This window comes from Phragmites australis, chromosome 2 (genome assembly GCF_958298935.1).
Source record: "Phragmites australis chromosome 2, lpPhrAust1.1, whole genome shotgun sequence".
Taxonomy (NCBI): Eukaryota; Viridiplantae; Streptophyta; class Magnoliopsida; order Poales; family Poaceae; genus Phragmites; species Phragmites australis.
The window spans coordinates 10,525,585-10,587,712 of record NC_084922.1 but is presented as its reverse complement, the minus strand read 5'-3'; the positions used below and the strand labels follow the sequence as shown (position 1 = coordinate 10,587,712).

Genomic DNA, 62,128 nt, shown 5'->3' with positions numbered 1-62,128 from the left:
AGGAGGTATAACATTCGCACCGCCAGGTGAGGGAGCTCACCGACGAGCATCCACCGCCACTCCTGGGTTGCTGTGGTCCAGCAGCCATGGTTCTATGCCATCACCAAGGGTCATCACCCATCGCACAACGGCCCACCCGTTCTAGTACACCGTGGGGAGCAGGTGTGAGGCATGAGGTGACGGAGCGACCTCACCGTCGCCGTGTGTCCGCTGTTGCCCGTTGGCCAAATCTGGATCGAAGGCCAGCTTGCATGGCACGTAGTGTGTGGAATATGTCAGCTGACCACCGAACATAAGCTCCGGTGGGCAGGCATGAGGCGCCTCTCACTAACTCACAATTGAACTGCATGAAAGAATGAACAAGAACACGATGGTTTGTGCTATGATGAAGCTGCAACTTTTCTGGTTTTCTTCATGATGGTTTTGTGCTATGATGAAGCTGCAGCTTTTCTGGTTTTCTTCCTTCTTATTTATACAAACAAAAAACAGAGCAACAAACCGGATGCTATGAACACCACAATCCGAGAACTCAGGCATGCCCTAACGCGTACAGAACGTGCCCTTGATGCGGCCACGGTGTGAACCAACACGCCTCTGACCTCTACTCCTACCTGCACAGCTCGAACATGCAAGAGACTGTGAGCACCACAACTCAGAAAACATAAAGGAAACAATCTAAACAAACTAACTACCATGCATAAGACTTAATCTAACAAAGTACTCATCACCGAGCCGCCGGCGTACTCACATCCAACCCCAAGGCCAGATCTAGCACCATCAGAACTAACTGCTTGCTACCCCTCCCAACACGGATCCAGTGAGGGAGGGACAAATCTGGCAGCCTCGAGCCACCACCACCCGCGGAGTAACCCATGCAACTCAGTGCTGAGTGAGGGAGGCGGAGGAGAGAGAGAGTGGAAGGAGAGAGAATTAGTTTTTTATTGTACAAATACATGCACACACTACACGCTACCCCTACAGGGAGAAAATCCTCCGCGCGCACTCGTGAGAAGGGATCCGTATCCTCTGACTTTGCTTCGGCAAAATCAGAGGCTGTACAGTAATTCGTGAGTGTACGAACAGTAAAATGCAGTTTATCATAGTAGCGAAAATACTGTTGAAAAGAACACTGTAGCAGTACTGTATCACTGAAATCCTGACCGTCCATTCGCGATCTGACGGACGGGAAAATACGAACCGTGAGTTACTGTAGCACCACTGGTTTTGCCGACTCCAATGAGAAGATGGTCACGAGAGGAGATTAAAGCAAACGAGGAGGGGGGGGGGGGGGTTATTGGTGCTATGTCTAGTTTTGCAGCACGGTCCAAAATCCTGCCCCACCTTGTGCCTGAGTCCATAGTCCACCCGCTCACAGCAACACTAGTTGTAGCCTTTTCACTTTTCAGCCTACTAATGGTTTTCGATGTAACAGAACCTCCATTGCTACATTTTCTCTCACAGCTCTCAATGCATTACTGGATGGTCTAGATTGTGCCTCCTACTAGCTGTACCTCTAGAGAATCCTCCTTCCAGCCAACCCTGTAGCCAAACACTTTTGTGAGACAACGCTAGATACTCAATGGAGTGGATCCTCATAGGAGCAAAATCTAAAGGAAAGAAACAGGTGGAAAATCCAGCACTTGGAGATGAGTTCACAATCTTTTTTTGTCGAAAATCCGCGTGGAAGCTAGGACCTGATCTTTGGCGGGTGCGAGGCCCTCTTTTTGCCGGGAGAATAGACTTTTTCGATTTGTTTTTTTGTGTTTTCTCCCCCTTAGCCTATTTTGAGCCGTTTTCTTTGTATCTCATCCTCTTTATTAATATAATAATTCATATAATAGGTAAATCTTTTGTCTGTTTCAAAAGCTGAATAATAATAATAACTCTCTCAAACAGGACACGGCAAATTTTGATGATAGAAAAGCAAGAAGAAAAAGTGGTGCCCGTAAGTATGCCAGATTCTGCCATCGTCACTGAACTTGCGACAACTTGAGCATCCGTGTGCTCGCGATCATGGCCTGCCAATGACAACGTTTAGAGTACCAGCATTCAAACAACAAGCAGAAAAGCGATCTGATTTATTTTGGTTACATTGAATTATTTTGGCTGGCTCACCTCCTTTTCCCAGTCACAGCGGACGGTTATGACGGTCAAGATGAGTGTCTGGATGGCGGTTCCGCCGATCATGCCTCCCCAGATTCCCTGCAAAGGAAACGTTAGGTGATGAGACGATTGAGCTAGCATTGTTCATGGCTAAGCACAGGGGGCAGAAGTCGGAACCAGGAACCAGCAAATGGAGGGCTAGCATAAGCAGAGTAGCGAGTTTGGGGACATATATTATATTCTTCTGGACACCTAAACTACATGGCGATTCCGCTCCTGGTTAAGCAGCAAATGCTGAGCAGGAGTGACCGAGTGAAAGAGATGTGAATAGTTCAGTGCGTACCAGCACGCCGAGGTTGAAGATCCATTCAAGAAGGATGCCCATAGGCAGGCCGACGAGGTAGTAGCAGCCGATGTTGATGTAGGCCACCTTGGACTGCCAAGCAGACCCAACGGCCACTCCTGAGTTGTATAAAAATGGTTTGATCAGTGCAAGAAACTGGGTAAAAATAGTTAGGTGTGTAGCTCATGGTCCTTTTTTTGGCATGTCTTATGAAGGCCCACGGAAGGATACGGGTCTGCCCAAAAGTACTCACCGGAGAGGACGGGCTGGATGCTGTTGAGGAGGACGGTGAAGGCCAGCAAGAGGTAGAGCTTGTCAAAGGCATCCAGCACAGCAGTGCTGGTGGTGAAGACGAGCGCGATCTTGTCGTGGATGCCTATGGTCAGCACGAAAAAGAAGAGCCCGATCAACAGCGAGGTCGTCGATGACACTATCGCCGCGAACCTGGCGCCGCTCCCGTTGCCGGCGCCGAGCTCGTTGGCGACACGCACCCTGCAAACACACGACCAACGTATGTGAAAATCAGACATTTTCTACTATGGTACCGATACTGTAATAGTACAAATCGTACAGCTCTAATGGTAAAATACTACTAGCTAGAGCGTCAAAACTCCATGGAAACCCAATAATATTATCACACAGACACTATTTCGCCTTGTCTTCAATTTTTCTTTGTCCATTTATAGTTAACGATATCTAACCGCTGCAAATTGTTTTTTTCTAGTTAAAGATGTATTTTTCCTGTACATTAGGAAGTCAGGTCATTCTCTATGTATAAGACGCAGCGTAGAAGGATAAGATTACCCGGTCCCGGTGAAGAAAGCCAGTGGAATCATCATCTCGCATCCATTAATCAACATGCTGCATAGAAGATGAGATTTTTACATTGTGTATCAAACTGTTGCCGTTACCTTATGTTTGAGTGTACGTAGTAGGCCGCCGTGGCCCGTGGGTTTCCCAATTTGTTAGGTGCCGTCGAGTAGGTCCTTAACTTCCAAATTAGCTAGCTGCAACTTAAGAAGTTGTACCATAGCGCTGCTGGATGTAATACAGAAGGCGCAGATTTGGACGAGTACGGTAGACTAAGCATAGCAGCAAGATTTACTATATACCGAGAACTTTTTTCCGGACTATTCCCTTTAATCATAAATACATGCTATTTTAAATAAGATGCGGTTTTCAATATATAGTTTTGATGACTATTTTTAATTAAAATATATTTTTAATTTTTTTAAATTTATGGTATTATGAAAGTATTTTTAAGATAAATCTACCAATATGATTTTAAGTTTCTACACTAAATATTTTAAAAGCTATTATTAGTTAAAAATTTAAAAGTTTAACTATTTTTTAAATAATATATATTTATAACCGGAAGAAGTATTTTGGTTATAGGTTCAATTCACATGCACATTATGTGACTTGGACGATCTAGTGACGAAGGCAGCCATGGTCCATAACAGTGTCGTGGCGGCGCCTTCAGAAGACAATAGCGAGAGCCGGAATAAATTCAAGTAAAAGGAATTAGTAGTTACCAGATGGAGAGTGCGTCCACTGCAATGGCCGCGTCCTTGAGGTTTCCAGTGAGCACTATTAATATTCTGTAGTACCAATGCTCCAAGCTGCACGCATAATAAATTGAAGGATTTCAACGCGCGGTTGCTTAAATATGCGTATGCCTGAATCACTGAATTGTGTGGAATCCCATGACCGATCACTTTCGAGAAGCAGGTTGCCACAGCAGTTAGCCACTACCGTCGAGATATCTATTCTTCTTATTGAAAAATAAATAAATAGCTGTCGTTTATCCATGCCATGAAAAATGAAGTATTCATCATCTCTAAAAAAATGAATTATTCACATTAGCAATGGCATAGTCAATTTACTAGGCAAGCATTGCAGTGGACACAAGGGTGCGCAAACTAAACGAGATATGTGTGCGTACGTACCACAGCATGACACCGGAGGCGGAGGATAGCTTGACGAACTCCCATATGCCGGCGAACGCCTCGACCGAGAAGCCGTGCCACGTCTCTGGGCAGCCTCCGCATGACACGTAGGCGAAAAGCAACAGCGCTGTCACCCACCACGAGATGCTGAGGGCGAGCGCGACGCCGGTGAGCCCAAATTGGAACCTAGAGACGAAGAGCCAGCTGATGAAGAGGTGGATGCAGAGCGCGGCGGCGGAGGTGACGGCGACTACGAAGTTCTTCAGTTGGCACTGCAGGAACCGCTGCAGCGGGAAGAGGAAGGCGAAGGAGAAGTGCAGCGGGATGAACCAGATTGCGACCTGTCCCGCCATGGTCGACAACTCCGGCGGTTGTCCGGTAAGCAGTAGAATGTCCTCTGCGAAGAAGTACAAAGGAAGTAGCAGAAGGGCGCACATGAAGAGCACGATCCAGGACCGTTGCATATGCACCCCCATCAAGTGGAACGTCTTCGCGCCGAACGCCTGCCCACATAGTGTCTCCAACGCGCTCGCCATGCCGAGCTGCATGTGTCATCGCATCAGCAACGAGCGGTAGATACAATAATCACTTCCCTTTTAAATAGGAAAGGGAAAACACGATAGTCGCTTATTTAAGATGCATTTGTATTCCTTAACTTGCAATAATTATAAAATATCTGGTAAAAGCGATGGTTCATATGTTGGTACTAAATCAAATGTATATAAAGGGTGGACCCACCTTACACCTAGAGGGTGTATAGGATATGAGTAATTTATCGTTTTTTAGGTAGTATTATACTTTTATGATATCTTTAATCTGATAAGTGGGATATTTAAATATCTAACCTAACAAGTAGAATACTCAATCATTATTGTTTTGAGTCTGCTACTGTCTATATATTGGATTATGATGAGTTATAATAAGTTGGAGTCAAAACAATGGTTTAGAGGTTTCGAAAGACAATAATTTTTCCCCGATCAAATGAGATATTGTTGACTACATATATCTCTGGGAACACATATCGAGAATTAAAAACATAGTAATGGAGCATCAACCGAGCTTTGTTACTGTCATAATATAAGGGTAGTACTCCCTCCATTTATTTTTATAAGGCACGCACGCAATTCAAGATTCAAACCTCTTAATCTTTTCCTAATAATTAGTCTAGGAATTTGTAGATTATAAGATATAAATTTAGTATCATTGGATTTATATTTGAAAATACTTTCATATGATGTCAATTTTAGGGTCATGGGCAATATAATAATACTTAAAGTGTAGCATTAGAGACCATGACGAGTAACCGCACCTTACATTTTGAAATAAAAATGTAAGGGTAGCTCCACTATAAAACCAGGCTTATATATCGACCTATCACTGCTGGTTCTTAATGGACCGGCAGTGACGTAGCACCACTGCCGGTTCATAAATCGCGCGGGAAGAATCAGTCATTGTGGCTTATGAACTGGTAGTGATAAGTGTTATCACTGTCGATCGATGGATTGAGTCGGTAATAATGCCCTGTTCTCTCATCACTGTTAGCTTAATCCATCAACCGACAGTGATAGCATAACATCACTGCTGACTGGTTAAATGAGCTGGCAGTGATGCCCCCTTCCCCACCTTCTCCAAGTTTAAGCTAACAGACAGTTCAATCAGAACTTTCTCTCTCCCTCACAAACTCTCATATGGTAGCACCAACTTCATTTATTTCCCTCTTTGATTCTCCCACTACTCAAGCTCATTATTGGTAAATAAGAAAGTCTAGATGAGCTCTCTCTAACTATCCAAACAAAATCCCTTTTTTTCTCACTATTTGCTCATTTATTTTTTCTTCATTTTTTTGGCAAGTAAACCCTGGATTTTTCTCAAACAGTAAGCAAGCTTCTAGGAGCCTCTTGAGCTCAAGTAAGTTGAAATCCCCAAGTTAAATCCTATATTTAGCATTTTAACTCAAAATTTTACCTTAAAAACCAAAGTTTATCTTATCCCTTATTTGATTTTTAACGAATTAGAAATTTTTGCCATGATATTTAGGTATGTAGCAAGATCCAATTGTATTTTTGATATTTTATTTCATTAGCAAGCTCCAATATAGAAAATTTATGTATGAGCGTATTTATTTTTCATATTTCCTTAATAAGTCATAGATAAGGGGTTGAATAATAAAGAAAATTTCTAGAGATGGCACCAACAAATACTCATTAGAAGCGGACGCGAAAATATGCAAAATGCGGCTCCTCCAACCTGAGCCAATTGCTGGTAGGAGATGATGAGATAATTTATTTGTTGGTGATCAAAATCTTTTAGATGTTATGAATTTGGATTTACAATAATGATATAATTGTAGATAGTCAGAAGATGGATGTACGATGCGAGCCGTGTGAGCGCAGAGTATAAGAACGGTGTGGATCGTTTCCTGGTACAAGCCGCGGCACACAAGTCAAATACACAGTCTCAATACATGTGTTGTCCATGCATCGATTGCGAGAACAAGAACCAGTTTTCTACCACTCAACAGATACATTTACACTTGATGCCAAGGGGCTTTACGTTTGGCTATACTCGTTGGACTGAATACGGTGAAGCTAAGATCATACAGGAAGGGCAATACATTGGCTGAGAAGACGAATACTTGTGCACCGATATATCGGCTAACAAATACACCGATATACCACCTGCCAGATATACGTTGGTCGATGATCATCTAGAGGAGATATTGGCTGATACTGACGCTGATGATCTAGAGCAGATGTTGCACGATAGGGAGGGGAACTTCACCAATGAAAGAGAGTTTCAAAAGTTTCAGCATATGGTAGAGGACTCTAAAACACCGTTATTCCCGGGTTGCGAGAAGGAGCACACAAAGTTGTGTATCGTGCTTTCATTGCTACAATTGAAGGTAAGCAATGGATAGTCTGATATAAGCTTCACAAAGTTATTACTGTTCTTGCAGAAATCACTTCTAAAGAGAAATGTGCTGCCAGAAAACACGTACCAGACCAAACAGTTTATGTGCCCATTGGGGTTGGAAGTGCAGAAAATACATGCATGTATAAAATGATTGCATGTTGTATCATGGAGACCATGCAAACTTGGAAGCGTGTCTCGTCTGTAGTGCATCATGGTATAAGCGTGACCATGATAATATCGATGGTGAAGGAAAGAATAGAAGACCTCCCGTCAAGGTGATGTGGTATTTTCCTATAGTCCCATGTTTGGAGCATTTATTCACGAACAAAAGACATGCTGAACTGATGTGGTGGCACGCCGAGGAGCGCAAGGATGATGGGAATGCTGAGACACTCCGCTGATTCTAGGTAGTGGGGAAACATCGATAGGAAATACAAAGAGACCTTTACAGAAGATGTGTGAAATATAAGATTTGGGTTGAGTATGTATGGGATGAATCCATTCGGCAACATGGGTAGTAGTCATAGCACTTGGCCTGTGATTCTATGTATCTACAACCTTCCTCCTTGGTTGTGTATAAAGCGGAAGTACATTATGATGCTAGTACTGATACTAGGGCTGAGGCAACCTAGTAATGATATCGATGTCAACCTAAAACCATTAATGGAACATCTTGTAATACCACGGAATGATTGTGTGCATGTATGGGATGCATAAAAACGAGAGAACTTCATCCTATGTGCAATATTGTTTGTAACAGTTTAGGATTGGCAAGCCCTTGGCAACCTATTGGGTCAGACTGTCAAAGGCTACCATGCATGCGCCCATTATTTGGATGAAATGAAGAGCTTTTGGTTAAAGAATAGCCAAAAAATGTTGTACCTAGGCTATCATAAAATTCTTCACAAGGATCACCCATACCGCAGCAACATAAGAGCTTTTAATGGGAAAGTTGAGACTCAATCACCACCTAAGCATCGCATTGGGAAAGGAACGCAGGAGTACACCGGTTCTAAAATCTAATCTTAGAGCTCCTATGTTAAAAAACAAATCTATTTTTTTATGACTTAGCTTATTGGCCGGATTTGGTGGTTCGACACGCAATCGATGTCATGCACATTGAGAAGAACGTGTGTGATAGCTTGATTGGTACGTTACTAGACATACATGGCAAAACAAAGGATACACTTCAAGCACGGAAAGGCCTGAAATGTTTGAAACTTAAATATGATCTACATCCCGAAGATATGGAAGAAGACGACAAATATCTTGGTCCCGCTAGCTACAGTCTGAGCAAGCCGGAGAAAATTGGAATGTGCAAGTGCTTGCATGGAATCAAAGTTCCATCTGGTTACTCCGTCAACATAAAGAGACTAGTAAACATGAAACATTTGAAATTAACTGGTATGAAGTCTTATGATTGTCATGTGATGATGACACAGATGCTTTTCAATTGCAATTAGAGATATTATGCCGCCAAAGGTCCGAATCCCAGTCAAAAAGCTATGTTTGTTCTTCAACACGATATCACAGAAGTCCATCGATCCGACCAAGCTAGATAAGCTGTAGGAAGACATCGTCGAGATTCTATCATAGCTTGAGGCGTTGTTCCCTCTATTGTTTTTGATATCATGGTGCATCTCATTGTTCATATTTTGAAAGAGATATGGATTCTTGGCCCCGTGTTTCTACATCAGATGTATCCTTTCGAGAGGTTTATGGGAGTTCTGAAGAATATGTTCCTAACCGAGGGCTAGGAAACCGAGGAGGTCATTGATTTCTGCGTCGACTACATGAATCTCAAATTGATTGGTGTGCCTGTATCTAGCCGTGAGGGGAGGCTACAGGGGAAAGGGATGATAGGTGCAAACTCATTCCGCACTAACGACCCCGTTTTATTCACGCAAGCACATTTCACAGTTTTGCAACAACTAGTTGTAGTGGACCCATATGTCAAAGAACACCGGAAGATGCTACGCACCAGGAACCCAAGGAAGTCCGATGTTTGGATCGCGTGAGAGCACATAGATCATTGTGGCACCTGGTTACGTAGATAGGTGATATATAAGCAGATAGAGTGTCCTCAGTTGACTATGTTGACCCACGGACTGTCAAGTACAATCCTCATATTCCAAGAATATGACATAAATTGCTATACATTTTATACGAGAGCTCAAGATAATAAGAGCGCCAACCAAAATAGCGGTGTCCGTATAAATGCCTACGACTGCAATAGAAATAGGGAGACCTATTACGAATTCATAGAGGAGATATGGGAGCTCGACTATGTAGTGTTAAATGTTCCTCTTTTCCGGTGTCAATGGGTCAGACTCCCATGGGGTGTGAAGATCGATAAGTATGGTATGACTACAGTGGACCAAAAACTCGTTAGATACAGAGAAGAACAATTCGTACTTGCAAATGATGTTATGCAAGTCTTCTATGTAAAGAATCCGGACCCATCTAACAAGGAGGAGCGTCACGTGGTTCTTCAAGAAACAAGAATGATTGTTGGGGGTGGAGAATATTATTGACGAGAAAGACTACAATTAATTTGATGCGCTACCTCCGTTAGGAGAGGACGTCAACCTAGGTCCTACGGAAGATACCGACGAACCTCCTTATGTACGTCGTGATCATAATGAAGGGTAAATCGTTAAGATAAAGTAGCTAAATTGTATTAATTACTATGTACAAATTTATTTTAGATGCAATTATACCTCACTTTTGTTATGGAGGTTTCAATTTGTAGTTTATGGTGGAAGATGTCTTTATTATTAAGCATATTGATTTTTGATTTTTAATAATGAATTAGCAATAGCACAAGCTAGCACTATTGCTATGTATTACTATTTTTTATTTTTAATGAATTACCTATAGTTATGAGCATATTTATTTTTAATTTTTAATGATTTGAAATATCTATCGATGAAATTAAGATATATAGGAAGCTCCAACTATATTTTTAATTAATTAGCAAGCCATAGAAAATTAGGTATGAACATATTTATTTTAATTTTTTATTGAATTAGAAAATTGAACCAAGAAATTTAGGTATATACACAACTTAATTTTGGTATATAGCAAGTTCAAATTTAAATAAATACATATTAGGATTTTAGGTCAACACAATGTTAATAAATATAGACAGTACAAACTCAATCGAAATCACTTAAGTAGCGCAGCGGTTTGTTCAATCTTACTTGGTGCAGGTCGTGGGTTTGAGTCTCTGCGCGTGCGCGCGAAGCTTAAACAAATTTTTTGCACCCCGTGGTACTAGCAGTGAAAGGGATTTCACTACTAGTGGACATATTGGGCTAGTAGTGAAACTACTTTCACTGTTGGTGAACTTATTGGGCCAGCAGTGAAAGTAGTTTCACTGCCGGTAGTCCTCTTGAGCTGGCATTGAAGGTACCATTTTACTGTTGGTGGTCATATTGAGCCGACAGTGAAAGTCCTCCCCTATAAAATGGCTTGACGCCATGCACCCTTTGACACTTAGAAATTTTTTTCCCTTTCTTGTACCCTCCGTTGAAACGCCTCCTGATGCCGAGGAGCCCACGCCGCTGGAGGGCCACGAGCTTGCACCGACGAGCCTGTGCCTGCTATCCTGTCACCCTTGATGCCGTTGTCCTCCTCCTTGACACTGTCACTGTCCTCCTCCTCGATGCCATTCCCGTCCTCCTCGATGCCTAGCCTGCGCACCCCGTCGCCCAAACCCTTGCCGTCTTGTAGGTACCGGCCGTTCTGAGCTTTAATTGTCTACTATATTTGACTGATTTGAGCTCCGAGGGGGTTCCAATGGTGATTGTTGGGGTAACTGGTCGATCATGAGGACCACAATAGCTTGGAATGTTGGATTAGAGGAGGAGAGGAGAGGGGGTTCCAGTGGTGATTGTTGCGGTAACTGAATTATCTTTCTTATTTTCAAGTTTATTGATGTGCTATGAAATGGTATAGCATCAGTACACCATTGACATATTCAAAGAGAGAAATAATGTGTGGATACTGCCAGCTGGACAGAGAGATTGACTTATTTAGTTGTAAAGAGAGTTCATATGTTTAATAGAATCAATCATATAACAATGTAAATCGATATTGCAATATAATTACACATGCAATATATCACCAATGCATGTATGGATATAGCCAACTTAAAAGTATGTGTTTTTAATATCGATTCTTGGTTGTCTGTATTGTTTCTTGTTTTTCTATGTGTGGAACATACGTATGACTTGTTAGTTTCATGTTCTTCAGTAGCAAATGATTTTACCTATGCTGACACTCTGTTTGATTAGGCTGTGGATAGGGTGCAATTTTTTCAAGGTTGTTTTAGAATTAGAATTTTTGGCTCATGAATTATGTATGCATGGTCTTTGGTGTTAGTGTGATTTGTAGTATATCATTTTTGCATATTCTTTGAAATTTAGGACTGCTATGACATAGTATGTTGTTCATCGTGGTCGGCAAAGTAGAGTGTTCTCCAGTTGGGAGAAATGCCACGCACAAGTTAATGGATTCAAAGTAGCATGCTACAAAGGATACAAGTCCAAATATGAAGTTGTTGCGGCATACAAAAGTCAAGTCATCCAAACCGAGCTAAAATTGGCTAACTTCGAAAATAAGAAGAAGTGTGATTTCACGTGTAAAGATGTTATAATCCTAGTTCTGATTGTAATCATCATTATTTTACTATGTAAGATGATGTGACTTCTAAGTTCAATGTGTCAATTGTCAGTACCTTCATGCCTATTTTTCTATGTAAGATGTGACTTTTTTTGTTAAATGTGGTCGTAACGTACTCATTTACAATATTATATGTGTATGTATTCTATCTATCGACTCATTCATGGTTATCTCACTCTTTCGACAACCTCCCTCCCTCCCTCGTTGGCTTTATCTCTATCTCCCTCCTTCCTCTGCTCTTTATCTTAGCCCAAGCCACTACCTCAACCTGGACCAAACAGACGCCTATGATTGCGATGAGGTAATTCATAAGTAGATGAATGTATCTATTCTACATATTATCGTATAGGTTCCCAATAATTTTTTCACTTATGCGTAGATGCTTAATGCTCCGAAGGGTCACGACAATGAGCAATCCTAAGAGTGTTATCATGTTCGAGATCCCTCAAAGATGCCTACGAGACAATTTGTGATCATGGAGGTCTCATCAGCAGGGGAGCCCACTGCACCAGAGAGAGTTTTGAGGCCATATAAGTCAGTTTATGAGATTGATGTTAAGGATCACGTGCCCATCAACTACAGATTGTGGACTGGTGAACGAGGTAATCCGCATGTGGTTTCTAATTTGATCAAGAACGATATCTTGTGGCTTAAGATATTAGAGAAGTTCGACTTCCCTGAAGAGATAGATATGAAAATAGTTAAGCGTAAGATGCTAATGATCATGGGCCTTTCATTTAAGAACTGGAAGAGGACACTGAATATAATGTATGTGTAGAAAGGTACAACGTCAGATTTTCACAAATGGCTGCAACAGGAAGATCATTGGCAAACCTTTGCAGAATACAAGTTGTCGGAAGAAGCCTAGAGGTTGAGTGAGGTGAACAAAGCAAACTCAAAGAAGAACCTATACCCCCACAAAGTCGACAGTCGTGGGTATGTGAGGAAAGAAAGGCAGTGGCAACAACAGCTAGATGAACTGTGAGAGAGATGTGCTATGCTCGAGACGGATGACTGGAGCGAACGATCGACACACTTCCTTCTTGGAAGGTTTGCTTCTTACTCGTCTGATGGAAGCTTATCCTTTACGACCTCTAAAGACCCGAAAGTGATGCAAGATCTTACAAAAAAGCTCACAGAAGCCCACGAGCAATCTATACATAGCTCTTTCAAGCTAGACAGGGATAGATATGAGCTCACCTTGGCCCTATGAAATAAGGAGCACGATGGTCGCACATGAGGTGTTTAGGTGATGGGTTGGAAATATGGATTCCCGGGCGATGTCGATAGTTACAAGACTCGAAAGAGATCCCAAGAAGAGCAAGATGCAGAACGAGAGGCAGAATAAGCTAGGATGATAGAAATGCTTGAATAAACGCTAAAAAAGGAGAGGGAACATACAGAAGAAAAATAGCACAAGCAGTTCAACAAGCCATCATGTGTCAACGGGGTGCCATTGTGAGCGAACAGGAATGGCCGACAACGTCTCCTAATGTTGCGCGCTCCAGCCCCGGTGGTCATCGGAGTAGTTGTGCGTCTACGGGAGTTTCGGGAGCTGACTGGATCACTTATGCTGTGGACCTCACCACAGCATGGACGCTGTGTGAAGTCACATTGGTGCTAGGAACATTACCATCAAGGTGGCTTCTGGTGTGGCTTATCCCCGCGGCTCCTATAAATATTTGCATAGACATCCGATACCGGAGGGCTACGCCATAGTCGAAGTAGACGAGGCAGTTGACCAGTATCGCCATGTTGAGGTGGACAACCCCATAGAGGAGTGGCGAACACTATAGGAGAGAACGAGCACATATTTATCGCGTGGGTGAAGGTCTACATAGTGTTTCTACCACGAACAGCTCTCGAGAATCTCTACTCTCCACTACACCTCGGGCCACTGTCGCCTCAAAGATCTCCCTCTCCTCAGCCATCTCCCAAAAGAAGTCCACTTCCTCAGCTATCACCTCAAGAAGTCCATTGCTCAAGAAGCCAACACCATCAAGAAGCTAGCCATCAGCTCTGAAAACAAGATTAGGTTCTGCAACATCGAAGCAGACAACATCATCTAAGAAGTCGGTGGCATCTAAGAAGTTGGCGAAACCCTAGGATGTCTATTCACTCACTGCTCAGGAAACCAAAAAGATTGTGGATGCCAGTTTCATGTCTCATTTCTGTCCTCCACCACCTCCATCGAAGCCTGTTGTGCCTAAAGATGCCTTGAATTTTTTCATAAAAATGACCAAAGCTAAACAGCCGGGGACAACTTCAAGTAAGCCGTTGACTGACTATGAACACATCAGCAAAAAGGAGTCCAAGAGCAAAGCAGGCCCAATCATTAAGGATGCTCCAAGCATTGCGGACTTCCTGGATGATTCAAGAATAACAGTAGAGGAACTAACACGGCTTACTGCAGGAGTGGATATATCAAAGTTGGATGTTATATGACCGTTTGAGTTGAGCAAACCTTTGGTCAAACCAGATATAGAAAGAAACTTTACAATTCAAATACGCCGATTACATCAGTGGTACTTAGAGTAGTCCAGACAGAGTTTTCAGGCGTTCCCCATAAGATATAGAGATAAATATTTTCTCAATGGAGACAACTTCTTCTGATTGGAATTCTTATACTTGTATGAACTATACAAGGAAGATGCCCTCGATGTGGCTATAGTCAGAGTGTGGACTCTGTAAGTGACTTATGTATATAATTCACGTTATATGATCTTGTACATTGAAATTACATAGCTAACTTCTCTTTCGTAGAATGGAGATCTAAGCATACGAACAACACTTAGATAAGAAAGTATGATTCATTGATCATGGGCTTGTGAGCCAGAAACTTGTAACGAAGAATCTAGACTTCACCAATGACTACTTATTGAAGTGTCTGCTTCACAACCAGTATAGGAAATTCATACTCTTACCCTATAGCTATGAGTACGTGTTTGCGCGCCAGGACATCCTCATTTTTTGGGCAACTCGATTCTAGTACTAATTTGCTATGGTGACATATTCTGTAGTTTTCATTAAATCCTCTTTGTCATCCATCCAGATTTGAGCAAGATCATTATTTTGGACTCATAAAAGAGAGATAAGACGACTTACCAACACCTCATCAACATGTTAAATAGATTAACTCGATCATTTAATCTTCTCAACGATTGCATCTAAGTTTAATTAGTATTCATATTCACGTACATGGCATACACAAGATACCACAAAAAGAATGTTATCCACTTCCCATTAAGGAAGCAATATGATGTAAAATCTGACTTTCTGGCACACAATTCATATTCATGTCTTGCATTTCCTACTGAATAAAAATGTTCAATTCATTCCACTGATGAATCATTTCCTCTTGAAGTATATGAGGCAGCCACCCGGCAAAAATCTCTACGTATTTTATGTTCTTACTTTCATGCATGCATTCAGCTCAGACGGAGAAGCTGTTAGGTTCAATGATCTTGAGGTATGAAATAACATATCGATGCCTTCTTTTCAATTTCTACACGTGTTCAAGGACTAATTCTTTCGATTTTTCAAACACAACGCTCCAAACTATGCACAAGTGTGTTACAACCTACAAAAATACATGCCCGTCAAGAACAGATAGCTGAGTTCTTCTTGGAATATGTTATCAACTCAAACAGCGAGTTTCATGAACCGATCGTGCCATCCACACTTGAGAGACGTTTAGATGACACCGTACCTTCTAGTAGAGAGTATGAGATAAGGAGGAAGGCTACCAAGGGGCTTGACAACATATTATATATCGCTAATTGACATAATATTAATGAATGATATTAATTACTATTTATTAATGAATGATATGAATTACTATGTATGATGTGAAGGTGGTATCGTTAGACGACTCTTCAACATAATAGCCTTCCAATGATGATACAAAGGAGGAGTAAGAAGCAACGTCTCCTAAGCGTGCCCAAGAGGAGGAGAATGAGAGGCTAGCCCGTCAGCTGTGCACAGCGGAGGAGCAAGAAGCAGTGTCCCATAAGCGTGCCCAGGAGGAGGACGGGAGGGTGGCCCATCAATGTGCTGCGGAGGAGGCCGAAGGCTCAAACCATAGATGCGTTTAGCGTCAGACTTCGATGTCTTTGACACACTGACGAGCCTGGGGCATAGGTGACGCTGCGGTCGATCAGGTATGGTCAGGTCCTCCACTGCATCACCATCGTCTTGGCGTCCTAGGACGCACACACGTCATCAGTCGTCAGTGCGGAGACGCAGTCCTCATCACGAGAGAGGTAGATGGATATTGGACTGACTCAACTCTACTGACTTTTTAAGAGTTGACTTGTGAGAACTATTATATATATGTATGTTTGTCGATGCCTGACTTGTAATATGTGCTCATTACTATATATTAATGAATGTGTTTTTATTATTGATTTACAGTAAATATATATATCATTATATGCATGTATTGAGAGAGACATAGAGATCGAGGAGAGAGAGGGAGTACACAGAGGATAGAGAGAGGGAGGACCGAGGAGGGAGGAGAGGGACAATATTGTCAGCTGAAACCTTTAGCCGGCAGTAATTCTAGGGAATCACTACTAGTCGAAGGCTTCAACCGACAGTGATGTCTTGGATATTATTACCGACCAAATCCTTCAGCCGATAGTGATAACCTCTTCATTGCCAGTTCACTGAGCCAACAGGGATAGCCCTCAATTATCACTACATATTGCCTACTGTCGGCTCTAAACTCGATAGTGAAAGGAGTTTTTAGAGTCAGTAGTAAAAGGAGTTCCAAAATTAGTGTAATAATATGGCTCGTACGATCGAGGGACTTGACGCATTGTCTGCAATAATGAGGTACTGCAATATTAGACCATGTAGCCAATAATCACAAGACAATTAGTACTTGTACTGTACAAGATCCTAGTGGTTGTGTACAAGGGTAAATATGTGAAAGAAAATTGATCATGATTTCTGCATGCTCACGATTTCTATGAAGGCAATTAGCCAACTATGAGAATTGTATTTAATTTGTGATAATCTTGTACAAAGTCATTGTCTGCATGTATTTTAAATGGCACCGGAACAAGACGAAGACTTCGATGGTGAATATTGAGGGCAGCGTACCATGATGCCATAGTTGAAGCCGACTAGGACGGTGCAGGCGAAGGAGACGGATGCTAGCTCGAGATCGCCGAGGTGGCCGGCGAAGGCCTGCATGATGACGTTCATGCTGTAGCTGGTGGTGCGGGTGAAGATGGCCGGCCCCACGATCACCCATAGCTTCTTCGACTCCTCGTACACCCTTCTCCCGAGATTGCAGCACGGCTGCCGCTCTTCATTCCTCACGTCGCCGTGCAGAAGCGCAGCCCTACAATCCTCCTCTTCTCTTCCACCGTGATCCATTGCGCTCTCTCTCTCTAACACGGTGTTTATCAATGAGAGCGAGAGAGAGATCGTGGAGGGGTGATCTACAGGTTGGATTGAGTGGGTGAGTCCAAAACGTATAAAAAATGTGTATTTCAGCCCTCGTGGTGTGTATTAAAACCCGCGTGTGTATAAAAAATGTGCATCTAACTATCAATGACCACTACGTAAGAAAAATGTGTCACTAATATTGACATATTCAATAAGAACGTGTCTCTAATATTTCTTTTAATCAGATCAGATATAAACCTGTTTGATCATTAGCGAGAGGTCGTAATATGATCCGTTATTGATGATAATAATAACGAATTAAGTTGTGACCTGTCATTAATGACTAAGTCATCAATGACGGATCATCCTAGACCATCTATTAGTGATATATTAAATTATGATCCATCACTAATGATAAAGTCATCAATAACGGATCGTCTTAGACCAGTCATTTGTGATGGGTTATAACTTGACCCGTCACTAATTAGTGGTCACTAATGACGGGTCAACTTGTAATCCATCACTAATGACTAACTCCAGTCACTAACGACGGTATTCGCAAATATTTTTTATTTTATTTTTCTCTTATTTTTTCTTACCTTAGCAGCACTAGAATAAGAACTATTGTACATTTTTGCTCAAGTTTGATGTAAGGTGTAGTGGCTATTGACACAAACACATGTTCTGAAAATAATGTAGAAACTTCTCAGGGCGAGAATTCAATCTTTCAAACTATTTTTTGCCAAAAAAATTCTCCGAACCTGACAAAATTAAGGAGAAACGGATGTAACTTTTTTTTAAGATGTCTATAGAGTAAAAAAACGTCGAAATCAGAATCCGTATACAAAAGTTATGTCCATTTTACCGAATGCACTCTCAAACCTTTGAGTGCTCGCCATTCTTGCAAAAAACTTTCTTTGTTGTATGGTTTTGTCTACTTTCTTCTTTTATCATATGCCTTCACTATAAAGTGATATTCTTCCATATTGTAACGTTCTATCAATTGTGCTCAAACAGCTTCAAATTCATCAATAGTCAACACTTCATTAATCACCTTGTGGAACTTGAATGGAGAATTCTTCATGTAAATTAACTCTAGTTCTTTGGCATTGCCAAACACATGCCGTTTGCACCACATATGAGTTGTCTCGGACATTTCTTCTATCAAAACTATCTCCATTTCCTTGCATTGATCTATTAGAATTACGAAAAAAATTAATACTTCAGCTGGCTCACTATACTATTACAGTATATTCCGCTAGTTCAGTATGTTCTAGCTATTTAAAGAATCAGAACTTCAGTTTCTTGAAAACTTTATGTCTGATTGTCTCTGGTTAAACAAATGTCTTCCTATTGATCTAATTCAAGTTTCTTGCTACATTAAAAATAATACCCATATGTGCTTACTAGTTAAGCCTTTCCAAATGCTATAGAGAAAGAATATAGTGTATTGTATGTGTTTACTGCTTTTGCAAAAAGAAACCAACCTATTAGTATAGTCTGCGGCGGAATACCACCCATTAGAGTCATGAATTCTTTGAACACCCATCCGAAGCTCTTGACCGTTTCATCACGCATCGACACACCACCAACTATTGTAGTCTGGAAGTGATTATTGACACCGACAAAGAGGCCAAATGGCATCTTATACAAGTTTGTACAATACGTGGTGTCAAATGTAACCATGTCCCCAAAACAACTGTAATTACTTCTGCTCCTTCCATTGACCCAAATCAGAGTGGTTATTCGGTCTTTTCTATCAAGCTGAACACTAAACTGGAAACCCGGGTCTTCACCTTGCATTTTCTTGAATATCTCAAAAAAGTCTTCTTATATCATCATCCTTCTTCTCCTGTGCAATCTGTGCACATATAGCCTGTAGTGATAGCCTACTGAAAGGTATGTTATCCATGCTACCAAACAAGCTTCCCATTATGCAATGCACATTGCTTAGTATCACATTATTCTCACATAGGTACTTTATCATGTCCTTTGTGCACTAATCTATTGTCTTGTATGAATTCCACTCCCTTGTTCTCGCATCTATTATGAAAAGTGGGTGGTTGTGCTCCTTAATATATGCCGAAACATACCAACCATCATCATCTGTTCGATATAACCCTAAGCTTAGCCTTGCAACTACATTCTTTTGTCATGTTCTTCGTCTGCTTGTCGAACCCCTATACATGATAGTACAACTAGCTCAGCTTATAATATATTCAAAACAATAATAATCTAGCATATTTGAATATGTTACCTATTTTTGGCCGACTATTTCTCTCATTCTTGCATAGCCATCCTTTCTTCTCTCTAAGTTACCATATTGAATACCGAATTCAACATCCCAAGAGTACAAGTTATAGAAGCCAAAAGCCTCAGCTTCAAAATCAAATGTTATACCAAGATGTAGCTAAAAAATATTCCCTTCTTTTGAATCACAGAATCTCCACATAGCCTTTTCAATTTCTCCCATTCCTCTAGGTTTCCTACAATACGGACGTTTACTTCCATCTGTAACTCTCCTCATGCATCAAAGACAAGTATATATAATTAATCATATGAATAAAAAAAAAAATCAGTTTGGCATACATGAGCGAGTCAGATTCTATAATAAACCAATGTCCCTAGTGTACCAATAGAACATGCTTATTGTCTGAAATATTTGCCTCCCTTAATTCTTTTTTATGACAATTCTCTTAATTTTCGCTACTCTAATCGTTGTCAGTGAATTATGAGAGACATGAGGGGTAACAACCAATGCATTCTTTGTGCCATACAATTATCTCCCATAACACTTAGTTATATTGAATAGAGCATAATGCAAAATAAATCTCAATTCTATAAGAACTTTATCTATTTGTCTCTAGATCAAGAAACAGCTAATAGCCTCAATGTATGTGCTGCATCTGCACTAACGTCCAGCTTTAATGCAGCAATATAGAAAGCTTGTAGTAATATCATGAGCTAGATGTACGCAAAAAAGATAGTACGTATGCACAAACATACAATCTGCAACATTGTATTGTCTGATCAAATTGTTATGTGCTAACGCAAACATGTATGAAACTCTTAAATTATGCGTAGACTAATCTCTTCTTCCATCTTTGCTCAGGCTCTCCTTGTATTGCTGTAGAATTTGAGTTAAAATTTTCTGAAATGCACCCACAATCTCCAAGAACAGTAGGTTACAGATTTTCATCTGAACACAACTATTGTGTCCATCACTGTATCAATTTCATCTATTGGCTCTAATTCACCGGTTGAATAGAATTTATCCCAATCAATATTGTTCAGATCATTTGAAACACTCAGCGTTTTAGCATTTAGAAAATAACCAAAATCCGCTCATGTTTTAAAAAAATCTTAATTAATAAAGCCAACTTAAAATCCAAAAAATATATATGTGTGTATATTCGTATGTGCATATATACATTTATATTATTATTGAACTATGAATTCCAAAATTCACCAGAGTCAATTTCTAAATTTAAACCCTGCATTAAATTAAGCAATTGCATTTTTGCTTTCTCGGTGTCCATGTTTCTTTGTGCGGCGATTCGAATTTGAATGCCTCTCATATTTGAATTAGTTTAGTTCTTTTTCGGTTGAATCCTAACCCAATTCAATCCTTGGAAATTGATCTTCCAATCCAGCTGAAATCCATAATTCAAGTTATTCAATTGAATTATCCTAAATTTGACTTTGATCAATAATTCAATTAATTGAATTATTCTGGACCAATTCCCTTTTTCCTATAATCAAATTCAACCTCTGGCAAATTCAAATCTTAGTTCAATATCCGAGCTCTTTTCAAATTGGTTTCAAATTCAAATATTTCTATTTGAATTTATATCGAACCTTGTAAGAATCTCCCGACTCTTCTTTTATCTCAAATCCTATCTAAATCCAAATTCATTCAAATCCTTGTCAATTTTGTATTTGAATGCAAATTCGAATCTCAGAGATTTAATCCAATTCATTCCAGTTTAATCGCTTCACAAATTCAATTCAATTCAATTCAAATCTTGGTTCAATTTCAAATCTCATATTTTAAATCATCGTTCCAAAATCATGTCAATCTCTAATTCAAATTCAATATGAATTATCCCAATCCAATTCAATTCAAGTTATTTAATTGAATTATCATAAATCTAGTTTTCAAATTCAAATACATTTATTTAAATCATCATACATCTCTTTTTAAATTCAAATACATCAAATTGAATTTAACATCTGCTCTTTCTCTCTCTCACTCTCTGTTCTTTCTCCATCACTCCTTTCACAACCATGCAGGCCCCACCATACACTCTCTCTCAGATTTTTTCTCCCTGTCAGTTACTGTTCTTCTGCTCCAAAGTCTTCACCTCGTCACTGGTGCCACCGTCCTGTTCAATTCCCTGGAGTTGAGTCATCACCGCACGTTGTCGGCCGCTTTCACACTATAACAGCAGCAACACCGGCCATATGCTCCTCTCTCTTCCAACACCTGCAAAAAAAACTTCTCCCCATGTTTTTCGGTCGTTAATCTGTGTAGATTTAAAGCCAATAATCTAAGGAAGGACACGAGTAAGAAACTGAAAGTGAGGCCCGATGATGAAGAACCTGAGAGACTTGAATGACAAGACCAATCAAGAATTAACCTTCATCGAGGCAAGTTCTAACTCCCTGATTATATTGAACTCATGTTTGCAATATAATAAAATAATAACTAAAACCTGATAGATATACATGCATGCTATATAATAATTTCTCTTTAAAATACTAGTATTAGTTATAACCCATTTACTGAGCCATACTATAATCACTACTCGTAGTATTCAAATGATAACCCTAGATTACTCTCAATATCTAATATAATAATATTGGATAGAATTTGCTAACCAGTATGCTTAGGGCTGGTTACTCTGCTCTTTTTAGAGGCACTTGCTCTTTAGAAAATATAGATTAATTTTGATAAAGTTTAAAAATATTTTCTTTGATAAAATAAATGCTTTTAATATGTTTTGTTGTATATTAAATTAGTTTTAATTCTAGAAAAATTAGGTTTAATTCCAGAAAAATCATTTGTAGTTTTCACGTCCCATTTGGACACATTTTGATCACATTTAGCCATATTTTGGTCATATTTGGGCACATTTTGGTCATATTTGGGCATATTTATAGCACATTTAGACATATTTTGGTCACATTTTGGCACATTTGGCCATATTTTGGCCATATTTGAGTACATTTTGGTGTATTTGGACACATTTGACCATATTTTGTCCAAATGTACCCAAAATATACACAAAATGTGTCCAAATGTGCCCAAAATATGCTCAAAATGTACAGAAATATGGCTAAAATATGTCCAAATGTGACCAAATATGCCTAAAATGTGACCAAAATGTACCCAAATGTACTCAAATATATCCAAAATATGACCAAATGTGCCAAAATGTGACCAAAATATGTCCAAATGTGCTAAAAATGTGCCCAAATATGACCAAAATGTGCCCAAATATGACCAAAATATGGCCAAATGTGATCAAAATGTGTCCAAATGGGACGTGAAAACTACAAACAATTTTTCTGGAATTAAACATAATTTTTCTAGAATTAAAACTAATTTAATATACAACAAAACATATTAAAAGCCTTTATTTTATCAAAGAAAATATTTTTAAACTTTATCAGAATTAATCTATATTTTCTAAAACTATTTTCCAAATTAAAACATTTATTCTAACATTTTTACAATAGAAAAACATTAAATAATATTTACAGAAATAAAAACAGAGCTAAAAACATATTAAAACATTTATCTAAATTATTTTATATTTTTTGGATTTTTTTTCTGAACATAAAACCTATTTTTCGGAATAATCTATTCTCATGAATTATTTTTCTAAAGAAAAATCGAATTACTGCGCAACGCTGATGTCAGCACGCTGACTGGACACGCTGACTAGGACTGCCACGTGGCAAAACCGCCGCCACGTTATCAAAACCACCGAGAAAAACCACTTCAGATGGTAAAATGGACGGTATTGATAGTTCGGGGGAGTAAAATGGACAGTTTAAAAGTTCAGGAGGTTATCCGGACAAACATAATAGTTTGAGGAGTAAAATTACCTTTTTCTAATAACTAAATCTGATAGATATACATACATGCTATATAATAATTTTTCTTTAAAATACTAGTATTAGTTATAACCAATTTACTGAGCTATACTATAATTACTATTCATAATATTCAAATGATAATCCTAAGATTGCTCTCAATATCTAATATAATAATATTGGATAGAACTTGCTAACCAGTATGCTTAGGGCTGGTTACTCTGGTTTTTTTAAGGCACTTGCTCTATCTTCAGAGAGTATTTAATCATTTATTATTATGATCACTTGCTTTGCAAATGAGTGAAATGTGTTGAGGTGGTTGATGGTGTGAGTGGCGAAAAATGGTGCGGTGTTTTTGATGATGTGGCGGCGGTTTAGCCACGTGGCAGTCCTAGTCAGCGTGTCCAGTCAGCGTGCTGACATCAGCGTTGCCCAGTAATTCGATTTTTCTTTAGAAAAATAATTCCTGTGAATAGATTATTCTGAAAAATAGGTTTTATGTTCCAAAAAAATCCAAAAAATATAAAATAATTTAGATAAATGTTTTAATATGTTTTTAGCTCTGTTTTTATTTTTGTAAATATTATTTAATGTTTTTCTAGTGTAAAAATTATTATAAAAATGTTAGAATAAATGTTTTAATTTGGATAGTTTTAGAAAATATAGATTAATTCTGATAAAGTTTAAAAATATTTTCTTTGATAAAATAAATGCTTTTAATATGTTTTGTTGTATATTAAATTAGTTTTAATTCTAGAAAAATTAGGTTTAATTCCAGAAAAATCGTTTGTAGTTTTCACGTCCCATTTGGACACATTTTGATCACATTTGGCCATATTTTGGTCATATATGGGCACATTTTGGTCGTATTTGGGCACATTTTTAGCACATTTAGACATATTTTGGTCACATTTTGGCATATTTGGCCATATTTTGGACATATTTGAGTACATTTTGGTGTATTTGGACACGTTTGACCATATTTTGTCCAAATATACCCAAAATATGCTCAAAATATGTCCAAATATGCCCAAAATATGATCAAAATGTGTCCAAATATGTCCAAAATATGCTCAAAATGTACACAAATATGGCTAAAATGTGTCCAAATGTGGCCAAATATGCCTAAAATGTGACCAAAATGTACCCAAATGTACTCAAATATGTCCAAAATATGACCAAATGTACCAAAATGTGACCAAAATATGTCCAAATGTGCTAAAAATGTGCCCAAATATGACCAAAATGTGCCCAAATATGACCAAAATATGGCCAAATGTGATCAAAATGTGTCCAAATGGGACGTGAAAACTACAAACGATTTTTCTGGAATTAAACCTAATTTTTCTAGAATTAAAACTAATTTAATATACAACAAAACATATTAAAATCCTTTATTTTATCAATTAAAATATTTTTAAACTTTATTAGAATTAATCTATATTTTCTAAAACTATTTCCCAAATTAAAACATTTATTCTAACATTTTTACAATAATTTTTACAATAGAAAAACATTAAATAATATTTACAGAAATAAAAATAGAGCTAAAAACATATTAAAATATTTATCTAAATCATTTTATATTTTTTGGATTTTTTCTGAACATAAAACCTATTTTTCGGAATAATCTATTCTCATGAATTATTTTTCTAAAGAAAAATCGAATTACTGCGCAACGCTTAATAATTTCTCTTTAAAATACTAGTATTAGTTATAACCAATTTACTGAGCTATACTATAATTACTATTCGTAATATTCAAATGATAATCCTAAGATTGCTCTCAATATCTAATATAATAATATTGGATAGAACTTGCTAACCAGTATGCTTAGGGCTGGTTACTCTGGTTTTTTTAGAGGCACTTGCTCTATCTTCAGAGAGTATTTAATCATTTATTATTATGATCACTTGCTTTGCAAATGAGTGAAATGTGTTGAGGTGGTTGATGGTGTGAGTGGCGAAAAATGGTGCGGTGTTAAGAGAACCATGAAAACCACTTTGGTGGGGGCAAGTGGGATAGTCCATTGCGAGTTGGAAGCTATCTCTTTCGAGTATTCCTTTGGGAAAGGATGTCTCCTGGCAAGCAAGTCTTCAAGGGAGGATTAATGTTATGAAGATGCTTGTCCCGGTCATATAAGAACTGAATCATTGAGCTGTTGTGCTAAGCCATCGCATGCAACCATGCGTTATGTATAGGTAAGATTTGATCTTACACTCTATTAGCTGAGCTCGGTACCCACTTGAAGGCAGAGGAGCAATAAAAACTCAAGAAAAGACTCGTTACTGTACGTAGTATGAGAGTGTGGTACTGACATTGCAATGGCTGAACACGAGCCACAATTAATCCAATATATCATACCCCTATTTATTTCCTGAATAGATCATGTAGTAACATGTTTAATGGGTACGAAATCTCGATATGATTGGCTCCTCGTGCATTTCAACCCGCGTGATGTGTATTCAAACTTGGTAGCGGTCAACTTGTGCGCTACACATCGCGCATATACGTGTATTTAAACCCGTTAGTCTACGTGCGCTATGCATATGATGTGAGTTGATAAAGACTCTGCACATCGGGTGTGCATGCGTATTTGTACTCGCCGGCACACCCTACTCTCGCGCTACACATGATGCGTGTATGTATATTTAAACCCGTCAATCTACTCACGCGGTGTGCTGTGATGAAGATTAATTGACCGATAATTTCTACATGAACATCTAACTGTATATCAAAAATTGAAATTTAGATATCTAGAAAAATGTAAAGAAAGGTGGTCTCCAACAAAAAATTCCACAAAAGATCTGAAAGTCTCGGGTTGATGGTAGAGGAAAAGAGAATAAATCGAAGATTTCTATTTAACAGGACTAACATATTAGACTGAAAGTAGCACTCCATGCATGCATGTCAAATGCATATGAATTGTAGTCTAACAAAGAGGACGTCACTCTCTCTTCTAAGTTTGTTAGAGTTTAAATCCAAATGGCACTGTATTTTAGTAAGTCAATTATTGCAATTATAAATTACAAAATGGTACTTGTATAGAAAGAGCTAATACACGGGTTGATGGCAAGATCTTACAATTACTGTATGGATTGTGTCTTGGTGGGAGTGATGGAACCCAAAAAACGAGTTAATTGTGTCACTACAAGGGAACCTACAATAAGTCCAATATTGTTGGCGATAGGCACCTTTTTCAACGAGGCGAAGTTTAATTATGTGGTAATATGGCGCACTTATTGCCATGAAACACTTTCGTTGAAATAGCCCTGAAACATTGCAACAAATTACATTATGTGGCAAATTTAATTGGAAATATTGCAGAAGTACAAAGATTATTACCACTACGTAAAATTGTGGCAGTAGCAATAAATTAATGCAACAAGTTACGTCTTCGATGCATCACGGGGCAACTGCAACGAAAAATAGAAATAACACCACAATTAGAAATTGTGGTAACATGACATACCAATCGAAAGTGATAGAACGTGTATCAACCACGTTACTACATTTTCATAATGTGCTCATTTATCACCTATGTCGTAAGAATAGGCTATTACATTTGCCATGGTTTAACCTGATTGCGTGGTAGTGTCTCAATCAGTTGCAAGTAGAGATGCAAGACTATCAACCAATTAATGGGCCATCACTCTACTTCATTTGTCCTCTAAAATCAGAAAAAAAATGAACTAACAAACAGGTGAAAGTACATTTCTAACAAAGTGGGTTTTGTGTCGACTGAAACATATGAAACTTGCATCCCTAGTCGTAAGTCAGCCTCCATTGAGGTTCATTTCTGGCTTCGTCATTTACAGTGCAAGTGAAGGTGTAGGGGACACCCAATGCCGGGGGTAACCGAGAGTCAGAGACTGCCAGATTGGTTCTATTCCGGTACTCATTATTTTAGGTCATCGTCAATGACCTCTTCATGTTTTCAGTCTGCAAAACCAATACTTAGTTTTATTTTTTTAGAAAATAGAAACAGTTATGGCCTTTCATATAGACTTATCCTTTATTACATCATTTCAGCTCATAGCTGCAAGTTGACGAGAATATAATAAATGCATAGACTATATGAATATGGAAATCAACCAACACATAGCCTATTACTAAACCTGTACCTATTCTTAGCGAAAAAGTCTATGGCAATCACTTTCAATGCTTAGCAAGCCATGAGGATATCCTCTCTTTCGTCCTCCTTCTGTAGCCATCTCTAGAATCTTAGCCAATAGGTGCTTTTAAAAAGTGCATACATAATAGATATGATTGATTTTTCTTTTATCAAAGATAATATCATTGTGGCAAACCCAAATAGCCCAACATTAGGAAGGCACCCCAAATAAATACTATTCTTTTTAGTTACCCCTATGCCACTTAGCCATCCACCCAACATTTGGCTAATGCTCCTAGGCTTATTTATACTTAAAGCAATTTGAACAATTCTCCATATTGAGTTGGCAAAGTGACACTCAAAAAAACATGATGAATATTTTTTATTGTGGTTGCCAAAACTACATTTTAGACTCCCATTCTAGTTGCCTTTGACCAGGTTATCTTTGGTCAAAATAACTCCTCGTTCTAAATACCATAAGAACATCTTTATTTTGAGAGAAAGCTTAAGTTTCCACAACCGCTTATTAGGGAAGATAACAACTTAATTCATCATCTATCGATACATTGAATGAACTGAGAATCATTCATTCACATGCAAGCTCCACCTGAAAGTATCCCTTTTGTGCGATATATTAATATTAGCTAACTTGTCCACTAGATCTTGCCAACCAATTAATTTATCTCTAATTATTGGCATACGAAAGGAAATGTTAGGAGGTATAGTTCTCATTACATTTGTAATTGTGGCATTTTTTTTCTCCTCACCACGTTGTAAATTAAAAGCACTAGATATTGCTCACTAAGTGGGTTATTACTCAGCCAAGTATCATTCCAAAATCTTATCTAAGAGACATCCTGTATTTGGAAGGTTTCCATTTAAGGAATTCACTTTTTACTTTCACGAGCCCTCCCTAAGCAGAAGTGAGAATCTTCAAGTTTTCCTTCTACCTATGTAAGTGCTTTACTTTCTAAATACTTATTCATAAGCATTCTTTGCCCAACCTCATCTTATTTAAGAGCTTATAAAGCTATTTGCTGAGGAGGCAGATATTTTTGACCGATAGATCAGCAATGTCTAATTCACCTTGGTCTTTTTGGTTGGAAAAGTATGTTCCATCTTGGTAGTATATTTCTTTTTTTATTACCCCCTGCCAAAAGAACCTGAATCTTTATTATTCTAGCCTCTTAAGCACTCCTCGATGTATTTTGATGAAGGACATCATAAACATGGTAGGGGTTTTTGGCTCGAGGTCAAGAATTGTGGGGTTATGAGATCACACCTTCACAGGTGTTTGTTTCATGAAAAGCAATGGAGCCATCAAACACTAACGGCGGGTGCGACCCTTTGATTCTTAGTGCAGTATGGCGGGAAGTTGAAACATGCTAATCAATGAGCTTCGATTTCCAAGGAAGTCTTACAGGGGTCCAGTCATGCCAACCCCTCTCAGAAGTCATGTGGGCTCAAGAACGATACAATGTGTGATGATGACACAGATGCTTCCAATTGCAATTAGATGTATTCTGTCACCGAAGGTTCGAAACTCAATCATAAAGCTGTGTAAATTCTTCAATGCGATATCACAGAAGGCCATCCATTCGACCAAGTTAAATAAGCTACATGAAGACATAGTTGAGACTCTATCCCACCTTTAGGCGTTGCTCCCTCTATCATTTTTTGATATCATGGTGCATCTCATTGTTCACATTATAAAAAAGATACGAATTCTGGCCTCGCATTTCTGCATCAGATATACCCTTTCGAGAGGTTCGTGGGAGTTTTGAATAAATATATTTGTAACCAAAATCGGCCGCAAGGCTGTATGGCTAAGGGTTAGGGAACCGAGGAGGTCTTTGATTTCTACGTCGACTACATGAATCTCAAATCGATTGGTGTGCCTGTATCTTGCCATGAGGGGAGGCTATAGGGGAAAGGGATGATAGGTGCAAACTCATTCCACACTAACTACCTCATTTCATTCACGCAAGCATATTTCACAGTTCTGTAACAATCAGTTGTAGTGGACCCGTATTTTGAAGAACACCAGAAGATGATATGCACCAGAAACCCAGGGAAGTCCAATGTTTGGATCGCGCGAGAGCAGAGAGATCATTTTGGGGCCTGGTTATGCAGACAGGTGATGGATAAGCAGATAAAGGGTGCTGAGTTGAATGTGTGGCTCACGGATCATCAACTACAATCCTCACATTACAAGGATATGACATAAATGGCTATACATTTTATACCAAAGCTCAGGATAATAAGAGCGTCAACCAAAATAGCGGTGTTTGTATAGATATCTACGACTGCAATGGAAATAGAAAGATCTACTACAAATTTATAGAGGAGATCTGGGAGCTCGACTATGGAGTGTTAAAGGTTCCTCTTTTTCGGTGTCAATGGGTCAGACTCCCAGGAGGTGTGAAGATCGACAAAGTACTGTATGACCACAGTGGACCAAAAACTCGTTGGATACAGAGAAGAACTATTTGTAGTTGTGAATGATGTTATGCATGTCTTCTATGTTAAGGACCCAGACCCAACTACCAAGGAGCAGAGTCACGTGGTTTTTCAAGGAAAAAAAAGGATTGTTGGAGTGGAGAATATCGTTGATGAGGAAGACAACAATTAATTCGACGCGCTACTTCCTCTCAAAGATGACGTCGACCTAGGTCCCATGGAAGACACCGACGAACCTCCATATATACGTTGTGATCATAATGAAGGGCGAATCGTTAAGACAAAGTAGATAAATTGTATTAATTACTATGTATGAATTTATTTTAGATGCAATTATACCTCACTTATGTTATGAAACCTTCAATTTGTAGTTTACAGTGGAAGATGTCTTTATTATTGAGCATATTGATTTTTTATTTTTAATAAATTAGCAATAGTGTAATGAATTAGCAATAGCACTAGCATATTACATGATTTACATTAGCTATAGTTATGAGCATATTTATTTTTAATTTTTAATGATTTAAAGTAGGAAAAATTATCACAAAAGTGCTCATATTGAAAAATACCATCGGCTGTGAGGATGACATATGGGCCCAAGGTCCACATGTCATCCTCACACCGATGGTATTTTCTAACTTTTATGATTTTTACGATGGTACCCAGTAAATTGCCGTTTTAAAATATTTATCGATAAAATTAAAATATATAGCAATCCCTAATATAGAAACTTAGGTATGAACATATTTATTTTAAGTTTTGTTGAATTAGAAAATTGAACCATGAAATTTAAGTATATACAAAACTTAATTTTGGTATATAGGTAGTTCAACTTTAAATAAATATGTATTATAATTTTAGGTCAATAGAATGTTAATAAGTATAGATAGTACAAACTCAACCAAAAACATTTGAGTAGCGCAGCGGTTTAATTGTTTGGTCTTTCTTGGAGCAGGTCGTGGCTTCGAGTCTCTGTGCGCGCACAGCTAAATCAATTTCTTTGCACCTCGCACTTGCAGTGAAGGGGGTTTTACTGCCTATGAACATATTCGACCAGCAGTGAAAGTTGTTTCACTAGCGATGAACTTATTGGGCCGGCAGTGAAATATATTTCTTCGGTTGTCCTATTGAGTCGGTAGTAAAGAACCACTTTCACTTATGGTCATCATCTTGAGCCGGGAGTGAAAGTCCTCCCCTATAAAAATACTCGATGCCCGCACTCTCTGACACTCAGAAATTTTTTCCCCTTCCTAGCATGTGCCCCTCCGCCAAATATCCTCCTAACGTCGAGGGACTTGCATTGTCGTGCCCTGTGCCGTCGTCCACCACCGCCGTTGCCGAGGACCACCACTCTGACACCGAGGAGCTCACCGCCTCCTCCCCGACATCGAGGAGCCTGTGCTACCATGCACTGTGCCCTCGTCCACTGTCGCCGTCGTTGAGGACCACCACTCTGACACCGAGGAGCCCGCCGCCTCCACCCCGACGAGCACCCCAACGTCGAGGAGCCCGCGCTGCCGTGCCCTACGCCCTCGTCTACCGCCACTGTCGCTATGGACCACCACCTGACGTCGAGGTAGGCCTCCTGGCTCCCCCTCCGTCTCCTTCTCCCCTCTGATTCCTAGGGTTTAAGCATAAGTTCGTACTGATTAATGGCCGGCTGCTTATGCGTTCAAATGATAAGAACATATGCTTATGTACTGGTCCTTTTGTGTGTTTAAATGACAAGAACAGATGCTGCTTGTGGTCCTTTTGTGTATTTAAATGATAATAACAGATACTGCTTGTGGTCCTTTTGTGTGTTCAAATGATAAGAACAGATATGCTGCCTCGATCCTTTTGTGTGTTCAAATGATAAGAACAGATACTGGTTGTGGTCCTTTTGTGTTCAAATGACAAGAGCAGATGCTACTTGTGGTCCTTTTATGTGTTCAAATGATAAGAATAGATGTTGCCTTGGTCCTTGCTGTTCTATACTTGTATACCGAGACATATTTCTTGTGTTGTCTCTGCAGTGGGCTATCTATTATAATTTGATCCCTGGATGGTGTGTTGTTGTAAGTACAGAGATTGATTAACATATCAGATTCTGAATAAGGAAGTTGATTTGTCCTTTTTGTTATGTCATTACTTGTTTGAATCCTGTTGTTCAGTCTCTATTTCCGTCTTGGTAGGAAATTGCTTGTCCTTTTTAGAATCTGTGCTCTCTGATTTGGTACAACAACACTATCCATGATGATATTATGTGATTTTTGATAATTCTATCTAGGTTCTAATAACTAGATGCGAACTTAGTAAATTGTCCAGTTATTGATGTACTCAATAGAACAATTAGAGGGCAGGACCTTGATTGTCCTGGGGCCAATTGTTATTCATTTTCTGAGAGCACTTTTATACACCTACTGTCTAGTTCTTGCTGTACACATGTCATCGGAAATTCTTGATTACGAATTGCTATCATTTCTTATTATCGCATTATTATTTACAATACTTGCACTTGGTCTTATTAGGTTCACATAATAGTGGAGAAGAAGGATTTGTCCAAACTTTGGTTAATGTCCTTCATCTTTCCTATTATGTATGCCTAATAAGACCATTTTCTATAGCCACTGAGGCTATATTTCTTTTTTACTCATGTTACGTGTTGTATTAAAAAATTATATTATTTTCATACTTGTTTTTCTTTTGCAAATGATGAAATTAGAGACCATACATATGATTGTAAAGCTCGACTGGGATGGTTATTACATATGCACCTTGCACGTCTTTTCACTATCCTAGTTGAGCTTGCAGTTGTATATAATTATCTCCATAATCTGATGCTAATGCTGTTTTTATACTTGTTTTTCTTATTTTTTGGTATTAGTGTGGTTTATAGTATATCATTTTTTGGAGTTAATAGATTCAAAGAAGCATGTTACAAAGGATACAAGTCCAAACAGGAAACTGTTGCGACATACAATAGTCAAGTCATCCAGGCCGAGCTAAAATTGGCTACCTTTGAAAATAAGGAGAAGAAATTTGATTTCACGTGTAAAGATATCGTAATATTAGTTCTTGTTGTAATCATTATTTTTCTATGTAAGATGATGTGACTTATAAGGTCAATACGTCACTTGTCGGTACCTTTGTGCATATTTGTGCCTATTTTACTACGAAAGATGTGACTTTTTTTTATTAAATATGGTCGTAATATACTCAATTACAATATTGTATGTGTATGCATTCTATCCATTGACTCCTTTATGGTTATCTCACTCATTTGATAGCCTCTTTCCCTCCCTCATCGGTTTTATCTCTATCTTCCTCCTTCATCAACTCTTTATACGTAGAATACTCAATCGCTCATCGTCATCGTATACAAAACTCGTAGGAAGGGATGGCACCACCAACCACCAATCTGGCTCAAGTGACAGAAGGAGATGTAGTGCCACCGTCAAACACTGAAGAAGGTAGCCCGAGCCACTACCTCAACTTGGACCAAACAGACGTTTGTGGAGGTGATGAGGCAATTCATGAGTAAATGAATGCATCTATTCTACATATTATCGTATAGGTTCTCAATAGTTGTTTCGCTTATGCGCAGATGCTTGATGCTCTGGAGGGTCACGACAATGAGCAATCCCAGGAGTGGCATTGTGTCCGAGGTCCCTCGAAGATGCCAACGTGATGATTTGTGATCACAGATGTCTCACCAGCCAACTGCACTAGAGAGAGTTCTGGGGTTATACAAGTCAGTCTGTGGGATTACTGTTAAGGATCACGTGCCCATCAACTATTTATTATGGATTGGCAAACAAGGTGATCCGCACGTGGTTCCTGATTTGATTAAGAACGACATCTTGTGGCCCAACATATTAGAGAAGTTCGACTTCCCTGAAGAGATAGATATGGAAGTAGTTAAGCGTAAGATGCTAATAATCATGGGCCTTTCATTTAAGAATTGGAAGGGCACACTAAACAGAACCTATGTGCAGAAAGGTATAATGCCAGATTTCTGCAAATGGCCACAACTGGAAGATTATTGGCAAACCTTTGCGGAGTATAAGTTGTCAGAAGAAGCACAAATGTTGAGTGAGGTGAACAAAGCAAACTCAATGAAGAACCTTTACCCCCATAAAGTCGGCAGTCGTGGGTACGTGAGGAAAAAACGGCAGTGATAACAACAGCTAGATGAACTACGAGAGAGAGGTGTCATGCCTGAGATGGAGGGCTGGAGCAACCGATCGATGCGCTTCATTCTTGGGAGGGGTGCTTCTTACTCGTCTGATGGAAGCTTATGCTTTATTATCTCCAAAGACCAGGAAGTGAAGCAAACTCTTGCAAAAAAGCTTGCGGAAGCCTACGAGCAGTCTACACAAGACTCTTTCAAGCTAGATAGGGATAGCGACGAGCTCACCTTGGCATTGGGAAACAAAGAGCATGGTGGTCGCACACAAGGTGTTGGGGTGATGGGTTGGAAATATGGATTCCTAGGCAATGTCGACAATTACAAGAGTCAAAAGAGATCCCAAACAGAACGAGATGTAAAACGAGAGGCACAACAAACTAGGATGATTGAAATGCTAAAATAAGCACTACAAAGGAGAGAGAACATACATAGGAGGAAAAGATAGCATAAGCAATACAGCAAGCCCTCATGCATGAAGGGGGCGCCATTGTGAGCGAACAGGAATGGCCGACAGCATCTCCTAGTTTTAAACGCTCTAGCTTCGGTGGTTGTCGGAGTAGTTTTGCGTCCACGGGAGTTTCGGAAGCTAACCCCATCACTTATCCCGTGGACCTCATCACAACATTGACATCGTGTGAACTATACATTGGTGCTAGGAACATTACCATCAAGGTGGCTTCCAACGTGGCTCCCATGAACATTTGCACGGACTTTCAATATTGGAGGGCTATGCCATAGTCGAAGTAGACGACATTTGACTAGTACTTTCATGTTGAGGTGGACTACCCCACAGAGGAGGGGGCGAAGACTATATGAGAGAATGAACACACATTCATCGCGTGAGAGAAGGCTTACATAGTGTTTTCACAAGAGATAGCTCCCAAGAACCTCTTCTCTCCATGACACCCCACACCGCCATCGCCTCGAAGATCTCCCTCTCCTCAGCCATCTCCTAGAAGAAGTCCACCTCCCCATCCATCGCCTCGAAGAAATCTACCGCTCAAGAAGTCAGTGTCATCAAGAAGCCAACCATCAGCTCTGAAAACACGATTAGGTTCTGTAGCATACAAGCAGATGACATCATCTAAGAAGTCAGTGCCATCTAAGAGGGGTTTTGAATCAAAGGATGTGTATTCACTCACTGCTGAGGAAACCAAAAAGATTATGGACGCCAGTGTAACTAGACATTTCCATCATTCACCACCTCCACTGAAACCTATTATGCCTGAAGATACCATAATTTTTTTTATGAATATGGCCAAAGCTAAACATACGGAGGCCGCTTCAAGTAAGCCGTTGAGTGATTATAAACGTATCAGTAAGAAGCAGGCCAAGAGCAAATCAGGTCCAATCGTTCAGGATGCTCTAAGCATTGGGGACTTCCTAACTTCTTCTAGATTAATAGTAGAAGAACTAGCATAGCTTACTATAGGAGCGGATATTGCAAAGTTAGATGTTACATGGCCATTTGAGTTGGGCAAACCTGTGGTCAAACCAGATATAGAAAGAAACCTTACAACTCAAATGCGCCAATTACATTAGTGGTACTTGGAGCAGTCCAGGCAGAATTTTCATGTGTTCCCCGTAAGATACACAAATGAATATTTCCTCAATAGAGACGGCTCCTTCTGGGTACAATTCTTGTACCTGTATGAACTGTACAAGTAAGATGCTCTTGACGTGGCTATAGTCAGAGCGTAGACTTTGTAAGTGACTTATGCATATAATTCACGTTATATGATCTTGCACCTTGAAATTGCGTGGCTAACTTCTCTCTTTCATAGAATGGAGTTTCACGCATGCAGAAAAGAATTAGATAATAAAGTAGGATTCATCAATTCTAGGTTTGTGAACGAGGAACTTGTAAGGGAGTGTCCATACTTCACCGATGACTATTTATTGAAGTGTCTGCTTCACCATCAATACAAGAAATTTGTACTCTTACTCTATAGCTTTGAGTACGTGTTTGCATACCAGGGTGTTATGCTTTTATGAGTAACTCGATTCTAGTACTAATTTGCTATGGTGATATAATATTACTACAGTTTTTATTAGACCCTCCTTGTCATCCACTCAGACTTGAGCAAGATCATTGTCTTGGACTCGCAAAAGAGAGATAATACGACCTACCAAGACCTCATCGACATGCTAAATATGTAAACTCGATCATGTAATCTTCTCTACGATTGCATCTAAGTTTAATTGATATTCATATTCACGTACATGTCATACACAAGATACCGTAAAAAGAGTGTTATCCACTTTCCATTCAGGAAACAGTACGATGTAAAAACTGACTTTCCGGTATGCAGAGAATATTCATAAGTTGCATTGCCTACAGAATAAAAAGGTTCAATTCATTCCACTAACAAATCCTTTCCTCTTGAAGTGTACAAGGCAACCACCCGGCAACAATATCTGCAGGTTTTATATTCTTACTTTCATGCACGCATTCAGCGTAGACGGACTTGAGGTATGAAATTACATATCGGTACCTTCTTTTTAATTTCTATACGTGTTGAAGGACCAATTATTTCTATTCTTTAAACGCAACGCTCCAAACTACGCACAGGTGCGTTATAACCTGCAGAAATACATGCTCTTTAAGAACAGATCACCAGATTCTTCCTGGAACTTGTTATCAACCAAAATGGTGAGTTTCATAAACCGATCATGTCGTCGATGCGGGGAAAACCTTAAGATGACATTGTACCTTATAGTAGAGAGTATGCAACAAGGAGGAAGTCTACCAAGGGGTTAGACTGCTTATATATCGCCAAATAACACCATATTAATGAATGACATTAATTACTATGTATTAATGAAGAACATGAATTACTATGTATTAATAATGTGTCTTTATTATTGATTTACATTAAATGTGTCTTACAGTATGCATGTACGGAGAGATCGAGGAGAGAGGGAGGGAGGATAGAGAGGAGAGAGATAGAGATATTGAGAGAGAGAGAGAGATAGAGGGAGGAAAGAGAGACAGTGAGGACAAAGAGGAGAGGGAGGAGAGGCAAAACACTACCGGTTGAAAGTTTCAGATGACAGTGATGCTTTGGACATCACTGTCAGCTGAAACCACTAGCCGACAGTGATAACCTCTTTCACTGCCAGTCCACCCGACCGGCAGTGATAGTCGGGGACTATCACCACCCGTTACCCACTGCAGACTACAAAACCGGCAGTGAATGAGATTTTGGAGCCAGTAGTGATGTACTGTTCTGTAGTAGTGCATACTCCTCCGGCTGATGGACTCCATTATTTCTGGTGAGTGATCTTACCAAGCGTTCTCACATCTATGTGCTGTTGCGCTACTTTTGAATTGTGCTTCACGCCTCTCCTGAAGTTCAGGATAAAATTCCTAGAGATACAGGGTGAATGTGCAATGCCCGTAGTGTCTGAGACAGCATACTCCCACGAACAAACTAATTACACTGGCAGTTGGTTTGCTTTGCTCTAAACTCACATTAGAAGACTTGGTGCGGCTAAACTATTATAATTGAACTTTTAATTTGAATGCAAGGACTAGAAGAATTATCATGTTTCTAGCTTTTAGTAGAAACTCGTGATAAACCTAATAGAGGATGTGCAATGCTAGACTCAATCTTCGCTTAGCTTGAGTATATGTGAGAAGACATTAAAAATACGGCTACTCACCGGATGCTCAATGAAATGCATGAGAGGGGCTTGCTTTGTGTTTGCGATGTTATTCGAGATTAAAAGTTGTTGATTTGGTTTCTAGCCCATTTTGTTCAGCAAAGATTTTTCATTGTAAAGAAAAATACGGACATGATTTTGATCGTACTTTGTCAAGATTTTTCGTGATATGTTGTGTATGTGTTGAATATTGTCGTTCCGATACCGGCCGAGCTGCAGAATCTCACCTATCTGAATAACATGTATGGCATCTGATATGTAAAACTGCTAAGCAATATATCATTATTTTTTTAATGGTAATTCAACACCATGTTTTAAATACTCAATTTTATTTGGAAAGAATCAACAATTCTGTGTTTAATGGTTTCGATGTTTTTTTTTTTTTTTGAAAGGAGGGTTCGATGTTCTTTCAAGAACCTGATGCAAAATTATTTTACAGGTCCCAACAATCCAATGGTGATGGTAAAAAGATGTTGCAGTGGTTGCAGCACCATTAGGAAATGGACGCATGGTCCAACTACTTGTGCTGCCTGTTTGTTGGATGATGCGAACAACAATTATGCAAACAGTAGATGAGTAGGTACACTTTGTAACATGGATGCCTATTTCTACATTATTTATTTATTAGGTTAAGACACTCACGATGGAAATTTCAATAATTCAGAAAATATGTTGGTCAAATCTCAAATAATTTGTAGTTGATGTTATTGATAACAAGCTACATATGACAATAAAACCATTTTAACCACAGAAATAAATGCAAATGCTGATATTAATACAAGAAAAAGGTAAACTCAAATGTGCTTTGAGTAATTTGATCCCTGTCCCTTTTTATTAGCTACATTGTTTGGAGTCATTCAGGGCAGAATAGGCATTGAACTTATCTTAGTTCTTTGTGTCACTTAGCTACTAAATTACTTTGTGTTAAGTCTAAACATTACTTTAAAATAATTTCTTATGCTTCATAGCTTGCTAATCCTGAAATTGGTGGTCATTCGAACACTATCGTGGATATTGCCCGAGCAATGCAAACAATTGAGGGGACGACATCTTGGTGATCACAAGGTGGTTGTAGTTATCTATTCATTCTTACTGCCTGGTATGTACTGGTATTTTTTTTAAATGGTACTGGTCACATTGTTGTTTTTGGCATTCAAACTAACACTTCAATTTCAGGTCTCTTCAGATCCCGCCAATACTAAGTTATTGGCTTTGCATAGAACAGAACATAACAATTGATGCTAGCTAATGTGGGATCAACTATTGGATATTTGAATTATTATTCTTTTAAGAAACTTGTATGGAATAACAGCTACTAGCACTAAAATAATCTAACTGTAGTTGCTTATCTTTGTAATAATGCACTTAAATAGAACTTGAGATAGGAGAACTCTTTTTTTCTAGCAATAAAGGTTCACAAATCATAATACAACATATGATATGTTTGCTAAAGTGTCAGTCAGGTTTTCTACGACATATTCTACCACTAACTTGCATAATACCTGGGGACAAACCCTCAATTTCCTATACACTTACTACTACTATCATGTCATTTAGTACTTTATAGTATGTGTGCCATTAGCACTGTAATCTATGTGTTCCAGTTATTATATTCTTTTCTTAAACAAGTAAATATCTGTATAATTCCTGGTAAACTCTCATCATCTTCATCTCATGCAAATCTTTTTTATCAGGATTGTGCAGGAACAATTCTCTTTGCTGCTGAAAGGGCAACCCAAGTTGCACTTAAGGTAAAAACCTATCATTTTCTTAGGAATCATATGGAATCGTCCATCATGCATCTATTTTGTTTTCCTTCACAGAACACTCTGTCCCCATCTGACAAATAGCGATGTCATCTCCGTCAGGTACTCGCAAGGCGCGCCAGTATTCTAGTTTTGTTTCCCATTTCAGCCGAGCACTAACCAAATAAAACCCCATCTTAGCCCTATTCTTCCCCAACCCATCAACATGCCTTGTACAAAAGTGCAAGAATTTCTATTAGAAGTGCCAGTAGCAAATGTTCAAGACAACATATATATTATTCATTTAGAAATACACAAGTACGATGATATTGTTTACATAGCAAAGTGCCATCAGGAAGACCGGAAGATATCATGGAACCAAAGAATCATGAATAGACATAAATTGATTGATATAAAAAAAATCCATGCCCTTGTACTGCCAAGTAGCGGATCACGCGTCCATGATTGAAATATGCCAGCTCCACCTGAACGACAACAAAACTGCGAATTTGAAACAGGTGGAAATAAATTAAAAGCAATTTGACATGTAATCCAAACAAAGCGATCGAGTGAAATGACATTCAAAACAGAGGTGCTGAATAGTTCGGTCATTGTTACCACAACAACACCTTCTGCATTCTCTCCAATTTCTTATGCATAGATTATCCGTGGTTAAAACAACACTGCTACACGAATATCACAGGAAAAATTCTACCATGTTACCTTAAATTTCCACAAATTTTTATCTTTAAGTTGAATATTACAATTCTACGAAGTTGTATGTATAAAATGTACTGTAAATACTCGATTCCTATCTGAAGACTATTTGAAAGTGTCATGCTTAGGCAAAAGTTGCTCGTTGGAAATTTTCAAAATGAGCTCATTCCAGACTTACAACTTAGGTACAATAATAGCCCTCTGAAGGCAAACAAAGATTTAGAGGCGATGTGCTAAGACGTGTGCTACATTTGCATGCCTATTTCAAGTAATATTAAAAAGAAGGGGGTATTTCTCAGCAGGAGACTTGCGTCCTAGCCAAGTTTTTTTTTCTCCAAAATCTGACTTGGGTAACATTTTTTTATTTTCATTAATAAATTCTAGAAATGAAAGCCCGTACTCATTGCCTAAATACTTTCTCCTCAGAAGATTTTGCCAAACATCGTACTCATTTAAAAGCTTGGATAGATACTTACTAGGCAAACATTTAATTTTGAAATCAAAATCGTGGATAACCAGTTCATTGACTCTTGGGTCAGCAAACTATATTCCAATATTAGCATGTCTATACATCCTTTTGTGATTGCCACAATGCTAAAAAACTAGATCTGAAAGACTCCAACCTTTTATTTCCGCCAATAAATTTCAACTTATTTTTGCGGTCCTGCCAACTGGTTGCGGATGACATACGGGAGGATGCCTCCATGGTTGAAGTATGCCAGCTCCAGCTGCATGACAAAAACCAAGAATAGGATGTGTGATTTATAGGCGAACCGACTGATTAGAAGCTCCTAAATATTGTCTGTATCGAAATAGCAAATCTACTAGTTTTTTGCTTTAAAATCTACTCCCTCTATTCAAAAAGTAAGACGTATTTTGTTTCAAAAAAGTCAAACTTGATAAGTTTTGATCGACAATTAATCAAATTATATGTATATTCAAGACTCAAATTCTATTTTAATAGATTTCTATTTCAAAGAATTTTTAATATGATGTTCATTTATAATAATTGACAATATATTATAAAAGAAATTGACTGTCAATATTTACTTTTGATGATTTTTTCAAAATAAAATACGTCTTATTACCTCTGTGTCCAAGCGAAGAGTGCAAGTGAATGATCTCCTGTCGTCGGTCGTTACAGTTACGTCCTGGCCAGGACGGATCTCGCTGATGCTGGTAGGGAGGTGGATGGTGTAGCGCTCGTGCCCAGTAAGTCCGAGAGAATCAGCATCCTCGCCAGCTTTGAAGCAGAGAGGAATGACTCCCATCCCCACCAAGTTGCTTCGGTGGATACGCTCGAAGCTCTTAGCAACAACTGCCTTGACACCCTGCAGTAAACACCACGCATGCTTCATGCCTGTACATATGTACTCCCCGTTCTTGTTTAAATATTTGTCATTTTAGCTCTTAAATTTCGTCACAAATATGTGTTGTTTTGCATTTCTCTGCAGGGGCAGGCCTACATGAGGGCAAGGGTGTACATATGTATACCAAATGCTTTTTCTTCCAAAAATTAGATATATATCATATTTTGTTTAGTCTTCTAGGTTTTTACCCTTTTCTCAACGCTTTTATTATATACCCCAGTCCTAGGATCATTACTTCAATGTCATTTTTTTTCCGATGCACATCTTTGGAGTAAGAACGCAAGACTTCAGTAAGCAATTAGACCGCACATGAATAAGAGAAAGGTGTGATGGTCATTTTAGGTTACTCTGAATTTAATTCTTCTACCCGTAGCTAAAATGAAAAACATTTAAGAATGGAGAGAGCACCAAACAAGAGGAAGGATTGGATCATCAGAGTATTAAATCTGCAGCGGCGAACGCACCAGGAGCATTGGTCCCTTGGCAGCAGAGTCACGAGAGCTGCCACTCCCATACTCAGCACCAGCAATAATGATCGTATCATGACCCTCGGACTTGTATTTCTGCATCATGACAATATTATAAAAATCTTTTGTACATACAAGTTCACAATAGATAATGTCGCTGGGTTAAACCGCAGAAAATATAATGCTGATGTTTCTAATGTTCACTTATACTACAAGCCATGGATTAAAATTTCGTCCGGAAACGAAATATCTAATTCTGAAAATTTCTATCGTTAACATGTAAGACTCATATAGCAGATGATAAAAAAAATGACTGAACTTTCCACAAATTTTACGAATTTTAGTCTCTTCGCCTATGAACGAAAAAAATTATAAAACTAAATTGAAATCTCTGCTACCAGCAACATACCATGGCTGCATCGAAGACAAAGAACTCCTCCCCGGTAGGGACATGGATTGTCCTGGGTCCAACCTTTCCATCCATGAGCTTGTTCACAATCCTCATGTTTGCAAACGCTCCTCTCACCACCACCTCATTGTTGCCACGCCGGCCGCCGTACGAGCTAAACTTCTTTCGATCCACGCCGCACGCGCGCAGATACTCGGCGGCGGGGCTGCCGTCGGGGATGCTCCCCGAATACGAGATGTGGTCCGTGGTGATGGAGTCCCCGAGGTTGAGCAGGCAGTAGGCGTCCTTCACCGTGGGGGCGCCGGGCAGGGACATGGCCATGCCCTCGAAGTAGGGGGGGTTGCGAATGTAGGTGGAGCTCGGGTCCCATGGGTAGAGCGCCGTCTCCGGAACCGAGAGCTCATTCCACCTCTGGTTGCATTTCATGATGGACTCGTACGTTTGCGTGAACATGTGAGGCAGCACGCTGGATTTGACAACCTATTGATCAATAGCTGAAATTGTCAGTTGCAAAAGGAATTTCAGCAGAGACGTAATTACATCTCCAGTGTAGATATGGTAGAGACAGGTCCGAACTACATATGAAAAGTAATGGTCAAATATGCACTTAAAGACTGTCATATTGCCAAGACCCTCGCGGTATACTGGTAAGAGGACTGCAGTCTCACTGAAAACCCAACCTGGGTTCGAGTGAGTCCTGGCATCTCCTTAAGATAAACCGAGGGGTTGTCTGCCCTTCGGATCTTCATTTTTTTTAATATTGTCATATCCAAAATGATAAGTAAAAAAAAAGACATATCTCTAAACTATATGTTCAAGTTATGGTACCTGTTCGATTTCTTCGGTTGTGGGCCATATATCCCTGAAGTAAACTTCCTTTCCATCCTTTCCGACTCCAATGGGTTCTTTTTCAAAATCAATGTCAACCTAAAAAAGGCATAAGTTGTAATGTTAAAACACCACGCAGGGAAAGCAGAAAACATACAAGGCATGCATTTAACCAAGCCAGCTCTTCCTGCGGAAATAAGTAGTGGGAAGAATGCCATGGCATGGAGTACTTACAGTGCCAGCAAGAGCATAGGCAACAACCAGAGGCGGCGAGGCGAGGTAGTTGGCCCGAGTCAAAGGGTGCACGCGACCCTCAAAGTTACGGTTGGCCGACAGCACACCAGCAACGACAATATCTATGCAAGAGTGAGTCGTATGCTAGCGATACAAACTTGTTGCAGCGAAAAGTATTCAGTGTCCATAGAAATGTAGACGTACCATTTTCTGTGATGGCAGCTGATACAGATTCATCAAGGTCCCCTGAGTTGCCGACGCAAGTGGCGCAACCGAATGCAGCAAGATGGAACCCTTGGTGATTCAAATAATCTTGAAGGCCACTGCATGGAGAAATCACAAGTTTTGATTAAAACATGCCGTCAGATATGACACATTGCGATTCCATGTTTCACTAAAACTATTGGATGGCAAGAAGATACCTATGTTTCAAGTATTCACGGGCAACCACGGATCCAGGGGTAAGGCTTGTCTTTACCCATGGCTTCACCTGAAGATAAGTGTGTTGTTCCACAGTCAAAAGGAAGCAGAGAAAAGCACGAAGTACAATAGGACGCTACCGACTGCCCTGAGATAAGAATAATCAATACAACAGTATGCGAACACATTATGAAAGAACAAACAAACCTCAAGGCCCAATTCGCAGGCTTTCTTTGCCACAAGGCCAGCACCAATAATAACGCTAGGATTTGATGTGTTCGTGGAACTACATATTGCTGCAAGAACAACACTGCCATGCTTGATTTCAGCAGGTTGTCCATGGAAGTCAAATTTCACAACTTTACCCTGGTGTTCCTTTGGCACTGCAAAACCCTGGAGTTTTTTTTTTTGCGTGTATTTGGTGAGCAATTTCAGATACAACATTTTTAAATTTTGTAATGCAAAGATCATATGCTACACTGCCGAGAGCTTAACTACCTTGAAACCAACTTCGTTGTCCAGGCAAGCATGCCAATCTGATTTCATTTCCTTCAAAGGGACACGGTCATGAGGCCTACAGGATGATAAATCAAACAATATAGCATAATGCACCTTCCCCATTAGCAGAAATATTTATCTAATGAGAAGAACTTAATCAAGACCACACCTCTTCGGGCCTGAAACGCAAGGCTCCACCTCATTAAGGTCCAGCTCAAGATATGAAGAATAAACTCGTTCTGTATGAGGCTGCCATCATGAATGCAGATATGTTTATTTTCTAATCAACAAATACATGAAATTCAAGTGCTGCAACACAAAAAAGGCGTACCTCATGGCACTCCACAAACATCTTGTTAGCTCGGAGATATGCTTCAATCATTGACACCTAAATCAAATTAAATACAAGATAATTTAGGGAATGATTTAGGTAGAACTCATCAGATATACTACGGTTCAATTTGATTGAACTATGGTGGAGGCGCCAGAGGCCGCAAGGGAGGCAGGCCTCCGGGGTAGGGAAGGCGGTCGAGGGGATCCAATCGGTGGGGAGAAGGTCGGGGTTAAGGGGATGCCGGGAGGCACTAGCTGCAGAGTTTTATGCTTGGTGCGCGCACACACCTGATGATCCCGTGATAGCAAAGTCTATGTAGCAATGGAAAAAGGCTTAACGCACACTGGTCATGTGATAGCTAAGTCTATTTAATAATGGAAAATGGCTTAACATGCACCTGGTGGCATGATAGCAAAATCTATATACTCTGCACCTGATTGTTACTCCATCCAGTCAAAAATACAACGACGCTTTGGACAGGACACTGTTTCCGGTAACAATTGAAGACAAACAGGATGGCAATAAGGGGCAGAGGGTTTTAGAGATCGGGAAGGCACTGCATGCCACCCTCCCCAGCAAGCAATATTCTTCATCCCCATGCCTATCCTTGTGGAGGGGGCATAAAAAGTTAATTGCAACATGTTGAGTCACACTCATTACAATTTTAACAACACTTGCAACTTCTAGGCATATGTTTCTTGAAACTATAGAGCTACAGGACTACAGCGCACTAAAAATTCATGTTTGAACACACGGGAACCTTGCTCGATAGCCATAACACGTGCACAATTCTTTGCTCTGCATCGCCTCTGCTTCTGAACTCGTCGTCAACCTCCGGCTCTCTGCGGCACCACCTCTGCTGCTGCTCTTTCTGCGTGATGCCACTGCTCAATGCTCTGCTGATACTCTTTCTGGCATCTTCGCTGCCTGACAGGTTCATTGGAACCCCCCGCATCTAGAGGGAGGGAGGCACCGGTCCGGTGGGGGGGTTTCTCCCCAGGCCGTGGGTGGTGGAGTAGAACGGGGGCGGCGAGGGGAGAGTGCGGAGCTGCAGCTTGCCAGAGGAGAAGGGGCTGGGAGTGAGAGAGGGAAGCGGCGGCGGGGGAGAAAAGGGAGACAAAGGCGGCAATAAGGCTATCGTGTATCCCGCTACGGCACTAGGGAAGCCACCTTCCGGTCGCTGCCCCGGTGAAGCTCCGTTGATGAATAGTGCATCCCGGTACGGCAGTAGCGAAGCCACCTTCCGGCGGCTGCCCCGGCGAAGCTCCGTTGATGAATAGTGCTGCTGTCAAGGTTAAAGATGGTGTTTCTTTGGGAAAAATCTCACCAACGTCGCTGCAAATAGACCTTACCCACGCTCCAAAAACGGGGGCTGGCTTTGCCACTGGGGTGTGCTATTGTTTGGTTCTTAAATAAAAGTAAAACCACATACCACACATTGAATTCGCATCACTTAGACACAGTTTTCCCTTTAAAACCTACCAAACTCCAATGGGGAAAACACCATGGTGATTCCCCCCCAACCGTTAACCATCAGAGATGTGATGAAAAACTATTATGAGTTGCTCATTATTTCAATTTGACCACATATTTTTCATGCTTATTTTTGTTATCAAAATATCAAAGTGATGGAATGGGCAAAAAGAGTCTGTGGATAGTGAAACATACAGTTTCATCGCTTCGGCCTGTCAATTTGAGATAATCTAATGCCACTTGGTCTACAGGGAAGAAGGCCATGGTAGCTCCATATTCTGGAGACATGTTGGCGATTGTGGCCCTGGTAGGCAAAGACAGCTCACCCACACCCACACCTGAATATAACAAAGAAAAGAGAAAACAATTGAGATACGACTAAATTATATCGAAGATATATAGCACGTTCCTCTGCAATACTTACCATAAAATTCAACAAATTTGCCAACAGCACCATGCTTCCTTAGCATTTGGGTAATAGTAAGAACAAGGTCAGTAGCAGTGACACCATCCCGTAACTTTCCAGTCAGCTTGAACCCAACCACACCAGGTAAAACCATGCCCATTGGCTGTATAAGATAATAACATATAGGTCAACTGGAAGTGCATCAAAAGGTGCTAAAACAATAGGCATTTTCTACTAATAATCTTATCCTTATGAGGAACATGGTGGTGATAGATGATAAAATCCCGTTCCTCATATTAAACAAGTGATGTTTGTCATTAGAAAGAAACACAGGAGATGCTCTTGGTGCATCTGGGTCTCTACTTGAGATTTACCTGCCCAAGCATTGCAACAACTGCTTCAATACCGCCGACTCCCCAACCAGCAACACCCAGAGCATTACTCATAGTGGTGTGTGAGTCAGTGCCAACCACGCTGTCAGGGTACATAATGCCATCTGTGTTGAAGACAACTCGGGCAAGATACTCAATATTGACCTAAAGATTATATTCAAATTAAAAAAATGAAATTGAAGAGTTGTTTGGATAGAAGATATAAAATTTGCTTGGATCTAGAGCATTTACCTGGTGTACAGTACCAGAACCAGGAGGGAAAACCTGCATATTGTGGAAAGCAGTAGATGCCCATTTAAGGAAACCAAACCTTTCTTTGTTGCGGTCAAACTCGAGCTCCATATTTTTATCCAATGCATCATGCGACCTTGCTACATCCACGCGCACCGCATGGTCAATAACAGTATCTACTGGAATCTGCATGTATACTCCAAATGAAAATATGTATTGTCAAATGGAGGGAGTAGAAGTTTTGAGATGACAACGAGAAAAGATGTACCAATGGATTGATCTTGTAGGGATCACTGCTAAACTTTTCCATCACATCACGCATAGCTGCAAGGTCTACAACCGCTGGGACTCCAGTGTTGTCCTAGAGAGTAGATCCAACCATAAGCAAGAGGCGTTTATAAACCATAAGATTTTGTGTCATGTGTTAGTTCAAAACCATTAGAAGACATCTTGCTGGCTTGAATGGTATCTCAGCCAGCTTTGGAGATGTGATCTCCCAATCGATGATTTTCTCGACATCATTCTTTGTAACTTGCAAGTTATCACAATTGCGGATAGCTGACTCTAGAAGAATGCGGATAGAGTAGGGAAGCTTATCTGATAGAGCAAAAAAAAAAACAAGAATTTTTTTTCGTTAGTTAAGAAACAATAAGAATTTAATGTACAAGCATAATGTTAAAAAATATGGCATTGTAATTTCTATAAGTACACAAAGTAAAAGTCTAAGAGGTCACACGTTATGCATAATCATGTCATTTTCTCAAGCAAAATATATAGGTTCATAAGCTAAATTTTAGTGTGGGAACTCTAGCTTTCTCAAGAAGAGACAATGAAATAGTTCATTTTGAAACACTGGATAACTAAGTAAAATAAAGAGCTGGCAAATCGACGCTCTTGTTGAAGGGAGGTGACAGAACGCAGCAGAGTTGAAGATGCCAATGGCTATATATGTAAGAATTAGCATGTATAAAACATGCAAGAAGTCAGACTCAACAGGCACAATTCAAACAGGAATGTAAATTGTGAAGTGAAGGGAGGAGAAACTCAAAATATTCCAGAACCAAGCATAGAAATTACCGATCCTCGGATCATTTAGTGCAGGAAGGCTGTAGAACTTCCCATATTCACCACCGCCAGGTTTAGGGAGGCTCGCCAAAATATTCTTGAAGGCATGCTTAGTAGCTGAGGCAAAGACAAGCAACAAGATTCTTAATGCATAAGCAAACCATTGTCAATGTCTGTTCGTTCATAAATTGGCTACCTCATGCCATGAATTGCGAAAGCTATTTTTTCATTTCCAAACCGCTTAAAAGTTCAGGAGAATCAATAATATTTTAACAGAGACGCGTCTTTAAAGTAAATTGGGTATGCCATCAAGTTGGTGGATCGTTGAAGATTAGTCGTATTTTGGAAACTGACATATCCCGAGAAGAATATATAGGGATAACCAGGTACATGAGCAACGTGTGCATTTAGGCTGATTTTCTCCAACCTGGCTAGTTGAAGAAAAACGAAGTGGTGTGGTGAGAGCCCGCACCGCACGCGTATGGTTCTGTTTTCGGGGTGACTCGCTGCTGCCATTTTCTTGTCTGTTAGGTGGTAGGGTGCACAGCGGATCCAGCTTGCTATATCCACGAGCCGATGCTCTTAGCCTAGGTCTAAATGGACTTGTTATACACATAGGTTCAACCGAAGTTATAACTAAAGTTCTCAACTAACTCAACCAAAAAAGACTAATCTGATAGGTAAGAGGTTTTCCATTTTTTATATCATACTCCTTCATCATTAATTTTTAATGTGAGACTAAATATAACGTTGTCGGAAATTGAGCACGAGCTGCCAGCAAAGTCTTTTGAGGGCAGCCGGGGCCTATCCTAATGAATTCGCTTAGGTCACTTGAGTAAAAAAGAAGGAAAAATTTTACATACTATTTTTTTTCGTTTCTGAAACAGCTACCGAGATTGCCCCGGCGAAAAAAAAACAGCTACCGAGATAGATCATCACGTGACGGCGCGCGCACCTGCGTTGGCCATCTTCTGCTGGAACCACTCGACGGCAGGAGCCCGAACGTTCCGGCGGTCGGCGAGCCGACCGTCCTCACGGCCGCGGGAGCCGCGCGCGAGGCACCTGGGCGCGACGCGGGCAATGAGCGGGGTGGAGATGGAGGGAGGCAAAAGAGTTGAAGACGATGAGAGGGGTCTCACGAGGAGGACCCATTTTATACACGGACGAAGAGAGAGCGAGGAGGGAGGGTTTAAGAAACTGGCCGGAAGTAGTGCGTGAAGCTTGTGCATGCATATTTTATGATGATAGTACAAATTTGATTGATCATCCGTGCAAATTTGATTGATCACCCGTCTCGGAGGCTGCAATACTGTCATACTGAACAGAAGACGCTAGTACAAATTTGATTGATCATCCGTGCCGGTGAAATTGTTCTTGCCGCGACTTGTTTCACAAAATGTTCGACAACTTTTTTCAGATCCTTTGAGATACAGATTCCAAAGGAACTCGACATCTTAGCCTGGCAAGGATTCACGGTACCTCGAAGCTGATGAGCTCCATGTATTCATCTATCTCGTCTACAAGAAGGCTAACATAGTCAGTTCAGAACAGCTAACATAGTAAGTTTCAGATCCGACGATTGCGATAATCGAGAATTATCACCGTCAGGGCAAAAAACCGACTACGAGAAGAGTCAAACCAATTGTGATATTGGGATTATCACAGTCAAACCAAAATTGTACCGACTATGATAACAAATTATAAGAGGGATAAAAATTATGGGCCGGTATATCCGATATATCTAGTTTATCAGGTCTATCGGTGGAACCTGGTAGAAAAAATTATCATATTTATTAAAATTTTATTTAAATTTATTTAAATTTTATTCAGCATATCTGATAAAACTTGCTTACTAGTAACATCCGGTAAATTTTATTTACCAACGAACAAAACTCTAATCACCACAATCAATTTTGTGCTTGAACCGAATGTGATATTATCATAATAGATTCATGGCTAGAACATATGACAATAACCAATACATCATAGCCGATTCTAACCATGAACCGATGGTGTTAAAATCTAGTCGGTTCTTTGCTGGAACCGAACGTGCTCTGTAGTTAAAAATCTAATGGAACATTGTGACGAGGCCGTGGATCGAATGTCTTCACTCTTTTTGAACCAATCGCACTCGGCGTTTTGTAGTAGTGTTGGATGTGAATTTATGCAGTGATGATGCTATGCGTGTGAAATGTAGCCATGTGATGAGACGTCCGGACCTGAGCGCGAAGCATGTGACTCCATGTTCATTCACCCCACGAACCCTACGTCGCACCCAGCCACCCGGCCACATTTTAAAGAGGGCCCGCGGCCGATCCCATCAGTCAAGCGGTGGCCTGCTTTACGTACAATTTTGCCTGTAGATCCAAGCGCGCAGAGCGTGTGTGTGCAGGTGCCAGTTTGTAGTGCAGCATGCATGCATGCATGTGATCATCGTGCGAGTGGGGAACCCAAATAACCTGTCCCGCAGATCCAAAAGCGAACCAGCGTGGATTAATAAAAGAGGAAGCTAAGCTACAAGTCGATGATTTTAAACGAGATTCTCTCCAGCTGGCCTGTGATATGCGTTCGGTCGCGTTCCAAACGAATAGGCCGGTGGGAGATTGATCAATGGAGAAGCAACAATTACCCGTTGATTTTCATTTAACTGTGAGAGCTAGATAGATCTAGAGACTCTAGGCCCAATTGTTTCCGCCACTCGACTTGATCTAGCCTAGCTATTCGTTGGAACTGCCACTAATCACGGGTCAATGGCTAGTTAAGTTGAGAAGAGAATTTTATAAGATCTCATGTGAAAGATCCCCGTGAGATCCTAATTCACGCCGTCTCTCTTCTGATTTAACGGCTGGCACGTATGTAGGAGAGAGAGAGCAGAAGACATGTGTCATGCGAGGAGAGTGGGTCTTTTAAAAGATCCGATCTTATAAAATTTTCTTTCGTTAAATTGTAACCAGCTGGCGTAATGTCTAGTACACCGTAATTTTCTAGCTGCACTTCCAGTGTATCAAGCTAACCCTTCAATATCATCGTGATATCGCCTTGGGTGCATGGTTTGAACCGTCATGCAAGTTATTTGCATATGTTAGTATATGGTATGATCAAGAAAGATCTGGCTATGGCAATATATGATAGTTAAATTAATTGATTGTAATTTTGACATAATTTCATCTTATCTTTAGGATTACTAGCTTGATATCCAAGTTATCATGTACTCCATATAAACTGGCCGCAAGACTCTCATCAATCTATTGTAATGAGCAATTACACACGTGTTTCACACATGTGAAATTAATTCAGGATATAATAATAAAGAAGTAAAAGAATATATTATAACAAAAGAGTGATTTTCATATACAATGATTAAATTCAGGTGGCCATGTGTGAGAAACTGTCCAAATTATATTCAGATTAATCATTAGGATGATCATTTACATAATCACGATCACAATGATTAACCAGAATCTAATCATGTTAGTCCCAACATGTGTTTTATGCCCAAGATCGGAACACACGTCTTTATAACAAGCTTCATCACATCAAGGCATAGTAAAGAACGAGTGATGTAAATATATTATAAGTCCTTAAGTTATTATAGTTTTTGACCATTTACAGAAAACGAACACTAGGAGGATAAAAGAACAGTTCTATCTCCTAGCTGGTTAGAGTTACTACAAAGCGAAAAATAAAATTTATTAACAACAAAAGATAGGTAGAGCCATTTGCCCTGAGGCACCACCCTAAAACAACATTATATGAGTAGCTCACACTACTCTTGCCCGTCACCAACATCGATGAGTATGAAGTAACCGTATACTACTTCTTCCTCACCTACAAAACTCATCAAAAGCAACATGAGGCCGAAGGTACTCATAAGACATAATCTATAATGGGTATATATAATAACTCGACTTTAAGAATTATGCATTTGATGATGTGTAGCAAGGAATTGGCCAAAAAAGGGTAAATGAATTTATATGCAAAAGCCTTTTTGTGGACTCAAGATTATGAGCATTTACAACCTAACAACTTGTACCTCATCATGAGATCATAAGAGTTAACATATCCGTCACCTAATCATACTCTTTCCAACACAACCAACACTAATCACTTCCCAACAAAATCACCTACAACCAAACATTGAAAACTCTATGATTGATGCAGATGGATATAAGCATGCTCATAACCGAGAGCACAGTAATTTGAATTAATCTTACACCCTGCAGGGAGGTACATGTTTACCTACACTACTCGGGTCTATCCTCTTGGCCCCTGAGATACCCTTTCTCATACCCAGAACTACCCACTTGCACATAATCCTAGGGCATTGGGGTTACCACGAGCGTGTCCCAGATACTTCCGGCTCCCCACCACCTTGCTTCTTCTCATTCTTTTTCTATTACGCGTCATAGTGCCAAAAGTCAAGCGTTAGCATGACGTATGCTAATCGATTGGCTCATTCGTACATTTATTGAATATGTGGAAGTACAAAAAGTGCTTAAGCCAATGGCAAACAACGGTCGGTGCTTAATTGATGCAAGCGATCTATGGCTTTCAGGTTCCTCTTCCGACCTAACCCTAGCACCGCTCACATCTCGTCTCATCCTCACAACTCATACATCCCGACATCATTTTTATTGTGAAACAATAGTTAAGCCCTATAGCTCACGAACGATGGTCGAACCATTGCTCGACTTTTATCGATGACCTATGCATTGCTAAGCATCTCGGATAACTTTTATGTTAGACAATAACATTGTTATACCCAGGTGACAAGGATAGGGATCATCAATGGTTCAAGGTAGAAACAATGCATAAACATAGGTTCTACCCACAATTCCCAACATTGACTCGCTAACATGCACAGCATACCTAAAGCGATAATTTATCAAATTAGACATCACACGATCCAAAGTATAAGGTGAAATATGCTTAGATGCTTGCCTTGTTGCTCCGACGCTTCGCTCACATACAAATCCGGTTCGATGTCAGCCTCGACCACTTGAACCATCGACACGTCACTCTCTAGACAATTCAAGAATACATCAAATAAACAAGCGAATGGTGGAAATGTATGCTTATGATGCATGATCGTGAACGACATGAAAGCTGCCATGTTTCGAAAGTATTTGCAAAAGAATGCTAATCGATTATGTAAGAAAAGGTGTGAACCTCGTATAAGACAACTTAAGGTTACAGGTTACTGAGTAGCTGGTGGTCAGACCGTGGGTCTGATGGTCAAACCATGGAATCATACAGAGAAGAAAATGATACTGAGTAGGTCTAGTAGTCAGATTGTGGGTCTTGCGGTCAGACCTGCCCTAGCGGTGGTCAGACTCCTGACTATGGAGTTTGATTGAAGGTTTGACTAGCTAAGTCACAATTGGCAGTCAAACCCGTCTTAGCGGCGGTTAGACCACTGGCCTAGCCGAAGCCATTTTGGTGAAGGCTCCGACGATACCTTTTACCATGAAGGGTACCAAAACACTCTACAAGACTAGAAAAGTGTTTCTTGGGTGATATGTTCAACATGGACGAGTCCAAACTTGAGGACCCCATGGATGAAGTCCATGGCTAGGGTTGAGCTCGGGTCTAAATGAAATGGGGACCGGTTAGAGCTCGGGAATAATGGGAAAAGGGTAGGGGAAGTCTCACCTCAGGAAGCTTTCTATTGGTTTAGCCAACTCCTGGGAAGCTTCGATTCGTAGATCAGGCTCCGAGGTGGTTATTGGCCTTGAGGTGGAAGAACTCGCGTAGAAGCATCTCCGACGAAGAAGACGATAGGAAGGAGCTCAGAAGCTTTCAAGGAGCTCAAGGAAGCCTTCTTCGTCGATCATCAGCTGTCGAGGTCATCGAGGTGATTCTCTCCCTCTCTCTCAGTTTGGGTGAAGGCGATCTTCGACTGTTGAGGTCATCGAGGTGATTCTCTCCCTCTCTCTCAGTTTGGGTGAAGGTGAGTTAGTGAGGAGTGAAATGAGTGAGAGAGATGAGCGAGCATCAGTCAGTGGCTTTAAATGACGCTCTGAGTTCTGGTGGTCAGACCGTAGGAGTTCCCGGTCATACTGTGGGAAGTATCTTTTCCGCATTTCTTCATTTTCTTTTTCTTCTCCTTCTCAAATGACTTCAATGTCTTTCTAACTATCTCTAAACCATTTCCACTCACAAATATAAATATACATATATGGTAGAAAACACATTGATTAATAATGTATCATTTTTAAATGGGTTTAACCCTTAAATTATAAATCAACCATAGAAAACATGATTCATGATGATTAGGCATGCTCAAAGACTATTTTTAGGATTTTGGGTTGTGACATCGTGCGACGTGAAGATGGCTAGTGTTGAAGAGATGGCCATCATCGATCAACAGAGGTGGCCGGCGTTGATGAGGTGAGTGCGAGCTGATGAGCGGAGGTAGCTGAGACCCATCCACGGAGGTGATGGGTGCATGACTGGAGTTGAGATTGTTGCTTGTTAATCCATGTAGTAGTAGGGAGCGGAGAATGTGACTGGATTTTGGAAATAGATTAAGAGAAGGAAAAAGAGCACAATGTTGGAGATCTTGTCTTAGTTTTGAAAGAGATGAAGAAAATGACACACCGTTTATTGGCTTTAACCTTTCATTATGTGATGATTATTTATCTTGATTTAAGTTTTAGAAATAGAGTGACAGAAGGAAAGAGAGCACACTGCAATTAAGGACGACGTGTGGGGAGTAGGTTGATTGTTAATTGGCTAATTGATTACAACTTTCCATATCATAGGAGATGAGAGGAGATGGAGGATTAAATTTGATTATGGACCGTTTGATCATGTAAGATGTGCGGTGGATATCATTTGGATCTGCCACAACTCGGTCCATTTTATAGGAGTATAGATATATTCTTCTTTTTACATGGTATCACCGTGTTGCCGTTCCTAAGCCGCCACTCACAAATCACTTCCACCACTCTGCTCTTGGGAGATGATCTCATCTATATGATTTCTCCTTGGGCCATGCAACCCATAGATTAGTCATGTTGCCAATCATCCGATCAGCTACCACTTAGTTTTTTCCAATCATCTTTAAATCGGTTTTTCTCTTGATCGCAAGATCATTTTTTTCTAATCGTAGATAGATTTGCATCACCCTATTGACCCATTGATCGCTCCTAAGCTCCATACTTCACCTCCTCGACTTTGAACTCTTCGACGCCTCTTCTCATATAGCGTTGTGGCATGATGCAGGGCGCTTGTAGACACGACCCCTATCTTCGCGGTCTTCCGAGGGCCCACCTACATGTCATGATCAAGCTAGATCATCGTCGCCACCATGTCATCCATGAGCAAGAGCGGTCACACCACTGAGAGCCATTATCATCGTTGCCTCTCTGGATAGTAGCTCCACCCTCATACTGCTTGTCCAGTAGTCCTCGTCACCAACGCCAGCTACCGGCCATCGTCGTCATCAATCAAGTTTCTCGGCGGGATCAAGCTGATTTAGCATACGCATGTGCTTGTGTTGGTGCTTTGGACTTGTAACATCTTCTGTGACATGGCACTCTCCTTTACGGCTATGGCCACGACCACCTCACTCTTGGCTACTTCAGGGAAAAATGGGCTACCATCAACTTGAGTAAACTCATCAGCTTTCACTCCAGTTTGAGTGTCCTCTACACTCACGCTACCACTATAAGAATGTCAGAGTATATGGTATGATCCGGAAGGATCTGGTGTTATAGTAGGGTTAGAATTCGTTAGGATTGATTGATTGTAATCTCTCTGATATAACTCTAGATTATATTGAGGATTGCTTGAGATCGAGCTACAGTATACTCTCTTTATAAACCGCTCCCGAGATTAATACAATACCGCTAATCCATTACAGTATATCCATCCTTCTAACGCATAAGCATATATGAATGAAACGTACTTCATGTGCTGTTCCTATATATAATATATGTGATGCCGTCCTAAGTAGATCGGTCTCAGAGATCGAATAAGAAAAGTAGATCTATAACGAATACTATATAGATAGTCTCTGACACATCCTGCTTAATTTATTGCACAGCATGAGGAAAATAAATATTGTAGTGCATGTTTGTGGCATATGTCCGCCCTTGTATTCATATGGCTAGCAGCGGGAACATGTCACATTGCCACCTATTGGCACATCTTATTTACCCGCACAAGATATAATATTCACCACGACTCCACGACACTAATCAATACTCACCATATTTTATGAACATACAGTTTAGCCCTCTCTCGCGTTTCCTTGGCGGCCACTAACCACAACACACAATTGGGGCGCAGAAGCTTGCATTGTCGGCAAAATGTAGAGGCTAGCTTAGCATCGTAGCCTAGCCTCGTGAAGGCACATTATAATTTAATAATTTATTACTCGTGCTACTAAAATCCGGAAAAAGGTCCGCAACCAGTTAAAAACTAACACTGATGAGATTTTTGGAACAGATTGTAGAAGGATGCTAATTTTAGTTCTAAGACAATGATAATTCTGGAGCCATGACAGGCTGATATAGGCGTCGACTGGATGACAGTGTTTTGATGGTTGATGGTAGTGTTTTTCCAATATGATATATGTTCCATCTGGCACGGTTAGGGATGAAAACGAACGGAACAGTCAAAAAAACTCCCTAACCGCTTTTACTTTTACATGTTCACAATCAGATGGAAACAAAAATGGAAAAATCGGAAAAAACAAACAAACACGGGATCACCGGTTGTACGAAAACGAATAAATCGAATGAAAATATGTCGGTGCCGAACAAAACCGGTGATTAAAATTGAAAAGACTGAACCTCAGACCACTTTTTCCATGTATCAGATGGTCCACTCTTGCATATCAAGATAGAAGATCTAATGAATACGACGTATTAGTAAAAACAATATATTCCTACCATGCTAGTCTAACTTATATTGCTATCATTTTCCTATACATGCAAAGTACCATCGCAAATAGTTCAAACTATGCAAGTGCGCTTGAGAATCGAAAGATCTCTCGCATTCCTTCAGTATGTGAAAAAAGTCATTAGTGATGGATGATAACCGGTATTAGTGACGGATCTCGTACCCGTCACTTTTATCGCGTCACTAATAATAAGTCATTAATGACGGGTGATGATCGGTTATGGTTACGACCCGTCCTAATGACCGGTGAATATTTTTCGTATTTTTTGGACACAAAAAAGTCAAAAAAAATATTTTTTTCACCCAAGCCATCCCAACGCAGGTCCATCCCATATGCCTCACAAGTCACATTTTTTTTCACATTGTTTTCAAATTTGCGTTCTATGGGAATCGAACATGCAACCTCCTCCTTGTGTGTAGCCACCTTACCACCTTTGCTATCACATAGTTGTGATAGAAATCGGATATTTTATCCTTTTAACCTTCTTTGCCGAAGGTCATTAGTGATGCATCATAATTATGACCCGTCACTGATGACTAATTTTGTTAAATTTCATCGAGGGTTATAATTTGATAGGCGACTCGGAGTGCATTCGGTAAAATAGGCATAACTTTTGCATACAGACTCCAGTTTCGATGTCTTTGACTTTACAGACATCTAAAAAAAAGTTACATCTATTTCTCCCTGACTTTGTCGGGTTCAAAGAATTTTTCGAGGCCAAAAATGGCTTGTAAGATTGAGTTCTCGCCCCTAGAAGTTTATGCACTATTTTTAAAACACACATTTGTGTCCATAGCTGCCACACCTTACATCAAACTTGAGCAGAAATATACAATAGTTCATATTCTAGTGCTACTGAGGTGAGAAAAAATAAGAGAAAAATAAAATAAAAATAAAAAATATCTAGTGATTGGAGTTGGTTATTAGTGATGGATTATAAGTTGACCCGTCAATAATGATTGGCATATGACGACCCATCACTAATGAGTGGATTATTAGTGATGGGTCAAGCTATGATCTGTCACTAATGACTGGCCTAGAATGACCTGTCACTGATGACTTTATCATTAGTGATGGGTCATAGCTTGACCCGTCACTAATAACTGGCCTAGGATGACCCGTCACTGATAACCTAGTCATTAGTGACGGGTCACAACTTGACCCGCCACTACTATCATTAGTGACGGATCATGTTACGATCTGTCATTAATGACCACTCATTAGTGATAGGTCTATATCTGGTCTCAATCAGAAGGGACATTAGTGACATGTTCTTATTGGACCCGTCACTAATAAGATATTAGTGAGGCATGTTGAGTGGCTGTCACTAATGTGGTGTCTCCTTTACTGGTTTCTTACGTAGTGCTTGTCCATTCTAGTTCAGGAGATCAAATCAACATGAGAGAAACCATCTCAAATACCCGGTTGCACCTATCCCTTTGAGTCGGCTCATGTGCTCTTGCTACTACTTCCTCTTCACCGAGTCCAAAAGCCCAAGCCAGCACCCTTTGCTGCCTTCTTCGTCCCAGAGCTGAGCACATGGCAGTTGCTAGTCTCCATTGCTAAGTCGCCTCCTGCTCCATTTCTATCTCAAATCTCCAACCAAATCTTTTAGCAAATCGCAACTAATCCATTCAAAATCGCACCCCCATTCTATCTCTATCCAAACCCCATTCGAATCCTAACCGATTGGAGTGTGTTTCCCATGTATTTTATCTCTAGCAATTGTCTATATAGAGGAGTGAGGAGGCACAGATGTAGGGGCCAGGAGAAGTGGGCGGAGCCCTGCTGCATCGCCACCTTTGTGCCAAGCCGAAGACCCACCGGCTACTGAGCTGCTGCTGACCGTGACACCCTATTGGCCGCCCATCCTCTGCTTCGTGCGCCCGTGCCAGGCCTACTACCGCCACATTGAGACAAAGAAGTGGGGCGGTGTCCTTCCACCCCTAACTTCCAAACGGGATGGAAACGGGAAAATCCCGAATAAAAATGGGATTATGTAAAAACGAGCGGAATGAGGTCTCACCCATTTTTGGCCCTATTTCCAGATCGCACCGCCGTGTTTCTGTTCTATTCCCGTGTAAAAAACAGAAATGGTCAGGAAAAAGCAGGAAATCGCATCCTGCTTTCATCCCTAGGCACGATTCTTACCCGTGTACATTAGTTTGGAGAGACATATATTTAGATAAAATTTACCAGCTGGTTCATCATCTGAACTATTCTTCCCTGATGAGTTTCGATCGTCAGGTGTTGATATAATCAATATGCTACTGCTATTTAGTTTTAGTTATAGTTTAGATTGCTTTAGCACCTGAGAGTCGGTTGGTTTGTTCAGAGTTTGTTAGCTCAGGAGTTTTCGGTTTCAGATAGCATGTTGAGCACAAGGCGGTTTGAGTGGCTATGCGCGCCAAATGTGGGCACGATTCTCGGTTCGTGGGATGCCATGAGATCACCGAGTTGTGGCTTCTTCACTAATAAAAGGAACAGTAAGATGTCAAAAATCTACGATTCAGGAAGCACTAAAATTCCTGCACAAAGTTCCATGTTTCTTCAGTTTTGTCAGATACTGTAGCACACCCGGCAACTCGTGTTTTTTGTCCGTAGGTTGCTGGTGCGCCTGTGAGTTATGAGCTGCTGATTCCCAGAAGCTAGCATCAGAGCCGTTACAGTCCCGGTCGGCATGTCATCGTCACGAACTCCGGTGAGATCTCAAACCCCTCCCAACAATCGTCGTCGTTCACCATCGCCCCCTCCATGTTGACATAGGAATCAGAATGCTAGCGAATAGCAGATTCTGGTGTAGCGCGCCATGAAGGAAGTCAGCGTTGTGGTGAGCTACCTGATGCTGACACGAACCAACTATGGTGACTTGGTGCTATTGATGAAGGTCGTGCTTCAAGCTCGCGGACTCTGGGTGGTAGTCAAGAACGGCATCGAAATCTCCGACGAAGCTGATTACCGTGGCCATCAGTTGCGCTTAAGGCGATTCTTCGCGCCGTGCCAACAGACATGTTGACCGCCCTCGCCATCAACTGCACTGCGAGGGAGGCCTAGGAATCCATCAAGGCCATGAAGATTGTAAGACCCAGAACCCGAGATCTCCTGTGTCTCCCGTATCAGTCCCTAGATAAGTAGCTGATACACACAGTATAACAATTGTAGTATCACAGTCAAACTTTATACATAAATATTAAGGTTCAGAGTACAAAAGGTTTACAAACCATATAGCATAACACAAACCTGGCTGAACAGCCAACTAAACACAGCGGAAAGCAAGGACCCATAGCAACAAGCTGCTAGGGTGCGAACGCGACTTTGAAGACTACTCTTCACCCTCACCTTCACCTCTGCGAAGTCAGCATTAGCTTCCACGTCTGAATGACAGCAAGAGTGAGTGCAGAAGGTACTCAGCAAGCCCTATACTACTTAAAGGTGTTGATAGATGCATAAAGAGGGTAATTCAATGATAAGACTTTACAGTTTTAGTCAGCACAAAATAGTTTTATGCAAGTATTCCATTGTATCATCTATGATTGACCATAAAACAGTTTGAATAGTTCAAAAATAAGGTAATAGACTATATTTGAGGGTTTTTCAATCTGAGATGGACTATACCTCACTCCGCAGTCCCTATCATCACATCTGGTGTACCTCTAGTACCACACAGCTCTTGGCGGATTGAGCTAGTAACCTCATTGCATAGACATCTAGTCCATACACTCACTCATCAAGACACATGCACCCGGAGTCTAGTCAACACGGTTGTTGCTTTTGCATGTCCATTACCGTGGACATGACTATTCGAATAGGTTTACACTCTGCAGAGGTTGTACACTATACCCACACAATATCCTCAGCCTCTAACCGTTGCAAGCAGAGGAGCGAATCATACCGAGATACTTCAATCACCTTTCCTGTTTGGCTTTTCTACGAGATTTACCCCCAAGTACTAGTTGTCTTGTACTAAATGCCAGGTTCCCTTTTTAACCATTTGTCAGTTTGTGCACATTCAAATAGTGGGCCACATAGTCACTTGACTGCTCGCTGCTTCCAGTCTCCTAGTATGATGTCTAACTCAGTTTGGTAAAGAAAAGTCAAGTCCCGTCCTGCCCATTCAGGACGCATGGTTGCACGGGGTGGCTAGGCCAGATGACGCAATGACTCGGTCCTTAAGCAGCCAGGACAAGTACCTTCTGGTAGGTCGGCTGCTACCGGGCTGAGCCATGGCCTACTCGGTTAGGCCGTGTGGTGCGCGGGCGCCCGGACGAAGCAGAGCAGCGATGGGCGAAAGGTTAGGCCGACGGTGCGCGATTCAGCGGAGCCGCATCGGTAAGCTCACTGGAGACGTGTTGCCGCTGGAGTTCCATGATGGGAAGCTCACACCGGTGACCTAGACGCTACGGGAAACTCTAAGTTCTATGTAATCTTGCTATGAAATTCATACCAATTTCATCTCATTTCCAAGTTGGGATTTGCAATGGTTGTAGCAATCCTGCTAGTCTTTGGTGCTCTACCTTGACCCTTTGATAGCTGTCACATCGTGCAACAAATCCTGCTATGTCAAACTTTATTCTTGTCCACTAATATTTGGTCCTCATATTCGTTAACATCTTAGTACATCCAGGATGAATGGAATAAGGGAAGTTGTGGGCTTCATTCATGATGAACTCCCTAAGATTTTCCTGATCCAGCACACATATCCGATCCGTATACTATACAGTTCC

At 40.3% G+C, this 62,128-nt stretch overlaps 2 protein-coding genes across 3 annotated transcripts; both read right to left on the bottom strand.

The window, feature by feature from the left end:
* Positions 1-1,875: 1,875 nt before the first annotated feature.
* LOC133902584 (protein DETOXIFICATION 27-like) lies at positions 1,876-17,379 on the bottom strand. The gene is made up of 8 exons (XM_062344162.1): positions 17,101-17,379; positions 4,396-4,937; positions 3,982-4,068; positions 3,251-3,307; positions 2,700-2,938; positions 2,447-2,565; positions 2,116-2,202; positions 1,876-2,018 (listed from the first exon to the last, which is right to left on the bottom strand). The coding sequence occupies exons 1-8, from the start codon at positions 17,377-17,379 to the stop codon at positions 1,971-1,973; spliced, it is 1,458 nt and encodes a 485-aa protein (XP_062200146.1). The 3' UTR covers positions 1,876-1,970.
* Positions 17,380-39,880: 22,501 nt separating this feature from the next.
* LOC133899195 (putative aconitate hydratase, cytoplasmic) lies at positions 39,881-49,688 on the bottom strand. 2 transcript variants are annotated; one of them, XM_062340167.1, is made up of 21 exons: positions 49,449-49,594; positions 48,506-48,610; positions 47,865-48,025; positions 47,697-47,789; positions 47,429-47,614; positions 47,180-47,341; positions 46,824-46,968; positions 46,595-46,737; positions 44,924-44,980; positions 44,762-44,841; positions 44,593-44,668; positions 44,302-44,487; positions 44,097-44,164; positions 43,879-43,997; positions 43,675-43,796; positions 43,441-43,539; positions 42,613-43,092; positions 42,201-42,299; positions 41,455-41,697; positions 40,990-41,094; positions 39,926-40,134 (listed from the first exon to the last, which is right to left on the bottom strand). In XM_062340167.1, exons 1-20 carry the CDS (start codon positions 49,459-49,461, stop codon positions 41,017-41,019), a joined length of 2,715 nt encoding a protein of 904 aa, XP_062196151.1. In that variant the 5' UTR covers positions 49,462-49,594; the 3' UTR covers positions 39,926-40,134; positions 40,990-41,016. The 2 variants fall into 2 exon arrangements, with proteins under 2 accessions (XP_062196158.1, XP_062196151.1); XM_062340174.1 differs by lacking the exon at positions 40,990-41,094 and having other exon boundaries at positions 39,881-40,150; positions 49,449-49,688.
* Positions 49,689-62,128: the final 12,440 nt, after the last annotated feature.

Coding starts and splice junctions, on each gene's coding strand:
- LOC133902584 (XM_062344162.1), bottom strand. CDS start 17,379: ATGGATCACGGTGGAAGAGAAGAGGAGGATTGTAGGGCTGCGCTTCTG. Junction 4,938..17,100: donor GCTTCAACTATGGCATCATG/GTACGCTGCCCT, acceptor TGACACATGCAG/CTCGGCATGGCGAGCGCGTT. Junction 2,203..2,446: donor TCTTCAACCTCGGCGTGCTG/GTACGCACTGAA, acceptor TTTCCTTTGCAG/GGAATCTGGGGAGGCATGAT.
- LOC133899195 (XM_062340174.1), bottom strand. Junction 44,842..44,923: donor TGTTTGTGGAGTGCCATGAG/GTACGCCTTTTT, acceptor TCATGATGGCAG/CCTCATACAGAACGAGTTTA. Junction 43,093..43,440: donor CAACCGAAGAAATCGAACAG/GTACCATAACTT, acceptor ATTGATCAATAG/GTTGTCAAATCCAGCGTGCT.